Source organism: Myodes glareolus, chromosome 2, assembly GCF_982192425.1.
Source record: "Myodes glareolus chromosome 2, mMyoGla1.1, whole genome shotgun sequence".
In the NCBI taxonomy this organism is placed as follows: domain Eukaryota; kingdom Metazoa; phylum Chordata; class Mammalia; order Rodentia; family Cricetidae; genus Myodes; species Myodes glareolus.
The window spans coordinates 111490125-111560392 of NC_142027.1; the positions used below are offsets into that span (position 1 = coordinate 111490125).

The following is a 70268-nucleotide window of genomic DNA, read 5'->3' on the forward strand; positions in this document are numbered from 1 at the left end:
TTGTAGGAACAGACCTGGACCTATGCCAGGAAAGGGAGACAATGGAAAGGATTCGAGTGAGGGAGGTCCCAAATCAGTAAGGGGACCGGAAGATGGAGCTGAACTGACCTCTACTGTGTGCCAGGGCCCCAGGGACGTGACTGTACCCAACTGTCACTGCAGTCTGTTAGGGAAGCGATCTCAGTGCCGATGCCATTTGTTTAAGAAAGGGAACAAAGGCCAGAAGGGTGGAGCTCTTCCTAGCTGTCTATGGATAGCAGGTGAGCTGGCCACCTGTCTGCCCTTATCCCAGGCCTGCTTCTGTTGGTGGCAGCCAGGGTGGAGCACAAACTGGCAGATGGCAAACTGGGAAGCTGTGCGGGGGTGGATAACCCTACACAATGCCCTACCCTTCCTCACTGTGTGAGTCCAGGGTCTGCGTGTTGTGGAGAGGGGGAAGGGGTGTGCCTCTGGGGAGGGGTTGGCTGGACTGTGACTCACCTGGCTTGGTGACTCTTAAGAGCTCAGGAATGGCACTGCAGGGCACCTGTCCCTCGCTGAGCGCACCCACCATGATCACCGCGTCAAAAGTCCCTGCGTGTGGAGCGGGGTGAAGAAGTGTGACGATAACGATTCATCTAACGATTCATCGTCAACTTGACAGGATCTGGGATTCAAATCCCTGGGCTTGTCTGTGAGGGAGTTCCTAGATTGAGTTAATTTAGCAAGAAAAATTGCCCTAGGGGAGGACGGCACCATCCCGTGGCTGGGGTTCTGGACCAAAGATCAAGAACTTGAGTTGAGGGGGCTGGAGAGATGGCTCAGCGGTAAAGAGCATTGCCTGCTCTTCCAAAGGTCCTGAGTTCAATTCCCAGCAACCACATGGTGGCTCACAACCATCTGTAATGAGGTCTGGTGCCCTCTTCTGACCTGCAGGCATCATACACACAGATAGAATATTGTATACATAATAAATAAATAAATATTAAAAAAAACAAAAAAACTTGAGTTGAGCCGGGCGGTGGTGGCACACGCCTTTAATCCCAGCACTCAGGAGGCAGAGGCAGGTGGATCTCTGTGAGTTCCAGACCAGCCTGGTCTACAGAGGGAGTTCCAGGACAGGCTTCAAAGCTACAGAGAAACAGTGTCTCGAAAAACAAAAACCAAAAACAAACAAACAAAAAAAGAACTTAAGGTGAACCAGTGTTCACCTCTCTGCTTCCTGGCTTCAGCTGTCTCATGCTCCTGATGCCATGGCTTCCCCAGATCCTGGGACCAAAAGAAAACCCTTCTTCCCTTAATCTGCTTTAAAAAATTATTTTATTTTTAATTAACTAATCAATTAAAATTTGATTTGACGTGTATGGGTATTTTGTTTGAGTATATATTTGTGCATTGCTTGCATATAGCACCCACAGAGGTCAGACAAGGGTAACAGACACCTTCCCTAGAACTGGAGTTACAGAAGGTTGTGAGCTGCTATGTGGGTGCTGGGAATTGAACCCGGGTCCTCTGCAAAGTCATCAAGTGTTCTTAACTGCTTAGCTGTCTCAAGCTCACTTTTTTGTTGTTGTTGTTGTTGGTTGTTTTTTTTTTTTGGTTTTTTGAGACAGGGTTTCTCTGTAGCTTTGGAGCCTGCCCTGGAACTAGCTCTGTAGACCAGGCTGGTCTCGAATCACTTTGTTTTTATTTTTAATTATGTATATATGTGTACGGATATGTGTATAAGCCTTTAATGCCCTTTGGTTCAGAAGAGGGCAGTGGGTTCCTTGAAGTTGGAGTTTTGAGCCATTGTGAGTTTGTCTGGTGTGGATGCTGGGAACAAAACTTGAGTTCTCCACAAAAACAGTGCCCTCTTCTGGGGTGTAGGCAAAACATGCAGGCAGAACACCATATACACAATAAATAAATAAATCTTAAAAAAAAAAAAAAGACAAGCAATCAATCAAGATGTCACGATATAGTAGGACTTCAGGCACTTGTGGGTGGGAGGGGAGGACTTAGCGAGAGGGCTCACATAGGGCTCCAGAGTGAAGATGGAGGTTGGACAGTAGGGAATGCTCTTGGCAATGGGGGTGAGGGTGGAGGGGAACGGGAAGTACCTTCAGAGTTGGGCAGTGGCTCCTGGCCCAGGGTGCAGAGGCCGAGATGGTGGTACAGGCCACGAGCCTGGGCCTGCTTCAGCATTTCTGGGCTTCCATCCACCCCTTGCACCTGGAGGAAGCCCCGAGCCTGCAGCTGGGAGAGAAGGTGGCATGGATCGTGGCTCACCCTGCTACTGCCCAGCTCAGTCCTTGTACGTGGTGACCAACAAGCCAGAGACAGAGGATGGGTTTTTGGTTAAGGAGTGGTGGAGAACTAGATGTGGTGGTTCGGGCCTGTCATCCCAGCTAACTCTGGAGACGGAGGCAGAAGAATCCTAAATTCAAGGCCAGCCTGGTAACTTAGAGAGACCCTCTCTCAAAATAAAAGGCAAACTAAAGGGCCAAGGGTGTGGTTCATTGGTACAGGGCTCATCAACAATCCTCCAGTGAGGGGCTAGGGTGTGGTTCAATGCAGCATCTGCCTAGAATCCCCCAGTGAGGGGCTGGGGTGTGGCTCAGTGGTAGAGCCCCTGCCTAGAATCCCCCAGTGAGGGGCTGGAGTGTAGCTCAGTGGTAGAACCCCTGCCTAGAATCCCCCAGTGAGGGGTTGGTGTGTGGCTCAGTGGTAGAGCCCCTGCCTAGAATCCCCCAGTGAGGGTCTGGGGTGTGGCTCAGTGGTAGAGCACCTGCCTAGAATCCCCAAAGAAGGGTTTGGGAGTGTGAGTCAATGGTAGAGCACCTGCCTAGAATCCCCCAGTGAGGGGTTGGTGTGTGGCTCAGTGGTAGAGCCTCTGCCTAGAATCCCCCAGTGAGGGGTTGGTGTGTGGCTCAGTGGTAGAGCACCTGCCTAGAATCCCCTAGTGAGGGGCTGGGGTGTGGCTCAGTGGTATAGCCCCTGCCTAGAATCCTCCAGTGAAGGCTGGGGCATGGGTACTTGTTTTAGTGACAAGTACCTGGCTAGAATCCCCCAGTGAGAGACTGGGTTTGTGTATGGCAGATAACCTGCCTACAGTCCACTAGCCAGGGGCTGAGGGCTGATTCTGCAGTGCATGTTGGAGGCCCTGGGTGCTGAAAGGAAGTCAGGGCATCACCGTCCCAGTAGGTCTTACCTCCATGGCCACCAGGCCAGTGCCACAGGCCACATCCAGGATCAGAGCATCTTGGGGCGGGCCCGGAAGGGCTCGACTGAGACAATCCACAACAAGGCAGGGGGCTCGGTACTTCAATGCAGCCACATCCTGGGGACAGAACACTTAGTCTAACACCCTCTGGTGCCCTAGAGTTTGGAGGGCGCACTTTGTCCGGTGCTTACGCACCTGCTGATTTGAGTTGATGGGTGTTGGAGTTTAGGTCCTTCTGGGGCCTCCAGGCTTGAGGTGTCTTTTACTGTCAAGGGACCCCATACCTGTGGGACTCAAGCCGGCAGAAACTGGCTACTGGCTGGGCAGCTCTAAGCTCAACTGTCTATATGAGTGATGTCTCAATAGCGCCCCCTGCAGGCAGTCTCCCTGTCTAGGTGGCAGTGTTAAGGTGGGTCATTCTTAACTCAACTAGGGGACGTCCAGTCCAGAGTTAGAGGTGCTGCTTAGAGGCCAGTAGGGGCGGGCCAGCTCCCAGCTTCCCTGGGATGCGCGGGTACTACTCTCGCTTTGCACATAAAAACACAATCTGGGCCCCCAAAATTAAGGACCGACGTGCATTCACCTTATCGTACTCTGGAGCCCAGTCGTCATAGAAGCGGAGCTTGCAGGCGAGGTCGATGATGCCGTGGGAGGCCCCGACACGGGCCAGTACTTGGGGCAGCCTCCCAGCCTCCTCCCGAGTCATCCTCCTGTGGGGACAGGACCCACCCTGTGACGAGGTCCACCACAGTCTCCCGTCCTCCCTCACCCGGTGGAGGAGGTTACCAGAGCTCCAACTCCTTCCCACGTCACATACAAGCCCCTGAGTGGGAAATGGCGGGAGCTAACTTGGATACCATGGAACTGTTTCGGGGGGGGAGGGTGGGCAAAGTGGGTACTCCTGTGCAGGGAATGAGAACTGCACCTCAGACTGTCACCCCTGGGCGTGGATCGGGGGTATTTCTCACCGCAAGGGTCTCCAAGGAGCAGAAAGCTCACAACTCACTGCGAGGTCTCCCCCTTTGCAGGGCAGACGGGCTGTGGAACTGGAGGAGGGGCGGCACGGAGCGTCTGGCCCCGCCTCCAGCACGCGACGATTCGGTTTCTGTGAGAGAAAACAGCCAATCAAAGCAAAATACTGACAATCCGCCCCTTATTTCAACCAGTGAGTGGAAGACTCTGGTCCTTCTTGCCTGGCAAATTCTCAAACTCTCCCAGTCGAATTTTGTTTTGTTTTGTTTTTCGCGCAGGGTTTCTCTGTGTAATAACTCTGACTGTCCTGGAACTCACGTTGTAGACCAGGCTGGCTTCGAACTCACAGAGATCCACTTGCCTCGGCCTCCCGAGTCCTGGGATTAGGACGTGCATCACCATCGCTAGACTTGGTTTTGTTTTTTCACAAATAAATAAACAATTTTTTAGAGATAAGGTCTTGCATTATAGCCCTGAATGACTTGGGATTTTATGTAGACCAGGCTGGCTTGAAGCTCATAGAGAACCCCCTTCCTCTGCCTCTCAGCCCTGTGCTGCCGCTCCGGGCTACAGTATTAAAACAAAAATTATTCATTTGGGGATTGCGTGTGGTGGTCAGAGAACAACTTTCTGGAGTCTCATCTCCCCTTCCGCCATGTGGGTTCCAAGGATGGAACTCATGTTTGAGGCTCGGCTGCAAGGTCCTTCCCCGAGCCATCTTTCTGGTCCCAGTTTTTAATTTTTTATGGTTTCATGTAGCTCAAGTTGGTTTTAAACTTTCTATGTGGCCGAGGATGGCCCTGAATGTCTCATCTTCACGCCTCTACTTCCCAAGTGCTGAGATTACAAGTGTGCACCACCATACCTAATTTATGTGGTTTTAGGCATTGAACTCAGGGCTCAGTGTATGCTAGATAAGCGCTCTATCAATTGAGCTATATCCCCAATCTTTGCAAGTATTTTAATTAATTAATTTTATTTTTTAAGAGTATTTTGTATTCTGTACTGTTAATCAGAGGTGATACAGTCTCACAGGGGTGTTGAGAATACCAAACTGTTTAGTGCATGAAAAAAACCTAAAAACTAAATTTTAACTTTTTTCTTTCTCTTTTCTTTTCTTTCTTTTTTTTTTTTTTTTGAGACAGGGTTTTTCTGCATAGCTCTGGCTGTCCTGGAACTCTCTGTAGACCAGGCTGGCCTAGAACTCACAGAGATCTGCCTGCCTCTGCCTCCCAAGTGCTGGGATTAAAAGCATCCACCACCGCCTCCAACAGTATTCATAATTTAACTATCTATCTTGGGTAGTGGCTATTTTACTGGACAGAACAATTTTTACCAGAAACCGAGGCTGGGGCTGTAGCTCCGATGGTGTTTATCCCACAGACGCTTGGCTCTGGGTTCAATCCCCAGCAACACAGAAAACTGGGTGCGCTGATGCACTTGAGAGGCAGAGCAGCAGGATCAGGCGCTCAAGGTGATTCCCTGCCTCTGGGTTTCTGCTCAAACTCAGTGGCTTCAGATGAGGCCCTTCTATGCCAGAAACCAAGGAGTGAGCAGGTGTGGTTGGAGGAGGACACGGATAATCCTAGGATGTTAAATTTGAGGGTTCTGTGATATTTGCATCCAAGACTCTCATAGGGTGGCAGGATGGGTGTTTTGTTTTGTTCTGTCTTTGAGACAAAGTCTTACTCTGTAGCCCAGGCTGGCCCGGGACTCCAAATCCTCCTTGGCTCAGCCACCCAATTGCTGGAATTGCAGGTGTCAGACATCATGGTTGGTTCTACGGGGCTCTTTGAACCCAGACACAAACTCAGAAGAGAAGCTGGGGATACCGAGGGTCCATGGTGACCATGACAGGGTGGCAGCTGGCTGTACTGAGAAGAAAGAGGAAGTGGAAAGGGGCTCAGGATCCAGGTGAGGACCCCCAGCACTTCATGGGCCGTTAGAAAAGGGGGCTTTGTGGGACTGGTGTGAAGCTCAGTTGCTAGTGCTTGCCTAGCACACATGAAGCCATAGGTTCTGTCCCCAGCACTACATCAATAAAGTGTGGCTTGGATTCCTAAATGTGTGTGGGGGGCCGGGCCTTCCACACTTGCCTGCAGTATTCTAGCATAAGATATAGACTTAGGTTGTGGGAATGACTGAGATCTGGGGAGGGGTCTAACGAGGATGGTCACACACACAGTACACCACAGCCGGGCTAGCCATATGTTTTGCTTGTGTTGGCGATGGAACCTGAGGGTTCATCCATGCTAGGTAAGTACTCTTCTCTGAGCGACATCCTGCCCTATACAGGATGTTTTTGGTGGTTTTGGTAACAGATGTGGCATTACCATGGGGGAAAGCCCCAGATTTTGGTGTTTTCCTGGAACTTCCCCCAAATAAGCCACACCCACCTTGAACACTCTACAAGGCTGATTGACAGATTAGAAATTCAGTGTTTCAGGAGAGTTGGAATGCTGCAGGTCCAGAGTCTTAGCCCCCTAAATAGCCATTTATTGCCCACCTCTGTGTGCGACCTACAGCCTTGTGACTGTCACATGAAACCTCTAGGAATGTGTAAACATACCCCTATCTCCTACCAACCCAGAGCAAGAATGTCCCAAGATGCCTGGAGTAGAGGTTTCTTGTTTTACTTTCAAGTTACCTACCTGGTGTACCCACAAATATATTTCTAAAAAAATAATTATGCCAGGTAGTGGTGGCACATGCCTTTAATGCCAGCACTTGGGAGGCTTAGACGGGTGGATCTCTGTGAGTTTGAGGCCAGCCTGGTCTGTAGAGTGAGTTCTAGGATAACCAGGGCTACACAGAGAAACCCTGTCTTGGAAAAAAATAATTAAAGAGCTAGGCTGTGGTGGCGCATACCTTTCATCCCAGCACTCGGGAGGCAGAGGCAAGGGGGATCTCTGAGTTTGAGGCCAGTCCAGTCTACATGGTGAGCCAGAACTACAGAGAAACCCTGTCTTGGAAAAAAAAATACGTGTTATCTCTTCATTTATGCATTCTCTGGTGTGTGTGTGTGCATATGCCATGCGTGTGCGCGGACAGCAGAAGAATCCGGTCTCTCTCCATCATGTGTATTTCAGGGATTGAAACTAGATTGTCCCAGGTGTTGGTGGCACACACCTTTAATCCCAACACTCGGGAGGCAGAGGCAGGTGGATCTCAATGAGTTTGAGGCTAGCCTGGTCTACAAAACAAGTTCCAGGACAGGCAGGAATGTTGGAATGTTACATACAGAAACTGTGCCTCGACTGCCCCCCCTCCACACCAAAAAAAAAAAAAAGAAAAGAAAAAAGAAATTAGATTGTCAGTCATGGTAGAAGAGCCTTTACCTGCTGACCATCTTGACAGCTCCCACTAGTATATTTGGAAGGTGTTTTGATTTATGACTTTCTTGGGTCTGCTATCGACAAAAACTTCATAAGAATCTGGGTTCCTGAAGCATCCTCATTTAATATTTGACTCCAGAAAAAAGTATCTCGATCCCCTTTGAGGTGGTCTGTCCTTCAGGTTGACTTCAACACCCAAATCCACCTGCCCCAACCCCATGCAAAAGGTGAGTTCATGAATGCCATTGGTCTAGCTGGTGATAAGAAAATGCCTGCAAGTAGGAGCCCTAAGTAAGGAGGGAGGCTTAGTGCGATGTGAGATGCTGGGGCTGGGGTGTGGCTCTGTTGAGAGAGTACTTGCCTCTCATGCTTGAAGCCCTGCGGTCCATCCCGTAAATGATGGGTGGTGCACACTTGTAATCCCAGACTCATAGTGGGGGCAGGAGGATCAGAGGATCAAGGCTATCTTTGACTAAACAAGAGTTCCGAGCTAGCCAGGGTCACGTGAGACCCTTTCTTGAAAAGGTGGAGGGCAGAAAACCAGATGACTCAGTGGGTAAGGTGCTTGCCCTGAGGCTTGATGACCTGGGTTCAAGTCCCAAAATCCACACGGTACAAGGAAAGAACTAACTCCTGAAAGTTGTCCTCAAACTCCACATACATTTGCCTTGGCACGTGCACACACATGTACATGTATATATGCATGTGAACACACAATACCATAAATAAATAAATATAATATTAAAAAAATTATTCAGTTTTATGTGCCTTGGTGTTTGGTTACATTCATGTCTATGTGAGTGTGTTGGATCCCTGGAATGGAGTTACAGACAGCTGTGAACTGCCATCAGCTGGGAATTGAACCTATGTCCTTAGGAAGAGCAGCCAGTGTGCTTAACTGCTGAGCCATCTCTCCAGCCCCCAATTAACAAAAAATGTTTTGTTTTTGTTTTTTGTTTTTGTTTTTAAAAGGAATCCGAGCTTAATGTGATAGTGCACACTTTCTTTGTTTTGTTTCTTTGTGACAGGTTTCTCTGTATAACAGTCCTGGCTGTCCTGGAACTTGCTGATAACCAGGCTGGTCTTGAACTCACTGAGATCCGCCTTCTCTACCTCCCAAGTGCTGGAATTTAAAGTGTGTGCCACCACTGCCTGTCAGTAGTACATATGTTTAACCCCTTTAATCTCTATTTGAAGCCAGTCTGGTCTACATAGAGAAGTCTAGACCACACTGGCAGAGGTAGGAAATCTCTTTGAGTTCCAGGCCAGCCTGGTCTACAGAGTGAGTCCCAGGACAGCCAAGGATATATGGTGAGATCCTGTCTCAAATAAAATAAATAAATGAAATAGAGTAAAAATTGAAAGCTGGGCAATGGTGGTGCACGCCTTTAATTTCAGCACTTGGGAGGCAGAGGCAGGGGGATCTCTGAGTTTGAGACCAGCCTGTTCTATGGAGCGAGTTTCAAGGACAGCTGGGGCTACACAGAAAAATTCTGTCTCAAAAAAAAAAAAGAAAGAATAAAAATGAAAGTTCACTGTCCTGGGGAGGAATAATTTTAAGTGGACAATAGCTTGCCTGGCTTTAGGGTTTGTGTCCTTGGCAGACTCAAGGTGAAGGCTGGGGCTAGACCTGGGTGGCTCAGTGAGCACATTTACCTCTACCTCGTCCCAGAACACCCTTCTCAAGGCCGACTCTGAGGTCCTGGACTCCAGAGGGAAAATGTGTCTTTGTCCCTCTGCTAGGCTGGCAGGGTCAGTGGAAGGCATGTGGGAGTGTGCATGGACTCTGAGGGGTGGTGAGCGCCTGAGAGATGCTCCCTCTGGCCGGATGCAGGGCCGACCAGCCCGTCACACCCTATTCCACAGCATGGGATGCTGATGTCCGAATCTCCATCACACCCATTCCACAGCATGGGATGCTATGACCTTTTAATACAGTTCCTCATGTTGTGGAGCTCCCTGGCCATAAAATTATTTTCATTGCTACCCCATAACTGTAATTTTTGCTACTATTATAAATCATAATGGAAATATTTTTGGAGATAGAGGTTTGCCATAGGAGTCGTGATCCAACTATTGAGAGCCACTGGTCTATAACTATGTTAAGCTGGGCACCATCTGTCCTTCTGGGGTCTGTTTGCTCTTGGACTGACCTCAGCACATCCTGTGACCACCCCACCCCTGCCCCGAGGAGAATCCTGCCAGGGTCACTGACTATCGGGAGATTGAGCAAGCAAGAACTGAGCCTGGCTGGTGCCTGGCAACCCTGGAGGTTTTCGGACTCATGCTGACACTTTTCAATCAATGCTTAAAGTTACAAAGAGCGACTGTTCTAGAAAACCATCCGGTTATTGTTCTCTGTGGGGCCAGGAACCTCAACCCACAAGAGGACTCCAGGTTGGTTAAGTGTGGTTTGGATGCACTGTTACCCTGGGAACGTGGAAGTCTCAATGAACTCCAAATGAGAGTCTCACAAACTTGCTTGCTGACTGATGTGCTTGGCGGGGAAGTTCCAGGACTCCTTGTCCTGTGACCTGTGAGATGGGCAGGATGGGCTGTTCCCGTAGGGCTGGGTGACTCCCAGGAACCCAGGCGTCTTTGTTATTTCTCTCTCTTCTGTGACAGAGTACTTGACAAAGCCATTTAAGGAAGGAAGGAAGGGACTATGTTGGCTCACGCTTTCAGGGCACAGCCCATCATGGCGGGGAAAGCAAGGCGGCAGGAACGTGAGGCAGCTGGTCACATGACTTCCTCAGTCAGGAAGCAGAGAGAGATGGATGCTGGTGCTCAGCTCAGCTCTCTTTCTTCTTTTTATTCAATCTGGAACCCCAGCCCATGGGATGGTGCCGCCCACATTCAGGGTGGGTCTCCCACCTCAATTAAGTTAATACAGAAACTCCCACACAGATAGGCCCAGGGGTTTGTTTTCATGTCGCTCTAAATTTTATTAAACTGACAAGATTACCCATCCTCTCTGTATAGCACTGTAGGGAACATGGCTGTTCTGAGGACACCGACCATCAGCATTTCATGGAAGATGAGAGAGAAGATGGTCTTTTTCCATGCTGGGGCCTCAGATTCTTGAAACCATTACCCATTGATGAACCTGACTGAGATAAAGCATGCCATCTGGTTTTGCAGGATGCTGATCCCAGGAAGGAGATGGGGTGTGTCCAGTGTTGGGCTAACACCAGACCCTGACCCAGGAAGAGCTATCATGAAGTATTCAGAATGCAGATGGATATTGGGTAGGAATGGGGGCTTTCTTGGCGGGAAGTGGCAGAGATGGGAGGGTCAATGGTGGCCTCTCAGTGTCTGTCATGTGGGAAGGGAGGGGTCTCCTAGGCTGGGCAGGGTTAAGACCAGTTAAAGAGTGACCAGCTTGGTACCAGGGTCTCTTTCTTCTTGGCAAGGTGGTGAGAGTAACCTTGGATGTCACGTGGATGGAGAAGGAGCTCCTGGCTCAGGTGGTGGTAGTTGCCCTGGTCACGCACCTCCAGCAGCTAATCCATCCCTCTGGTTACTGAGGCGGTCCATCTTCTCTCCTGAGTGCCTGTAACCACATGAAATGTGGTTAGAATTTTGGGGGACCGAACTTTACCACTTTTTGCTTATTTATTTTCCCGTCTTCTCTAAAACAAGGACATACTATGTAACCTCAGACTGGCCTGGAACTCAAGATCTTCCTGTTTCAGACTCTCTAAGATAATGGACAGGTGTCAGCCCCGCTCCAGGGGTCCCTTTAATGACTGAGTCTTCTTGCGTGTATGTGTGTGCATGTTCATGTATGTGTGTGTGTGTGTGTGTGTGTGGTGTACATATGTACACATGAACGTGGAGGGTGGAGGTCAACCAAGACAGTTTGTCCTCAGGCACCATACATACGGTTTTTTGATATGAGTGTTCTCACTGGCTTGGAACACACCAATCCTGGTAGACTGGCTGGGATCCTCCTGTCTCTGCCTCTGCGAGCACAGCCAAACTTGCCTTTTATTTTTAATGCTCATGCTGGAATCGGTTTTGGTGGCGGAATTGCCACCATGACCCATACTCTAGTAAGTGGCTTGGGCATGGATAGAATCACTTCTTTGGTCTGTAGTTGTTCACTCTATTTGGGGAGACAGGAACTAGGCTAAAAGTAACACAGCCGACCTCAGGATGCTCACACCAGGGCTGAAGGCTGTTGGGGGATGGGCAAACAGGGACTCAGCCAGTGAGTGCCAGCTGGGCCCAGGCTGATTTCTTCTCAGGGGTCTTTCTTGTCACCAGGCTCAGTTCTGACGTCACTGGTGCTCTGTTGCTCTGGCACCTAGCATGCAGAAACTAAGCCTGGGTATTGATAACCACCTGGTTGGTCGTCACTAGGGCACCATGTATGTCAATACATGGGGGATTCTAGCCTGGCTCTGTTCATTCAGATGTAATATTTGTGTATGTGATGTTACATGTTTGTGTGTTTTCCATGTGTGTGTTGGTGTGTGTGTGCGTGCACACATATGTATGGAGGCCAGATGTCTATGTGCCTTCCTTAATCACTTTTCCTCCAGCTTTATCTAAAGTAGATGGGGCCCATGATGAAGGTCTCTGGAACCCCAAATGAACTGAGCCTTGAGTTCACTGGAATGAGCCAAGCCATTCAAATGGGGGCAGAACCGACAGTAGAGTCCTCAGAGGAACAAGGGAGGTCATTGCAAGATGGGAGGCTGGAACCACGCAATGGCAATGGGTGGGCCCAGGCCGAGTAGAGACAGCTGCCCATCTGCCTGGAACATAGCGGTGGTTGGAGAACTCGAGGAAGGCCTTGTGCTACCTAACCTACTGACACTATCAGACCTGGCCGTGGAGAAACCGATGTTCTCTTGTTCTTGAGACCATGGCTTGGAATCAGCTGGTTGGTGACAGGATGGCTGAGACAGTGGGGATGAGGCCCTGGAGCTGCCAAATTCCAAGGACTAAATCCTTCTCTTCTCTTCTCTTCTCTTCTCTTCTCTTCTCTTCTCTTCTCTTCTCTCCTCTCCTCTCCTCTCCTCTCCTCTCCTCTCCTCTCCTCTCCTCTCCTCTCCTCTCCTCTCTTCTGTTCTCCTCTCCCCTTCCATCCCCTTCCCTTCTCTCCCCTTCCCTCCCCTTCTCTTCCCTTCCCTCCCCCCCTCTTTCTTTTTCTGTTCTGGAACTCCCTCTGTAGACCAGCCTGGCCTCGAACTCACTGAGATCCACCTGCCTCTGCCTCCCAAGTGCTGGGATTAAATACTTGCACCAACACTGCCTCGCAAAGATGGACTTTCAGTGTGTCAGAGAGAGCCATTACCCATGAGGCTCAGTGGCTCAGAGTGAGAGATGGCTCTGCTACCAAGTATCTCTGCACAGATGCTTGCACCAACACACTACGACCACAGCAGTGGACATTCGGTTCTGTTGATAGCTGGTTTTTGAGAGGTTCCGAAGGAGAAGTGGGGCAGATGGGAGAATACCGACTAGACCTTAACCTTAGATAGTCTCTTTATTTTGTTTTTTGCCCAGAGCACATTCGGTGTGGGAAGTGTTGCAGGCTGTGAGGAAACCCAGATTTCAGAGAGCAGCATCCACACTCCACACTGGAGTCTGTCCTACTTAATGGGTGTGAGGTGAGGATGTGGGCGGCACCATCAGCTTCCACTCCAATTCAAGAACGGTGCATAGGAGGCTCAAAGGAGGAAGCACGCTCAGGTCCAGTGTGGAAAACTGAGACTATCCAATGTAGTCTGGGGCTCAGTGATGCCATCAGGGACCCAGTCATGTCACTGTTCCTCTCTGTCACTTTCTGCTCCCAAGCCTCGGTGCCCAGTCTGTCAACTCATCATGCTGGGACACCACAGGACAAAGGGAGAGCTTTGGGCTTGATGGTATACACCCGAGAATCGTCATTGTGGAGGTTAAGGCAGGAGGGTCATGAGTTCAAAGCTGACCTGTGTTATGTTACAAGAGGGTGCTATTGAAAACAGAAGCTGGGAAGAGGGAAGACAGAACTTGGCAGTGTGAATCTAGTAGTACCTTCTAACAACTGTGCTGATCCATCTGTTTTAACCCATTGGCCAGAGAATGGTCACCGATTCCGTCCTGGGCATTTGTGGCTGTGAGCTATTGAGGGAAGCCGGGGTAAATCAGGCTGTTATTGTCACCTTGTCTCCTCCTGGACTCATCAATTTGGAGTAGACATGCTCTTTCCTGTTAAACCATATATTATCATTCTTTTTATTTATTTATTTTTATTTATTTTTATTTTTTCGGACCCTCCCCGATCTCCACTCTCTATCCCACCTACCCATCCAATCCATATATTATCATTCTAAACAATATAGTTATATCGATGTGTTGTATTCAGTGTGTGTATCTGTGAGGGAAGAAAGGAGTTTCTTTCAACTCTTTTGCTCTTGATTGGGGACTTCAGGGGACTCTGCTGTCCTGGGCTTAGAATATAGGCACCCATGGCTGGGTGTCTAGCTGGGAGGACCTGGGATCAGTCTGAGAACCCTGGTAGAAAAGCAGTACACACACGCTGTGATGGTAAATCTAAAGACAGGCAGATCTACAGGCTTCCTGACCAGAAGGCCTTGCATAGCTGGGGAGCCCTGGTCCAACGAGAAACCTTGTCTTAAAGGAGATAGATGGTATCCTGAGGATGATAGCAGAGGTGGTCCTCTGGTCTCCACATGCACATCCCGTGTACGTTTGCACTCATAGACGGACAGACATACACACTCACACACACACACATACACACACACACACTCGCGCACACACATTTCCACACATATATTTAAAGAAAAAGACAAGACAGTATAGGCTGGTTCTGAGGCCACATTATCTGAAGCTCCTCCCTGTGCCCCACCCCAGGTCATAGCCTCATACACCCTCAATCTATATCACCAGACGTCTGTGTCAACTGCTGTCTACACTCTGCTGGCGTGGACATCGGCTTCTACAGAGGTAACCGTTGGTGCGGATGGAGTCTCTGTCTGCTTTTGTGTCTCTCTGCCTCCAGGGAAAGGCTTTCTTTGGACCCCTCCGATGCCCCACCATCAGTCCTTGGGATCCCGCAGCTTAGCCCAAATCCCCACTGCCTCCCCACCCTAACTGCTGTGACTCTGAGCCATGGACTCAAGGCAGTGCAGTGGGTCAGCGTCTCTGTGGTCAGAAAGGGCTGACTGGCGGCCCTTTGGAGCTGTGTCCTACAATTTGAAGGGTGACAGACAGTATTTCCTGAATGGGAGGCAAAGCTAGAATCTGATGTTAGGTGGGGTCTATGACAAACGTACTGGCGTCATAGACGATGTACACGCAGTGTAAGGACCATGGCTACTGGGTCACATCAGCCTAGGGCCCACAGGTGTCTCAGGTCTTCATGGGCGTCTGTATGATGGAATGGGTTTGCTCTGTGTGCATTTGAGGCTGTGTGCAATCATGATTTTCTAATGACAGAACTGATGCCATGATTGGAAGGAGGGTGGGCGCCTTGATCCTGGTGCCAGCCTGCAGCCGGTGGTGTCCGTGTCCAGGAGAAAGCACAGCTTCATCTATGGCTGCCCCAATCCACTTTTGGGTTCCATGCAGAAAGCAGAGCTGGGTGTATTGCTCCTTCCAGGCTGGTCCTGCTCTGTGCTGCTGATGCTTGGAGGAGCCCTGTGCTTGTGGAAGACCCCAAATGAGAAAGAATTGCTCAGTCCTAGCAAGTGTCCTACCTTCCTCCACCCAGGAGGAGAGCAGAAGGTGGGCCTCTCTTTACATGTTGGGTTTGTTTATCCTTGCGCTCAGCTCAGATCATGTTTTAGCATTCTAGGGTACCTGAGTGCTCTCTCTCTTCTCTCTCTCTCTCTCTCTCTTCCTCACATTCTCTCTCCCTCCATCCTTCCCTCCCTCCCTCTTTCCCTCTCTCTCTCCCTCCCTTCTCCCCTCTGACAGTGTTACTCTGTCCTAGCTGGCCCACTCCTCAATCTGTACACCAAGGTGGCTTGGGCCTCACAGAGATGCACCTGCCTCTGCCTCCTGAGTGCTGAAATTAAAGGTGTGCACCACCTTGCCAGACAGTTTGCTTCCTCTGGCTGTCATAAAACATTGACACACAACAACCTGAGAAAGAAAGGGCTCTTTGGCTCCCAGGACGCAGCCCATCATGGTGGAGATGGCACTGGGCAGGAACATGAGGCAGGCGGTCTCATCGCACCCACACTCAGGAAGCAGAGTGATGCTGGCCCTCAGTTCGAGTGGTCCCAATGCATCCACACTCAGGAAGCAGAGAGAGGTGATGCTGGCCCTCAGCTCCCTTTATACCTTCCACTCAGCTGAAACTCCAAACCACATAGGATGGCGCTGTCTACTGGGTTGTATTTCACCTCAGTTACCAAGTCTAGGAATTCTCTCAGATATTCCCTGAGGTTTGATTTTATGGTGATTCTACATCCTGAGTTGACAAGATGGAACATCCCATCAGCTATAGCCCTGCATGGACCATGGGAAGTCCCTCTGTGGTGTGGAACTGCCGTTGCCCCTTTTCTGTATTGTGTCCTCAGAGCCCCCTAGAGGTCTGTGTTAAGAAAAGTCTCTCCATTGGCACAAAGAACTCCAAATCAAACCACATTAGACCAAATTAAAATGCCCGTGTTTCATAAATGGCACACTCCCGGGTGGCCGAGAGAGCATGGCAAGGGAGAGAGAGACAGAGGGGGAACCCATGCAAACTCAAAAACCACGTGTTCCTTTTTTGGCATGAGCCTAAAGAGCCTTCGGAGTCCTGACCCTCCTGGGGAGGGGTTAGCGCATGGCAGGCTGGGAGTTGGAGTACAAGTACTGGGCAGGCTGTGGTGATACTTCCAACTCATTATTATAGTTTGTATACTAGGATGGCCTTAGGGAGCTGTAAGTTTTGTCACCTGCCTCTGCAGGACCTTTGTCAGCTATTCCAGGCAACTGATTAGCTCCAGGTGATGCTGGACCTCCTCTCAAAGGTGGTAGACAGGATTCCTAAAAATGGCAGCAGAGATTTTTTCCTCAGTCTTGTGCCCACATGTGTATGAACACACACACACAAACATGGAAAAAAAGTACAGAGATCTGATCACATGAAGCCTGTGCACTGAATCTCCTCCCTCTGCCCCTCCCTCTTCCAAACCTCATACAAGCTTAATCTATTTCACAGGTCCCTGGGTTGTTGCTGAGGACATGCCTGCTGGTGGTGTGTCTGACGTCATAGCGACTCTCATTTCCGTTGCTGGTTCTCAGGACAGCTCACTATGGACACTTTGAAAATTCATCCTCAGTCATTTGAATTCTGCATCTGACAGCCAGATCCCCTGTCTCTTCTGTGTCCCGTGTCCGGCAGACAAAAAGCCATGGCTTGCCGGCAACTGGAAGTAGTCAGCATATCTCTGGTCAGGCTGAGCTGGCTGGTCACCATTATCTGCTGTGCCCTACCCTTCTGGCGTGGTACAAAAGTCTCCGAAGAGATCATAATCTGGGAAGGGCTGTGGGACGTGTGTGAGGCTCAAGGGCTTGAGATCCTACAGTGTGTGAAATACTCACACACTACACTACCACGGGACATACAGGTGTCTCAAGTTCTGGTGGTCACCTGCATCATCATCACCTGGATGGGTTTGCTGCTGGACAGGTACCGGGGAGACAGGACATACGTGCTGAATCCGAGCACTCAAGAAAAGATGACGGTGGCCACAAGTGTGTTGTTCCTGGGGCTGGGTGTGCTGCTGCTGGTGTCTGTGTCCTGGGTAACACACAATGTTATCCACGGCAACTCTCTCTCTCTGTCGCTCATGGAAACCAGGATGGGAGTCTCACTCTACCTGGGCTGGCTCAGCTCCCTGCTGCTTCTGCTGGGAGGGGCCCTTCTAGGAAGGGCCCACCTGTGGTACAAGGCCCCAACTAACAATGACCAGCCCAGTCCTCCAGAGGGCTCCACCCTCTTGCCAGTTCTTCCCTGGGCTCCAGGGATGGGCCCTGCTCAGAGAACAATGCCTAAGGTGGGCCACTCTCTGCGTTTTGGATTCATCTGTAGTCCCCTCAGACCCATCACCTGTGACTTATTCTCAAGTTGTTTCTCTTTGACTGAAACGTCTTTGGTCCGAGGGAAAGAGAAACAGGAAGCTACAGGGCTTGAGTACCCTCCTCAGCCTCAGTGAATTACTGCTGGGGACACACGGGGAGAGAAAACCCCTCCACGGACCTGGCTGCAAACAGGCTTTGCTGGAGACCTCCTGGGTGAGGTCCTCATGACTCAGCACAATGCTGGGGTGCCCTTCCTGTGGATGCAGCCGCCTGAGTCACCCATCAACCCGGGGCCCCAATAAAGTCACTGGTCCCCTTTGCTGGCCCGGGATGCTGTCATTTCGGGGTCTGCAGTTAGCATCTGAGTCTGGGGTGACTAGACTCGGACAGAAGGATAGAGAGTTGGCACTCGGATGTTAGTGCCAGTGCCGCTGGGGGTTGTGGGATGGGCGAGCAGGGACTGAGCCAGGCTGCCACCAGCCTGGCCCCCTCTGAAACCCTCCCTAAGATCTTCTCGTCAGAGCTCACCTCTGAAATTACTGATAGTCTGTGCCCCTGGCGCTTGTGCCACTTGCTTGCAGAAGATAAGCCTGGGTGTTGGCAACCACCCTTTCCTGGCTGGTAGTCACTGTGGTACTGCAGTAGCATGTAAGTCAACCCTTGGAGAAGTATAGCCTGGCTGAGTTCATTGAGATGTAATGTGTGGTGTGTGTGTGTGTGTGTGTGTGTGTGTGTGTGCGTGCGCGCACGTATGTGCATGTGCACACATGTGCTAATATGTGACCAAGGACCATGTCAGGTGCCCCTGGGTAATCAATTTTCCTACTATTTCCTGAGACAGGGTCTCCTTGACAGCCACCTGTTAGGCCTGCCTGACTGACCAACAAGTTGTCAGCTCCTGCCGCGTGTTTCTGTCTGGAGTGTGGATTACAGGTGTGATATGGGATTCCCCTCTGTATGCTATGAATATGCTTTATTGCCATTGGTTAATACGGAATTTGCTTTCAACCAGTGGCTTAACAGAATATAGCCAGGCTGGAAGAGATATTTGTAGAGAAAGTAGGTGGAGTCAAGGAGAAGCCATGTAGCCACCACGGGAGACAGATGCTGGATGCTGGATGGCGGAACCTTACCAGTTGACCACAACCACATGGCAATGCACAGATTAATAGAAATGGGATAATTTAAGATGTAAGAGTTAGCTAGAAATATGCTTAAGCTATTGGCCAACCAGTATTGCAATTAATAAAGTTCCTGTGTAATTATTTCGGGTCTTGGTGTCTGGGAACGAGCAAGCAGCCTCCTACTACACAGGTGTGTGCCCCACATCTGTGTTTTATATCGCTGCTAGCATCTGAACTCTGCTCCTCAATCTGTAGCAATTGCTTCAGCTGTTGTCTCCTCAGAAGAACAGAGAACAGTGACCTGAAACTACGCTTGTCCTCATGGCCTTTGGCCCCGTCTCTCGCTGCCTGCTCTCTCTTCTTTCTTCTGTCTAGATAATGCTTTTCTGCAAAAGTTCTGCTTCAAGTGCTGGTCTAGGACTTCCCCGCACAAGGGTCGCCCTCCCAGTGGCTCCCAGCTGTGTGTATGCTGGAGCAGAGGATGGCTGTGTGTGGAAAGGCAGCGCTGGGTGTTCCTCATGTGACTCACTGACTCCTGCGAACTTGGGGATCCTTTTTCTCTTTCAATTGTTGTGACAAAATGCCTGACAACAGTTACTTTAGGAGGAAAGGAAGGTCTTCTTTTGACTCACAATTGAGAATACAATAGAGAAAGCATGGGAATAGGAGCATGAGGCAGCTGGTCTCATCCCATCCACAGCTAGGAAGCAGAGAAATGGTTGTATAAGGGTCCAGATGTAGTCGATTATAATAAAGTAGTCCCACACTAGCTCAGAATGGAGTATAATAAGGGTCTCTTTATTTAGGAATAGACTCACAGATCGGCAGTCCTCTGCATGATCAGGGAACAGGAACTGAATCCAGCAGCCAAAGGACTGCACACGTTTCTACATCTGTGTATACATGTGGCCACGCCCAGAGTGAGCCAGTTCCTTAAAGGCTGTTGACTGAATGAGTTCTCACAGCACCTCCTCCTTTTGTCTAAATAAAAGAGTTCTAGCTGGGCAATGGTGGTGGCGCACGCCTTTAATCCCAGCACTTGGGAGGCAGAGATAGGTGGATCTCTGTGAGTTCGAGGCCAGCCTGGTCTACAAGAGCTAGTTCCAGGACAGGCTCTAAAGCTACAGAGAAACCCTGTCTTGAAAAAAAAAAAAAGAGTTCTAAGCCTAATACAAAACTATATACAATAAGAACAAATATCAAGTATAAAAATTAGAATTACAACCAGCATAAACAATATCAAACAAAAAACCATATGCTAAATGTTCTTTTTAAGATTTATTTATTTATTATGTATACAGCATTCTGCCTGTATGTATGCCTGCACACCAGAAGAGGGCACCAGATTTCATCATAGATGATTGTGAGTCACAATGTGGTTGCTGGGAATTGAATTCAGGACCTCTGGAAGAGCAGCCAGTGCTCTTAACCTTTGAGCCATCTCTCCAGCCCCGCTAAATGTTTTAATAGTCATCCTATCCTTAGAAGTCTAAGTCTTATATTAGAAATGGCTTGGCTAAGTCATGAGAGGAAAATAACTATGACTATCTAGTCTTCAACCCCATCAAAGACCCGAGAAGGATAATAATAGTACTTGAGTAAACAGGAAGCAAAATCAAGCAACTTCCAAAAGGTACAATAAATGACAGAGACAACCTGCTACCTGGGCAATCACCCCAAGTCTCATTTGCAACGTTGGAACAACCAACTTTGACTAAGGCCTAGAGTAACTGACAGACTATTTTCAGAGCCAGGAAAAATTTCAAAACCATCTTACCCTGTCTTGGTAAGGTTTGGTAGTCTTTTTGCTTGTATCCTTCTTGTCCAGTCTGGATTCCATGCATTTTGTCAATGGTTGAGGCATGGGCAGTTCTGTAGGAGGGAGGCCGCAAGTTAGTTCCCAGCTTCTTAGCCCTGAAATAATCACATAGAAGCTGTATTAATTAAATCACGACTTGACCCATTAGTTTTAGCTTCTTATTGACTAACTCTTATATCAGTTTAACCCTTTTCTATTAATCTGTATAGCGCCACGTGGCTGTGGCTTGTCAGGTAAAGTTCCCAGCATCACGTCTGTCTCTGGCAGCTCCATGGCTTCTCTTTGGCTCTGCCCTTCTCCCTTCTAGCATTTACCTTAGTTTTCCCTACCTGGCTAAGTTCTGCTCTCCTATAGGTCCAAAGCAGTTTCTTTATTCCTTAATGGCAATCACAGCATACAGAGGGAAAACCCACATCACAATTCTTTGCCCAAAGGCTAGTTTTGCCAAGCAGAGAGCAAGCTCCAAGTGAAGTGTCTTCAGTGCCTAACATTCTCTCAGGACTAGATCAGTGATTCCAGGAGCAATCGTGTCTCACATCAACAGAACCCTGTTTAGCTAAAAGTATCACCTCAGCTCCCTGGAACCCTTTATACAAAAAAATCTGGATTATTTAACTGGGGGCTTCACCCCAGCTTCATTCCAGATCCTGGCATAAGCTCCCTCCCCTGGGAGTTGCCTCAGTCCAAACTCCACCTCTGAGAAAGCCTGCCAAACGGTGACCCCTCCCCAGGCAAGGTTAAGATCACTCCCACAGGCTATATGCACTTCCCCCCAGAGAATGAGCATGTGGTCTCCTAGTTCCCTGTGGTCTCCCCTTTTCCCTCTTTTCCTTTCTATTTTCCTGGAGCCACCCAGGAGTACTGTCATCCATTAAACATGAGCATCTTTTAATTTGGTCTAATTTGGTGTGATTGGGATTATTTGCATCGGTGGAGAGGTTTGTTGGCCAGGAGATATACTTAATAAACCCTAAATTATTTGAATGCCATCTTCTACAGTTCTTTGAAGTGGTTGAAGATTACCTATCTATGTGAAATACGATCTCTATGTATCTAAAGAACCTGATTAGTTTAACTATATGTATGACAAACATGGATGACTATTGACCTATAATTCTTAATACCTAAGACTAAGGCTTCTTATTAGAATATTAAATTATTTTAAGCAGCTGTACAGAAAATGAGGACAATGACTTCAAAATGTAAACAGTGTATAAGTATCTTGATCAGAGGTAGAAATGTCTAGTGCATAATGACAAATAAATCCTAAAACTGCATCAGTATACAAAATGTCTTAAGCAGAGGTAGAAACATGCATGCATACAATATGACAAAATAACTTTGCCTAGGTGCACAACTATTGTAAACAGGAATAGAAGCATATCCAATATAACAAATATAATTTGAATTTGTATCAATATACAAGAATCTATACCAATATAAATTGTCTATAAATAATAGCTCACAAGTATTCACTCTATTACCCACTATTATTATTAGTGTGAGTAAGTACACACTAATCTACCTATTATCCTATTCAATTCCTTTTTTCTTCCAAAGAGATCCCTGAACCTATATAATTTCCACCCAACCCCCAACCCTATACCACTTGTAATCAGCCCTTAATAGATGTCCCTAACCCTGAGAACAAACCTTTCTAGGAGAGGGGATGTAGTCTTCTAGAATTACTTTCAATTGTCATGGGGGCAATGCTATTTCTATGGGATCCTGTAACACTAAAATGATGATTAGCTTTCAAGATTACTATCTAGTATAATTGCAAATAGTCTCTGAATAGTCAATAGGGTTTTTCTGAAGTTCTTATTTATGTTGTGGAAGGTGCACCATTTCAGCTAACCAAGTTGGAATCACCTTGGGCAGCTGGTACCCAAAACTGGTCTTAAAGTAGTGCAATCAGCATCATGACGTCATATCAACCAGGTGGAGTCATTGTTGTGGGGCCTCATTGTCTTCCTGGAAACTTCAAAGATTACCACAGGAAAATTTATTGTTTATTGTAGAAAACTTAGACATCATTCATACAGACATATATTCAATGAAAGGCATGATAGAAACAAAAGTATTTATGGGAAAAAGTAAATTGTTTCCTAAATTCTTTCTTCTTTCTGTCCCATACTAGATGGCTTCAGAGATGACACAGAAACTCTACCTTTCTTTTAATAACATGCTTAGATTTAGAGAAAGATGGCCATTGTCCAACTCCAAAGCCAGCTTTAATTTTTAAGTACAGGTGATGAAATTTTACCCTGCAGACAATATGTCACCAAAACACTGATGGAAGACCCCAGACTCAGATAGTATGTAAGAGCAAAGGGCATTTATCTACCAGTACATGCTGGGCTGTTCACCTCCACAGAACGGCAATGAGAGGAGTGTGCAGGCTTCTTTTAAGCACAGCCAGGGGAATCATGATCAGTAAATCATCTCAAATACGATTGGTTAAACAAGCAGCAGTTATAGTAGTATACTTTTAAATGGCCGAGGCTCTATTTTTGGACATACCTGGGTAAGTTTCAAGGGGGTTGCAGGAACTGTCCTTGAGAGGTCTGGGGCTGACTCAGGTATTGTTCGTGCTGTCTTCCTTATCCCTGAATGTAAGGGTTTTTTTTTTGACAAATGGCCCTCTGTCGGCAGAGACACCTGTTTGCCCTTCTCAGAGAACTGAAAACAAAATTCAGTTGTAAAAGTGGGAACGTTTAAACCCTTCATTCTCCCCTTGAGATTGGCTCCATCTGGAATCCTTGAGATTGGTCTAGGGGCTGATACTGGGATCTAATAACCGTCAGTTTAATAGCAGCCAGATAGGAATTATCATTTTGTTAAGGCATCAATGATATAAGAGCCAACAGCAATTAGCAGAAGCAGAAGGGTCAAAGGTCCTGTGATGGCTGACAGAGCTCATTGTCTAGAAGGAACCGGGAAATGAGAATGGGAACCAGTTATTTATTTTATCTCAAGTCCCATAGGACAGGGAGTTTCCTTTTGAATTCACATTCCATTTTGCTGGGGGACAAGGGGTGATGTATTGTGTGCTGTAATTACTTCCTAGCTGAAACTGTCAGGTCCTGTCTGACATATTTATCCACGCTTTGGGGGAAGCATGTGGATTAGGAAAGAAATAGATAGGAGACAACAGATGGAGTTGGGAGGGCATCCAGTAAATACTGATATTCAACTCATGTTTATTTCCCATAGCCTTTCTATACCCTATTCCTAAAAGGGGGGCAGGGAAGGCAAAAGATTCCTTTACTATGATACAAGGAACAAAATAATTACCCTTTTAATACTCAAAACATCAAGTAACCACACCCTAGGTCAAAGCATCCTGTTTATAGCCACATCTTAGGTCAAACCTCCTGTCATAACCTTGAAGGAGCAAGAATAGGTCTGAACTCTCCGACCTTTAGTCAAGGTGGAAGGGATCCACTTCTGTGGGCTCCCACAGATTCCCTCCCCCTTTTAATTTATTTGTTAAAGCCTGCACTTCTGCTACAGGACAGACGACTGGCCTGCCTTAGTCTGTGTTCTTCAACCTTCCAGACTCACCTATCATCAGCACATCCATTTCATCATGAAACATCCTGTTTTAGATTGCCTGGAGGGAAAAAGATCTTACCCATCATTACTACCAGCATCTGTTCATAATGGGTTAAGGGAGATTGCGTAGCTTGATGCCAAGCACCCCCCAGCCAACTTTCCATTGAGAGAGTTCACAAGTAACTGGAGGCAAGCAGATAATGCTTTGTAATACACGTGTGTTGACAGAGGCTGTTTGTTCATTTCCAGCTGCCCAGACCCGAAATGATCACACAGAAACTAAATTCATTGCAATACTGTTTGGCCGATAGTTTAAGCATATTTTAAGCTAGCTCCTACATCTTGAATTAACTCATTTTTATTATTTTATATTTGACCATAAGGCTCATGGTTTACCGGTACTGGTGTGTGGCCATCTTTCTGTTCTGGAAGCTACATGGCCTCTCCCTGACTCTACCTTCTTTCCTCCTCTATCTGCTTGGAGTTCCCACCTTGCTCCATTTTGCTAAGCCACTGGCTGACACAGCTTTATTCATTAACTAATAAGAGCAACACATATGCAGAGGGACTTCCCACACCATATGTGCTCCTATGGTCACATAGCTACTAATAAAGGCCTAGAGGATGACCAAGATGGGTTGGCCTTTTTAAGTTGGTCTAGGATGCCTTTAACAGTTTTAGCTGCATCAAAATCCAAATTTGTCTTATTAAACATATCAAATATAAGAACTCATTAGTATCATGTCCAATTTTTCTCAGTTAGACTCTAACCAGTGATGTGGGAAGCCCTTCTGTATATGTGTTGCTTTTATTGGTTAATGAATAAAGAAGCTGCTTGGGCAGCTTTTGACATTTGAGAAGGATAAATTATAACATGAAGTATAATCAGAATGGCCTGTGTATCAGTTAAAATGGTAGAGACTAGTCCATTACCTAGACAAGCATCCCAGGCTCCTGTGGTCTCCATAGCTTTGGGGCAGAGGCACCAGGACAGTATCAGTCTTTGGCTGCCAGGCCCATAAGGTGAGAGTTTTCCCTGTGGAGGAGGAACATGGGGAAGACTGACCTTACTTTGTCTATGCAAAGTAGAGCAATCAATTCTCCAGTGTCTGTCATAATAAGCTTTTGTATTAAATAATTTAAGTGCCATATTCATCAGATCTTTGACAGGTTTGAGGAGCACAGTCTATAGAACAGATCCGAGCTAAACAAGCCTAGGCTGAATCTTGAAAATATATCTAAGTTTAGAAACAACAACCAGACCGTCATGTTACCCTGTCAAGTGGACCTCTCCGGTCCTATGCTTTGCCCAACATCTTGTTGTTATAATTTATGACTGAGATTTTGATTCTGCCATTTTATAGAAGGCCAATCATATAGAACCCTACAACCCCGAGGGCTGTGACATGATGATTAATTATTAACTTGTATTTTAAAATCATACGTTATATTTTAAAATGAATTTTATAGGCACAAAACCTTAAACAAGAGTGGAAATATATATAGTTTAACAAAAATAGCCTTAAATTTGTATTAATACATAAAAATTCATACAAATGTGAAATATTCGAGACTAGGAGTCTTTTTTTCTTACTCTGACTAACAATTTGTAACCAACCCCCCTAAACAATGAAAAATACTTACAACTCACCAAATCTGAATGCCCCCAAACCAGCTATCTTATCTTTTGGGGATGTAGGCATCATATCCTCCAGACTTTTTCCTGCTGTCTGTGGGCAAAGGCATCTTTTGGGGTCCCTGGGGAAACTGGAGATAACGGCCAAGTCCCGAGAAAACTGGCTGTAATATTTGCCTTCCGGTCTCAGAACCCTTCCCATGCAGAGGGATCAGCGTACATGTCACCTGTCCTGCAGTCTTCCTGGCTCTCTTCCTCATGTCTGTAGCCAAGATCCTCAGAGGTCTCCTCCAGTCAAATCTGATCTTTATTAATTTTGAAGGGAAATCCTATTTTTTTGTTTCCTATGGAGTCAAAAGCATTATTTTCCCCCAAACACAATATATCTTCCAACTTTTATTTTGAAGCCATGACCTCCTAAAATACATAGGCTGGTTTAATTTAGCAGTTCCTTTTATAGTTTAATATTTTTTAGCAGCTGTTGTTTATTAAAGATTTTTAAAATTATTTTTAACAGTTGACCTTGTAGGCAGCGTCAGGACAGGGAAGGGTTAATGCGGGGAAGTAAGGGCAGCGAGGACCTTGGTGGAGGGAGGTGCTATCACAAGGCTGTGAATCCTTCCAGGTTTTCAACAGTGAAGAATTCGGCTTTAGGAAGGGAGGAGGAGCAGTGGCTGTGTGGGCATTCCGCAGCTGGTGGCCACAGAATACCTGGCAGTCAGTATTCCTGCACAAGACCAATAGCTTTTCCAGCGAACAATTCACCCCAGATTCTCTGTCTGGCCTTTGAAGCCCTTGAAATGTGACCAGGTCCATGGGGTGTCTTCTCCATTATAATATTTGTCAAGAACATAAAAGAGAACGAAGAACATAAATACATACATTTAAAAAAAAAAACATTGGTGTTGGAAAAGAAACTGGAAAGATGCAGATGATGGTGTAAATCCCGGTCTCTGGCCTCCATCTTTGGAGGCTCCGCCCTAACAGGTGGCACGGTCCGAGCTTAGGCTCCGCCCAGATGGCAGGAGTGAGCCCTCAGTGGTTACCATAACCAGACTGGAGCCTCCTGACTCCAACAGATTGGAACTCTTGTTTCCACCAGAAGGGAGTTCTGAGCATCTTCAGATCTCCCAGACGAGGAGGGAGTTACGTGTCTGCCCTGCCTCTGTTGGTCTCAAGTTTTGTGTCTGGACATCAGACTTCAACAAAGACTTGTCCAGATGAATCCAGACTCACCGATTGGCAGAGGACGGATTGTGCTCTCCTGAAATGCCCTAATAGTGAGTCGGGATCTCCAGCATTTCCTGTCTAATGCACCAAATATAGAGTCTGAGGAAATGCAGAAGGAACATCCAGACTCATATAATATGGAAGAGCAAAGAACATTCATTTACCAGCATACGTGGGGTCGTTCACCTCCACAAAATGGCGACGAGAGGAGCGTGCAGGCTCCTTTCAAGCCCAGCCAGGGGAATTTCAGGAACAGTTAGGTCATCTCAAATACAGTTGGTTAAACAAGCAGTAGTTATAGTAGTTGCGTTTAATTGGCCGAGGTTCTTCTAGTTTTGGACATACTTAGGTAAAGTTTCAGGGGGGTTGCAGGAAATGTCGGTGAGACATTGTGGGGATGACTCAGGCCTTGTTTGCACTCTCTCCCTCGTCATCCCTGAATGTAAGGGTGTTTGTTGACAAATGGCCCTTTGTTGGGAGAGACACCTGTCTGTCCTTCTCAGAGAACTGAAACCTAAATTCAGCTGTAAAAGTGGGAAAATTTAAATCCTTCTGATGCCGGTGCTCAGTTTGCTTTCTCTTTGGTTATCGTGTGTGTGTGTGTGTGTGTGTGTGTGTGTGTGTGTGTGTGTATGTGTGTGTGTGTGTGTGTGTGTGTTGGGAGTTGAGACAGGGTCCTGCTGAGTGGCTAAGGTTGCTTCGGGCCTTGTTGTGCAGACCAGGCTGGATCTGCACTCTCAGCAGTCCACTGTCCCTTCCTCCTGTCCTGATCCCGTGGAGCAGAGGTGGTGGGGCTCAGGGTTTGTCTGGGAGGCTGTGAGGGATGAAGGAGCACTGGGCAGTGTTGATTAGGGGATTCTTTCTTTGAGAAGCTGGGAAAGGGCAGGTTTGGGACACTCCATGGGTGTGGAAAGGTTTCTTGGCCAGCACAGAAACTTCCAGGCAATGGTGGTGGAGAAGGTGTAGAATTCTCAGTCCATGACTCCAGCCTCCCTGAGCTCCTGTGAGCTGAGCCATCCTGCTGCTGAGACCATTAAACAAGGGCAGGAAGGACCTTTCTTTCCACAAATTATTTTCATTTAATTTTATTACTAATACGGATGTGCATAAATAATGTTGTGTGTGACTGTGTGTACCCGTGTGGAGAGAAAAGGGGGTTTCTTAATATTTAGATGAAAGGTCTTGCTCATGATTGAGGCTTAAAGGTGACTTTGCCGGGTCTGGGCTCAGAATTCCATAGATCCAGGGTTGAGGGTTTAGCCTGAAGGACCTGAGTCCAATTCTTAGAACTCACATAAAAACGTTGGGTGTGGTAGTGTTTGCTGGCAACCCCAATGCAGTGAGGTGGAGACATGAGGCACTTCTAAGGCACCAGCCAGCCAGTGAGTCACCTACCGGGTGAGCCCCAGGCCAATGAGGTCCCCAACATGCAGGTGCACACACATACAGGCATGCACACAGAAACATGCACACACATTAACAAACATACTCAGGTGCACACACATACATGTGTGCACATACATGGAAACATGCACACAAATTTACCATCAGGCTCAGGTACACACACATATATGCAGGCGCACAGGAACATGCACACACATTTACAAACATGCTCAGGTGCACACACATGCATTCATGCACACAAGAACACATACATTAGAAAAAGAAAGCAAACGAAATACTGGGCTCTGGTCAGGGCAGGTGCCAAGGACTGGAGCTCTTCTCTCTGCCCCAGCCTCGGTCAGAACCTCACGGAAGCTCAGTCTGTTTCACCAGATAGATCCCTGTGCCAACTGCTGTGGTCACGCTTGCTAGAGTGGGGCATCTGACTCTACTAAGAGAGTTGTTGGTGGCAGGGGCATCTTCCTTGTCCTCTGCCACGCCACCTCACAGGGAGAGGCTTGCTTTAGATGCTTTAGAAGTCCATCCTCAGTTCATGGAATCCTGCATCTCTAGAGCTGGGCCGCCACTCTCTTCCTGGTCCTTTCTCCAGCAGGCTCTGAATCATGGTCCGCATGGAGCAAGAGGCCATCAGCTTCTCGGTGGTTACACTGAGCTGGCTGTGTGCCATTGTGAGCCCATTTTGGAGGGTGACATTTCCAGAAGATGAGACTAACCCAGATGCCAGAATTTGGGAGGGTCTGTGGCACATGTGCCGGGCTCTGAAAAGCAGCGGGGTGCAGTGCACATTGTACGACACCCGGTCAGTCGTAGCTCAGGCCCTAAGTGTGTCTCAAGTCTTCATAGAACCTAGGGAGGTCTGCTGCTGTGCACAGTCAGGGATCAATGTATCATATGAGTTACTGGAATACGGAAGCTGAGATTATAAGGACGGCCAGTGTGATATTCCTCGGTATTGGCTTTCTGGTGCTGATGTCTCTGTCTTGGGTGGCATACAACATCAGCCATGGCTTCTCCAACCCACTGTTTGGCTCCATGAAGAAAACGGAGATGGGTGCTTCACTCTCCTTGGCCTGGGCCAGTTCACGGCTGCTGTTGCTTCTAAGACTCAAGACGCCACACCCCAGTTCCTAGACTCAGTGAACTGTTGCTGGGGTGAGAAAAAAACACTTCCGAGGAACTTCCCACAAGCTGTCCGGGGGACTCCAGGGACGCAGCTGGATGAGATGGCACCCTGCTGAGGCAGGCTTCTTGGTGATGAAGCTGCTTGAGTCCCCCATGAACCTGTAAGTGACCCCAATAAAGTCATTGTTCCCCCAAGTTGGACTTGGATGGAGTTGGTTCTTTGGTCTGAGCTTGCTCTCTCACTTTGGGCTGATTGGAAACAGATCAAAAGGGAAACAGCAGATGCCAAGATGGTAATGCTAGGACTTGCTGGCTGTTTGGGGGATGCACGAGAAGAGCCTGAGTTAGCCTGGTGCTAGCCTGGCCCACTGTGACACCTTCCTAATGGTCTTGTCACCAGGCTCAGCTCTGAAATTGCTGATAGCCTGTGGCCTTGGCACCTCTGCCACTTGCTTGCAGAAGATAAGCCTGGGTGTTGATAACCACCTGCTCCGGCTGGCAGTCACTAGGGCGCCATACACGTCGGCCCAGGGGAGACTCCAGCCTGGCTCCATACACCATATATGTGTTTTACATGTATGTTTGCCCACATGTGTGGGGGACAGATGTGAATGTCAGATGTCTTTGTCAATCACTTTTCCACCTGCTCTTTGAGAAAGTCACTCACTGGACTGTGAACTCACAGAAGCTTCTAGACTCGATGGCCCTCCTTCAGGCTCCAGGGATCCTCTTGCCAGTGTTCCCCCAGTCCTGGGATTACAAGTGTATGCCTCCACACGCTTTCTTTCACATGGGTGCTGGGCTCTGAACGCAGGTCCTCATGCTCAACCCTTTTTGCAACCAAGTCCCTCAGATGGGCTTTGGGCCCAGTGCAAGCCACTTCTCATGAAACTCCTGGCTTAAGGGCTGGTCTGAGCTGAGCTGAGCAGCACCTTGTCTCCAGAGGTTCCGAGCTGTGTGGTGAGGGGAGGAGGACTGGGTGTGGCCCGTGTGGAAGGGTGGGGTGGTATTCTCCTGTCGCTTGGCCTCCATTCTTCTCATTGCTGTGACAAAATGACCGACAAAGGAGGGAAAGGTTTATCTTGGCTCACACCTCAAGAACACACAGTCCACCTTGGCGGGAAGGCATGGCGGCAGGAGCGTGAAGAGGCTGCTTATGTGGCGTCCACAGGCAGGAAGCAGAGAGAGATGGACGCTAGTGCTCAGCTCCCTTTCTCCTTTGTATTCAGCCTGAGGCCTCAAAGCATGAAATGGTGCTCCCACAGTTGGGAATGGTCTTCTCACGTCAGTCAGCGCTAGAGAACTCTTTCATGGGCAGGCTCTGAGTTTTGTTTCCATGGTGATTGAGTTGACAAGATTAACCCTCACCTGGGTGTGTTACTGCAGGGGGTCTGGCTGTCTCTGAGGGCACTCACTATCAATGCTTCATGGAGCATCCTTGTGTCAGGTGGAGATGGTGGCTGGTCCTGTATTTTGGCATTTGATTCCCATTGAGATGAGGTGAGAGGTCTAAACATCCCCCATTGTACAACCAGACCTAGATTCCTTCTTTCCTTTCTTCCTTCCTTCCTTCCTTCCTTCCTTCCTTCCTTCCTTCCTTCCTTCCTTCCTTCATTTCTTTCTTTTGGTTTTTCGAGACAGGGTTTCTCTGTGTCTCTTTGGTTGTACTGGAACTCGCTCTGTAGACCAGGCTGGCCTCAAACACAGAGATCCGCCTGCCTCTGCCTTCAGAGTGCTGGGATTAAAGGCGTGCACAACTATACTAGGCTAGATTTCAGTTTTTTAAGAGCAAACAAGTTTAGTTGGTTTTTGTTGTTGTTGTTATTTTGTTTTGTTTTTAACAAAGGGCCATCGGTCCACAAACTCCTGACAGCAGGGACAAAGGAGAAAACACATACGGGGCCTGAGCCAGCACCCACAGTGTATCAAGATGACGGCCAAAACCAGGACTGTTCCTGGAACTCCCCTGAAACACGCCAAACTTACTCAAATATGTGTAAAGATGAAAAAAACTAGAACCCCAGCCTATCAAAACTGTACTAACACAATTTCCGCCTGACTAAACAGTTATGCTTGAGATGATCTAACTGTTCCTGGAATTCCCCTAGCTTTGCTTTAAAGGAGCCTGCGCGCTCCTCTCATGGTCACCATTTTGTACAAATGGTTGACCCCGCATGCTGGTTGTTTCTGCAGGATAAACGCTCTTTGTTTTCACATACTATTCGAGTTCGGGGTTGTCAGTGTTTCTCGGACCCTTTCAGAGGCCAATAGTACACGACGGATCTAAGATAAAGGAAAGTCTGTTGACTGCCTCTCTAGCACCTTGGGCAGCAAGTCTAGCCTGGTTGGTTAGCACAGCTCCCGTGAAGGACCCAGACCCCAAAGAGGTAGACAGAGTGCCTAGGGTCACAGCACTGGCAGACCTCTGGTTTCTACATGCATATGGGTACAAATGTGAGCTCATAGACACACTCATTAACATGCACACACATAGGTACACACACATGCACACACACACACACACATGCACACTCGTTTAAAAAGAAGAATTATATGGATCTGATATGAGGCCAGGGACTAAAGCCCTTCCCTCTGCCCCATCCTCTGCCAGAGCCCCACAGACACTCAGTCGGTTTCACCAGATCCCTGTGTTGACTGCTGTGGTCACATTTTCCGGCTTGGCTCTCAGACTTGACTGTTGGTGAAGTCTCTGAGTAACTCTGGCCTCCTAGGAAAGGCTTCCTTGTATCGGTCTCAAGTGCATCATCAGCTCTTTGAATTCCGCAGTCAGAGGTGGATCTCCCCGGCCCCACCAGTCTCTCTGTCCTGATTCCAGGGGACTCTGAGCCATGGCTTCCCTGGTAGTGTAGCTGACTGGTCAGCACCTCTCAGGGCACACTGGTCTGGCCGTTTTCCATTGTGAGCTGTGTACTGCCCAGACAGTGAATGATGAAAAATTTGCAAGACAAGATGGCTATAGTTGTCTATGTTTGCAAGGGCAGGTGGAAGGGTCGCGAGGTTCAAGGATGTGGCTAGATGGATGGAGTGCAGGCATATGACTACCAGACAGCTCTGCCGTGGGACAGACAGGGCCACCGTGGTCATCTGTACCATTGTGACAGGGTTGAGTTTGTTGCTGTGGGTGACTGGAGACAAGTTTGGCGAGCAGGGGTTGAATGAGAGAATGTGGGTCGATCATGATGCGGGGAGTTGAGCTGTCCTTGGGAGTTAGCTTGCTGTTGCTGGCATCCATGTCCTGGATAACATTCGTCCTCCATGGTGTCTCTGACCAGTCAGTACTCCTGCCCCTGGAGAGGACCCTGTTGCACAGCTAATGCCTACTTGGCAGTAGCCTCTCCGATCCTGTTGAAGACTCTGTGGACAGTTCTGCCCCAGGCAGCCAGGCATGAGGTGGGCCACTGTGCTGGCTCGTCTTATGTCAACTTGACACAAACTAGGGTTTTCTAATTGAGAAAATGCCTCTATAAGATCTGGTTGTAAGGCATTTTCTTACTTAGTGATGGATGGGGAGGGCCCAGCTCCTTGTGGGTGGGGCCATCCTTGGGCTGGTGGTCCTGGGTGCTATAAGAAAGCAGACTGAGCAAGCCCAGAAGACCAAGACAGTAAGCAGCACCCCTCCATGACCTCTGCATCAGCTCCTGCCTCCAGGATCCTACGGTTTGGGTTCCTGTCCTGACTGCCTTGATGATGACCAGGGATGTGGAATAAACCCTTTCCTCCCAGAGTTGCTCTCTGGCCACAGTGTTTCCTAGCAACAACAGAAACCCTGACTAGTTACTTTCTACCTTTTGAGTTAATTTTTTTTTAAAGATTTATTTATTTATGCATGCATGCAGTATCCTGCCTGTTTGCCAGAAGAGGGCACCAGATCTCATTACAGGTGGTTGTGAGCCACCACGTGGTTGCTGGGAATTGAACTCAGGACCTCTGGAAGAGCAGTCAGTGCTCTTAACCGCTGAGCCATCTCTCCAGCCCAAGTTTGTTAATTCTTAAACTGAGTTCATACCCTCTAACTTTTGTAGTTGTTCCCTTAGGACAGAAATATTCTTGAGGAGGGGAAGGGGGAGACTTACAAGACTCTGGGGCCCCTCCCCAGGTTCGAGAAGTGGTAGACTTTTGGGGAGTTACTGAGGAGGAGACCCTTTTAGGGAGCTTGAAGGTTGTGGGGGAACACCAGGGATACAGCTCTCCTGGGCAATCACCATGCTGGGCTGTGGTGTAGCTGCCTTAGACACAGGTGATCCCCTGACGCTCCCCTACAAACTCTTGGTTTCTTCAAGTTGGGCTTGGATGGAATCATTCTACTGTTCTCTATTTGGAGTGGTTAGGAGGAGGACGAAAAGCAAGTTCGTGTTAATACTGTTAATGTTCGATGTTAATACTGGATGCTAAAGCCAGGACTGATGGCCATACGGGGATGGGTCAGTGGGGACAGAACCAGGCCAGTACCATCCCGGCCCACTCAGACGCCTCCCTAAGGCTATTTTGGTTGTGATTGGCCTGCCCCAAATGAATGTATCCTAAAGAGACACTTTAGCTATCAGAGTATTAAAACATCGAGTCCGAAGAGATTGGAATTTTGTCAACAGCCTCATGTTGGGAGAAGAAAAGTCTGGTCCCCCAGTGTGAGGGCCAACAAGATGGCTTAGCAGGTAAAGGTACTTGCCACCAAACCTCACGGCCTGAGTTCAAACCCCAGGAACCACATGGTGGAAGGAGAGAAATGACTTCTTTGGGTTATCTTCTGGCCCTACATGTATTCTGTGGCACAAGTGCCCCCCATAAATGAATACGTATAATTAAAAAAATAAACTTGATTGTGAAATTCCTTTTAAAATCCTTTTTTTTTTTTTTTTGGTTTATCGAGACAGGATTTCTCTGTACCTTTGGAGCCTCTCCTGGAACTAGTTCTTGTAGACCAGGCTGGTCTCAAACTCACAGAGAGCCACATGCCTCCGCCTCCCAAGTGCTGGGATTAAAGGTGTGTGCCACCACCGCCCAGCTTCCTTTTAAAATCAAATGTCTAAAGTTTATTTATTTCTATATGTGTTGTGTGCGGGTCATAGAGGTCAGTTTTCTCCTTCCATCAAGTGTGCTCTGGGGATTGAACTCAGAACTTCGGGCTTGGTGGCAAGCTCCCTTGGCTCACAGAGCCATTTCCCCAGCCAATAGAGTGGCAAAGGCGGGCTTAGGGTTTGTGGTTCCCCTGTTCCTGTCTTTTTAGCATCTCCTGCCTGCTCACTGCACCGTGACTGGTTTAAATTCCTTTTCTGCTGTACAGCCAAGGATCCGGCGACCTGAATAGAGATCCCCCAGAAGATTAGGGAAACTCGTCCGGCTGCTGCCGGCGACGGTGTGGAGCCAGCCTCGGCACCTGCGGCACTGGACATGCAGGCCAGGTGCGGGTCCCCAGACTTTGTGGCTCCAGGCTGTGGATCTCTTTCAAGCCCTGTCAGGGTTTCTAGTGCTGTGATAAAACACCATGACCAAAAGCAGCTCAGGGAGGAACAAACCGGTTTAGTCTGTTTACAGCGTGTAGTCCATCATCCAAGAAAGTCAGGGCAGGAACTCAAGGCAGGAATCTGGAGGCTGGAGCTGATGAAGAGGCCATGGAAAAATGCTTATTTATTGGTTTGCTCTCCATACCTTGTTGGGCCTGCTTTCTTATAGCAGCACGCAGGGCGACCATCCCGGAGACGGCACCACGTACAACGAGCCCAGAGACGGCACCACGTACAACGAGCCCAGAGACGGCACCACGTACAAATGAGCTCAGAGACGGCACCACGTACAATGAGCCCAGGGACGGCACCACGTACAAATGAGCCCAGAGACGGCACCACGTACAAATGAGCCCAGAGACGGCGCCACGTACAATGAGCCCAGAGACGGCACCACGTACAATGAGCAGGGGCCTCTCACGTCAATCAAGAAAATGCCCCACGGCTTGCTCACAGGCCCATCTGGTGTGAGCATTTTCTCAACTGAGGCTCCCTCTTCCCAGGACTTTGACTTGTGTCAAGTTGATCTAAAACCGGCCAGTGTGAACCCTGAGTGAATTATTTGTCGAACAGTCTGGTTTGGAAATAAAGGATCAGTCTAGTATTAGCTGGGGAGATGACAAGGTTGAACTGCCATTATCAGGACTGGGAAGTCATTTGGACGTGGCTGTCCCAGAGAAGAGATGGGAGGAGCCAGTGAGGAGAGAAAGTCATGGCGCAGGGAGGTTGTGGCAGCGTGGGCATCGAGCCAGTCGCCTCCCTCCCTCTGTGTTGTCTTCTCTTGCCTGCTTCATGATTAGTTTCCCCTCGGCTGGGCCCCGCCCCCTTTCCTTTTCATTTCGTCCCCTCGGTGATCTCATGGTGCTCAGGCTTGATTTACTGTGTGGTCAAGGATCCTTCTGGCTTCATCCCTGAGTGTGTGCAGGGATTACAGGCCTGTGCTGCTACATCTGGTTCATCCAGGCTGAGGAGCAAACCCAGGCTTCTTGTGTGCTAGGCAATCACTCTACCAACTGAGACAGCTAAATTTCCAGTATAAATTCTAATCTGAACTACTCTTCCTCTCTCTCTCTCTCTCTCTCTCTCTCTCTCTCTCTCTCTCTCCCACCGTTCCTCCTTCCCTCCTTTCTTCCTCTCTCCCTCCTTCCTTTCTCTTTTGTACCGGGGACTAAACTCAGGACCTTGCACTTGCTAGCCCCCACGCCCTTTGGGGAGAAATGTGATGGGGAGGCCCAGTGAGATGCCTTAGCGGGTGAAGCCTTTGCCATGAAAGCCCGTCAGCATGAGTTTAATCCGTAGCCCCATATAAAGGTGGAAGAACGAAATCAACTCCACAAAGTCATCCTCTGAGCTCTGCGCACACTCTCCCGTACCTCAGAAACAAATCGTGGTGGTATGAGTGGGCCTGGTCCCCACAGGCTAACGTATTTGAATGTGTGGTCCCCAGTTAGTGGAGATGTTTGGGAAGGATTAAGAGATGTGGCCTTCTTGGCCACTTGGGATGGGCCTTGACATTTCCAGCACCCATGCCAGGCCCAGGATGGGTCTCTGCCTCCTGCCTGCAGATCAGGATGTGAGCTCTCAGTTACTGCTCCAGTGCCATGCCTGCCTGCCTCCCACCATGATGGTCATAGACTAATCCTCTGAAGCGTTAGCAAGCCCCCAGTGAAAAGTTTTCTGGTACAAGCTGCCTTGGTCCCAATGTCTCTTCACAGCAAAAGAACAGTAACTAAGACATATACCATAATAAATAAAAATTAAAGATTTTGATAGGGTTGGTATTACAGGCATGTACCGCCTCACTCAGCTAAATATATTTTAAAATATGGTTAGCATATACATTGCATATTCAGAACAATATATGTAGTATTCATAATGATTTGGAAAAAAAAACATACATGAATGCTGTCATGCTACAGCTTGCTCCCTGGAGCGTTTCTTTTCCACCTAACCGTTTTTGGATCTTTCCATGTCAACCCACATAGCTTTACTTTATTCTATTCAAGTTAGAGTCAACCTTCAAAGGAGTTTCATGTTTATTCTTCCGTCTCTCTGCTGGTGGGAAGAGCCTTCTGCAGTTCTGTGCTTGTTACTCATGAGTAGATGTTTCTGTAAAGGGATCATCTGCCAGTGGGCAGTACAAAGTAAGATGAGTACAAACTAGAGCACATGAATAGTCAGTTGTTCGACCCCTCACAGGGGATTCTAGGCAGGGGCTTTACCACTGAGCTACACCCCAGCTCCTCACTGGGGGATTCTAGGCAGGGGCTCTACCACTAAGCCGCACCCCAGCCCCTCACCGGGGGATTCTGGATAAGTATTGTACTGCTGAACCATTCATTCAGATCTTGGTCAGTTTCCAGTTTTAGTTCCTCATGTATTTCGTGGGCAGCTTTGCACAATCGTTTCCTGTATAGATTTCTGAGATCCTGCTTCAGGGTCTGGCTCTGCATGAATTGCTATTTGTCCCATAAAGTCATCGGTGCATAGCGTACAACTCTTGTTTTTTTGCTAAGAAAGGGAAGATGGTATCTCACTGTGACTTTGATTCACATTCCTCCCCGATTACTAATGAGATGTGAGCATCTTTCCACAAACCTGACTGTTCTTTTGGTTTCTTTTGTTAATTGGTTTTCCTCGTGCTCTATCAGTTCCTTTGCTTCTTTGCTTTAACAAAATGTTTTTAAGCTTCTCTCTCTCTCTCTCTCTCTCTCTCTCTCTCTCTCCCTCTCTCTCTCTCTCTCTCCCTTGGTCCCTCTCTCCCTTTTTTTTTCTCCCTCACTCCATTTCTTTTTTTCGTTCTTTCCTTCCTTCCTTCCTTCCTTCCTTCCTTCCTTCCTTCCTTTCCTTTCCTTTTCAGACAGTCTCTCTCTCTCTCTCTCTCTCTCTCTCTCTCAAAATTGTTTTTTGAGACAGGGTTTCTCTGTGTAGTCCTGACTGTCCTGGAACTAACACATTGTGTAGACCAGGCTGTCTTTAAAATAATTGGAGATCCACCTGTCGCTGCCTCCCCAGGGTTGGGCTTGAAGGCGTGCACCACCACGCCCAGCTCTATTACTTTGTTTTCTAATCCTTTCTTTCATTGTTTCCTCAAGTCTACAGAAAAGACCGCTTTGTCATCATGCACATTCGTATGGGAACTTTTATTTTTTTTTCCTGCTGAAAATAGCTTTATCCAAGTCACGTAAATTAAAAAAAAAATCATGTTAAAAAACTTAAAATAGGAGGGTGCGAGGCAGAAGAATCAGAAGTTAGCCTCAGATACCCAGAGAAGTGGAGGCCAATGTGGGTGCATCATTTGTCTAACACGTGCGAGGCCCTGGTTTCAACCCTCAGTTCTGCACAAATAAAAAGGGGATTAAATTAATTAGGAGAGACTGGACGGTCAGTGGTGATGCACACCTTCTTTAATCCCAGCACTAGGAGGCAGAGGCAGGCAAGGCCAGTGTGGTCTACAGAGTGAGTTCCAGGACAGCCAGAGCTAAAAGAGAAACCCTGTCTTTAAAAGAAAAAAGAAAAAAGAAAGAAAAAAGAAAAAAGAAAAAAAGAAAGAAAGAAAGAAAGAAAAAAGAAAAGATGATAGGTTAAGACTGTGACGTGAGTCTCCTTATCTCTGGGTGTTCCTGGTTTCTCTTCTTGCAACCCAGACATTGACGGGAAATGCGCAAAAAGCGCTCTCAGAAGCCCCAAGGAAGCTGTTACTAGGAAACTGGTCTTGAAGGTGCTAGGGCAAAATTCAGAAGCTTTCTCATGCCTGCCGCCTGCCGAGCGCCCTGCTCGCCCGGGATGTCTTTCGCCCCCGCGCGGCAGCATTGCGGTTCTGCATCCGCGCGGAGCGCTTCTAGGGCTTGCTCTGGGGATGTGATCATGCTTCTCCAGCAGGGATTCAGAATGGCGACCCCTGGTGTGGTACAAGGCAGCATTCACTGGTTCCTGCATGCTCCTGGCTGTTCACCCTCTGCGTGGGGGAAACTCCAAGACTTCACAGTCCACAGTGCAAAGCCCTGAGTGCACTCAGTTGATGGGGAGAGAGAAGGGACAGGGAGGGAGGCCTGGGACTGAGGACAGAGGGTTCTCAGTTGAGGAAACTAAATAGGGGCTCCTCCTGCTGCGTATCTGCTACCCTCAGGCCCAACCTGGAAGGTAAGGCTGTACAGCTTCCATCTCCTCCTCCCTTTTCCGTTTCCTTCTTCCCTCCCTCCCGTCTCCCCCGCCCCCCCCAAGTGCCTGACAGATAAACTAGACTGGTTCTGAAATGTACTTAGCTGTTTCCCTGGGTGTCCCCAGCCACAGATTGCCCAAAGCCAAAATTTGCTATGAATATACCTGCTGTGATCGGTTATACCTGGGCTACAGGGTGAGTGTGTCTCAAACAAAAGCCAAATCAAAATAAAAAGGCTAGGTGCGGCAGCTCACGCCCATCATTCTGATTTTTGGGAAGTGGAGGCAGGAGAATCAGGAATTCAAGGTCATATTTGACTACATAGCTGGTTTGAGGCCAGTCTGTGCTGCCTGAGACCTTCTCTGACAACAGCAACATAAATAGATAGATAGATAGATAAAAAAGATGATAGGTAGATAGGTAGGTAGGTAGATAGATAGATAGATAGACAGACAGACAGATGGATAGAGAACTGACCCTAGCCATCAGCCATCTATCTGGTCCGTAATCACAATGTAGCCAGATTTGAGCTGAGGTCTGGAGGAGCTGGAAAGGGATCTAGGGAAAGGGACAGTGGCTCATGTAGCAACTGGGTCCCCATGGTAACTAGACCCCCACCCGTGGCATCTGTGAGGTCACCCTGCCTCCCTGGCTGGAGGAATGGATGGAGGCCAGACATGGAGGCCGCTCTCCGGGTCAGATCCGGCCTCCTTAGAATTCTGGTGCAGGTTGGGAGGCTCTGTGCGATGGTAAGCGTGGTGGGGAGAGGGGACCCTGAAGAGATTCAGAGGTTCCTAGCCACCAGGGAATAACCAATGAACTCTCAGAAGCCCTATCCCCGAACTACTGTGGCATAACTGTTTATCAGCAATCTTCCTTCCCCCTCTTCTTTTTTCTATCTTCCCCCGCCTTCTTTTTATATATACTGAGATACTGAGACAAGGTCTCATTATGTAGCTGTAGCTCTGGCTGCCCTGGCGCTTGCTATGTAGAGCAGGCTAGCCCTGAACTCCCAGAAATTGACCTGCCTCTGCCTCCCCCAGTGCTAAGACTAAAGATATGCTCCAATACACCCGGTCCTCCTTTCTTTTCTTTAAAAATATTATATTTGATGTGTGTGTGTGTCTGTGTGTGTTGGGAGTCAGTTCTCCCCTTCCACCATGCGGGTCCTGGGATTCGAACTCAGGTTGCCAGGCTTGGCGGCAGGTGCCTTTACCTGCTCAGCCATCTCACTGCCCCACTACTTTCCCTTTCCCCTCCCTGCCTCCTCCCTCTCTTCTTTTCCTTTCCTATTTCTTTCTGGTGTGGATGGATGCGGGTATAGTGTATGTTCACGTGTGTGGGTATGATGTATGTACACATGTGTGAGCATGATGTATGTACATGTGTGTAATGTACATGCCTGTGTATGTAATAGAAGCCGTAAGAAGGCCCTGGATGCACCCCCTTGATCATTCTACTTTATTCCTTTGGTCCTCTGAACTGAGTTGATGGGTTTTTGTTTATTTTCTCTTGTCTGGCAGCTTAATAAGCCCCAGAGATCCTTCTGTCTTCAACGTTTTGGGTGCTGGGGTTGTGGGGATGCACTGGACCGTGTCCACACTGGCTTATGACTGTGGGTGCTGGGACCCGAACTCAGCTCTACTCTTCAGGCCTGGGCAGCAAGCACTCCTAACTGCTGAGCCATCTCTCCAGTCCTCACTTCTCATCTTCATCCTCTCTCCGACCCTCACTGTCTCACTATGTGGTCCAGGCTGGCCTCAAACTCACTGTATAACCCAGGCTGACCTCAGAGTCACTGTATAACCCAGGCTGGCCTCAGAGTCACTGTATAACCCAGGCTGGCCTCAGAGTCACTGTATAACCCAGGCTGGCCTCAGAGTCACTGTATAACCCAGGCTGGTCTTGAACTCCTGACCCTGTGCTCTGATGCCTGGGTTCTTATCTTGGGCCTTCAGAGCCTGTAGTCCCTGGACTCTGACGCTCCTGTGGGTCAGGGGGTCCAGGCTGCTGATCACTTCTGTCACCTGTGGGCTGGAGGCTGGAGGCTCTACCAGGGAGGCTTACTCCTCAGGAAGACATTCTCAGTTACAGCCTCATCCCCTTGAATCCCACTCCTTGGTGAAAAGAAGACACTCTTGGCCAGCCTGCCCCTCAGATGAGAGACCTGGAAATCTTAAGTCACTGGTCCTATACCCCTCACAGGAGGCCTGTCATTAAACTGTAACCCCGCCATGTCTCGACATCGCTCTGTCCCTAATGACACTGTTAATTCCAGAGGCCCTCCTGACGCCAAGGGCAACAATGGGCAACCCCAGGTCCGTGGGGGAAGTCGGCCGGCCTGTGCTCAAATCTTATAGGGTGAAGGGGGATGTCGCGTCTACTTCTCTATTTGTTTTTATGAATTACTATTATTTTTATTTTTTTTTTTATTTTTTTTTTTATTTTATTATTATTTTTTTTTAGACAGGGTTTCTTTCTGTAGCCCTGGCTGCCCTGGAACTCACTCTGTTGACGAGGCTGGCCTCGAACTCACAGAGATCCACCTGTCTCGGCCTCCCGAGTGCTGGGATTAAAGGCGTGCGGCACTATCACCCAGTTTGTTAGCATTTATTATTATTGTGTATGATGTGTGTGATTGTTGTAGCACCCGTGTGGAAGTCAGAGGAAGATTTTTGGGGAGTTGGTTCTCTCCTTCTTGCTTTACATGGGTTCCGGGGTCATATGGAGGTCACCAGGCTTGTGGGGCATGGCCATTAACCACTGAGCCATCTCTGTTTGTTTCTTTGGTTTCACGTAGACTAGGTTAACTTTGAACTTCCTATATAGCCAGAGTACTTCGAATTTGTGATCCTTCTGCCTCTACCTCCCAACTGTTGAAACTTTTGGCATACGCCACCTTTCTTGGTTTTAGCTACATCTGAGCTACATCCCCACGCTTGGAAGTCACACTTTATAAAGATTATAGGCTGGGCGGTGGTGGTTCACACCTCTAACCCCAGCTTGCAGGAGGATCTTTGTGAGTTTAAGGCCAGCCCAGTCTACATAGTGATCTCTAGGACAGTCAGGGCTACACAGAGAGACTCTGTTGCAGAAGGAACCAAAATCAAATAAAAAAAAAGGGAGACTACTCCTGTATATTCGCAAGTAAACTGAGACTTGGCCCATATTAGCTGGGAGGCCCCTGTGTCTAAAGCACAGGTTGGGTCACACCCCAGGTGGGTGGCGCTGTTGGGCGGTTAACACTGGCGTCTCCATCTTCCTGCAGCTGGTCCAGAACCGCACGCACCTGTATGACTTCCTGCTCCTGAAGATGGCCGCCTTTCAGCAGTGGGTGTTGGGACTGGCCCAGGAGGCCCGGGGCTCTGGCGGCGACCAGCCTCGCCTGCTTCCAGGAGTCATCATAACCTGTCCCCTGACCTTGGCCTTTCAAGCTGGCCTGGCATTGCTTTGGGTCCCCCTATGGTTGCTGCTCTGGGGACCCAGGTTGGCATACAACATCGGGCTGTGCTGCACTCGTACCGTGAGACTGGCCCTGTGGCGTTTAGGTGTCTGGGAACCTCTGGGCCTGTCTGCCACCACCTTCAGGGACCTGGTTATCTCCTGTCTGCATGGCCTGATGCTGGTGGCCTTGCTGATGCTGCTGTTGACCTGGAGGCTGGTGCAGAAAGCCCATCGCTTTAGTCTGGGCTGGTTGCCCAGCCAGGTAGGTTGACAGGTGGTGATAGGCTGGGGACTCTGGGCATGACCAAGGCTGCTCAGTACCAGGCATGGGCAGGTCCTAGGGGCCACTCAGCATGCTTTTTATTTTTTTTAAAGATGTATGTATTATGTATACAGTGCTCTGCCTGTATGTATGCCTGCAGGCCAGAAGAGGGCAGATCTCATTATAGATGGTTATGAGTCACCTTGTGGGTGCTGGGAATTGAACTTAGGACCTCTGGAAGAGCAGATAATGCTCTTAACCTCTGAGCCACCTCTCCAGTCCCATGCTCTTTTTCTTTTTAACTTATTCTTATTTTTAAATGAGTGTGTGATTGTGTGTGTGTGTGTGTGTGTGTGTGTGTGTGTGTGTGTGTGTGTGCGTGTGCGCACATGTGCACAGGTGTCCCCAGAAACCAGAAGAGGGCATCAGATTCCCTGGAGCTGGAGTTACAGGCAGTTGTGAGCTACCTGACGTGGGTAATGGAGACTGTATTGAAGTCCCCTGCAAGAGTAGCATGTGTTCTTACCCACTAACCTACTTCTCCAGCCCCATAGAATGTTGAAAAAAAAACCACCAACCCCCAAAGCCTGTATTATTTGTGTGTGCACACCTATGCATGTGGACATGCTTGTGCCAGTGGGCATCAGGGAAAATCAGGATTTGTTTCTCTTCTATCTTGTGTGTTCTGGGGCTCAAACTTAGCTTGCCGAGCCATCCCTTCAGCCCTTACCAATGCTCTTGCTTGCCTGGACCATCCTGCAGAATTCTGTGTTGCTGGAAGCCCTGGCCCTGCTGAAACGCTTCTACCTGTGGGTGGAGCACATGACCACACTCACTTCCTGGAACCTGGCCTATCTTGTCACTTGGACCACCTGTCTTGCTTCTCACCTGCTTCAGGCTGCCTTTGAACACACAGCCCAACTGGCCCAGGCTCAGGAAGCCAAATCCCAGGAGACCTCAGAGCCCCCCTCGCCTCAGTTCTTAATTCCAGAGTCCTCCACCACTGAGGCTGGGCCCTTCCCATCCCAGCCTGGAACCCCCGGAGAATAAATGTGTCCCCCACCTGCCTTTTGGACTCACTGTCCTTCTACTTAACTGTGTCATATGTGTGCATGTATGGATCTGTGTGTACCTGTGCTTACGGGTACACATGGATGAAATCCCAGGCCAAGGCACCTCTGGAATGGAAATTACATTCCCCGAGTGCCTTTCAGGTATCACATCTCAACCTCCCCAGACACTTCACATGTCGTTTGGTTTGTCTCCTAGCAACCCCAGCATCTGGCTTGTCTATCATTTTCCATACAGGAAAATTGAGCCTCAGGGATATGTCCGAGCAGGCTTAGGTCTCTAGGTGGTGTTGCTTCCCAGGTCTCTAACTCTAACTCAGTTCTCCAGGGATTTAAAGGGAACTAGGCAGTTAGAGACTCTGGCCTCTGGGGGGTGCCAGGGCCCCACAGTTTAGAGATGTAGAAAAATTCTTTGGAGTATCCCTCTCAAGAAAGTCTGGAAGTAGCTCATTCATTCTCTCACACAAAGGTATCACTCTACCCACTCGTCATTCATCCACACAGCTGCCAATCCATCCATAGGACCCCCCCCCTTTTCCCTCTCTCCCTCCCTCCATCTACATCATCCCTCCCCCTGCTCAAAATTCCCCCATCTATCCACCCCTCCAACCATCTCAAATCTACCTACTTATCCCCAAATGTATCTCCCCACTCTTCCCGCCCGTTCATTCATACATCCACTAGTCTGTTCTTTCCACTGTCAATCTTCCCCAGCCCAGGCAAGAGAAGACTTAGTTTCCACGGCCTCTCACAGGTCCTTCAGACACGTCTGAGTTCAAGCTCTGGCCCTGGCCTTAGGTGAGTGATTCTTATGAAAAAAGAGCAAGGGCTGTTTTTCTGAGAGTCAACCATCACCTCCCACCCTTTCTCCTAGTTCGAGACCTGGCACCCATGTGTGTGTGGGGAGGTTCAGAGAACTTTGTTCCTCCCCACCCCATCCCATTCCGCATTGTCAGGGTAGCTAATGCCTCCCTTATGACTGCAAATGGTCTAGGCTAGATGTGTCTTCCCGGTCCTTCCCCCAGATACAGGAAGCAGCTTACTGGCCTTCAAGAGACAGTTGAGGGGGCCCCTTTCTTTTAAGGTAGAACAGTTACTGGGGTTTGTGGGATGGGCTACAAGCTCCCGAGTAAAGGGCAGCCTCTTCTAGATCCTAGAGCACCCACAACTTTTGGGGAAACCTGGGTTTCTAGCCCCTCCCCCAGGAAAGTTTCTGAGCTGCCTGAGGCCAAGGTAGGCTTCAGGGCACCTGGGACAGAACGGAGTGGAAAAACTAGTAGAGAGAGGTTCAGAGCCCAAAGAGGGACAAGAAGAGAGGTGGCAAAAGTCTGAGCAGAGGTGCAATGCTAAGCAGGGTGGGGCTGGGGGCTGGGATGGCATCAGCCCTGGCATTGAACTGTGAGAGTGTATATGTGATCCTGGCATCATGTTTCTCCTTTCAGCAGCTCTCTCTCTCTCTCTCTCTCTCTCTCTCTCTCTCTCTCTCTCTGTCTCTCTGTCTCTCTTCTCTCTCTCTCTCTGTCTCTCTCCTCTCTCTCTCTGTGTCTCTCTTTTCTCTCTCTCTCTCTGTCTCTCTCCTCTCTCTTTCTGTCTCTCTTCTCTCTCTCTGTCTCTCTTTCTCTCTCTCTCTCTGTCTCTCTTCTCTCTCTCTGTCTCTCTCCTCTCTCTCTCTGTGTCTCTCTTTTCTCTCTCTCTCTGTCTCTCTCCTCTCTCTTTCTGTCTCTCTTCTCTCTCTCTCTCTCTCTCTCTCTCTCTCTCTCTCTCTCTCTGTGAAGAGTTGATAAGTTCATTATGTGTGCACACACACACACAGGCAAGTACTTGTGGTGCCCAGAGGTTGTCCCCTCTGTCACTCCCTACCTCTCTCACTACGTCTGAAGATTGCTGCTGTTGCTAGGACTGACTGTGACCGTGGGTCCCTGGAACCCACCTGTCTCTACCTTCCCAGGCCTAGGATTGCAGTCTGTACCACACACTGAGCCTTTTGGGGGGGGGGGCTGGAGGTTTAAGCCAGGTTTCATAAATACAAAGCACATACTTTACTGAGCCATCTCTACAGCCCTTATTTTATTTTATAGTTTATTTTTGGACACGGGCTCTGGCTACATAACTAAGTCTGGTCTCAAATTCACTCAGTTCTCCTGCCTCTGCTTCTTGAGAGCTAGGATTACAGGCATGCACCACCATGTTTGCTAACTTTTATGTTTATTTACATTCTCTTTTGTGAGACAGGGTCTTATTATGTAGCCCAGGCTGACTTCAACCTCACAAACCTCTTGCCTCAGCCTCCCAAGTATTTGTTTTGTGTTGTTTATTCTTATTCCTCTTGGAGATGAAATCCAAGGCCATTTCCAGGGTAGGCTGGTGTTTTACCACTGAGTCATGCCCCCAGCCCCTCACTGGGGGATTCTAGGCAGGTGCTCTACCACTGAGCCACACCCCAGCCCCTCACTGGGTGTTTCTAGGTAGGTGCTCTACCACTGAGCCACACCCCAGCCCCTCACTGGGTGATTCTAGGTAGGTGCTCTTCCACTGAGCCACACTCCAGCCCCTCACTGGGGGATTCTAGGCAGGGGCTCTACCACTGAACCACAACCCAGCCCCTCACTGGAGGATTCTAGGCAGGTGCTCTCCCACTGGGCCACACCCCAGCCCCTCACTGGGGGATTCTAGGCAGGGGCTCTACCACTGAGCTACACCTTGAATCCTATGACTCTATTCTTGCCTTCCCAATTGGTCTTAGATGAGGCTCTGTCCTGTCTGGGACTTGGTTTTCTTGTGTCTACAACATGATGAGGAAGAGCCTACTGGACCTCCCTGCCTCCAGTGCCCCAGCAGACAGTTAGCCTAAAGCATTTAGCAGCAAACTGGTTAGGCCTCTTGTAAACACAGCCCTGGCCACTGGACCTTTACACAAGCCGCAGGAAATCTGACCCCTGGGATCCCTGGCCCCAGGATATTGCTGTATTTGCTTTAGCGTCTTGGAGATAAATTCCTCAGTCTTTTAAAGACCCTGGTGGTCTGGGGCCAGGATTCTGGAGAAAGGATTAGAATAGCCTTCCTGCTGTTGCCCTCTCTCTCTCTCTCTCTCTCTCTCTCTCTCTCTCTCTCACACACACACACACACACACACACAGTTATATTATTGTCCAGGATGGATAACCAACCTTCTTCCTAGGACCAGCTGTGTCTATGTGCAAGAGATTCTCATGGATGTACTGGTTGACTGTTGGCATTCCCTCAGAGAATGAGGGTGGGGAGGCTCATGGAACCCACTCACCTGATACTCCACCCCCCATTTGTACGCAGTTCTGCCCTAATCACACAAGACTTGGGAGGGCTAGCGTACACAGGCTGGGGGAAGACGGGGGAGAGGGGCACCATCTTTACAGCCACAGAGGCGTCATGAGCCATGGAGGCTGCAGACCTTCCAGACTGTAGCTGCTTTGAGGTCACACATTCTCCTGCCCATAACTCTTCACGCAAGCTCCCTAATACACTTGTCAGTTCTCTGAGGTGAACTTTGGTGGAACGGAACTTGCTGTTAGGAAGAAGGAGTAGATGTTCATATTTCCCCCGAGGGAAGGAATTTTAGCAGCATGTGTCCCTATGTGAGTGGTGGCTTGTGGACCATGGTGCATGTGGAGAGGTCAGAGGACAATCTCAGGAGTTGGTCTTTGCCTTGCAATAAGATGGGAGGTGGGGCCGGGCGGTGGTGTTGCACGCCTTTAATCCCAATACTTGGGAGGCAGAAGCAGGTGGATCTCTGTAAGTTTGAGGCTAGCCTGGTCTACAAGAGCTAGTTCCAGGACAGGCTCCAAAGCTACAGAGAAACCCTGTCTCGAAAAAAAAAATGGTGGGGCGTGGCTTTAATCCCAACACTTGGGAGGCAGAGGCAGGTGGATCTTTGTGAGTTTGAGGCCAGCCTGGTCTACAGAGTGAGTTCCAGGGCAACCAGTGCTACATAGTGAGACCCTGTCTTGAAAAACAAAACAAAACAAACAAAAACCAACCAAAATAAGATAGTCTCATGCTCCCCACTTTATATACCAGAGCAGCTGGTCAAGAGAGTCTCATGTCTCCTGCTTCCTACCTCACCCCAGGAGCACTGGGGATGGCTGGTACTGTATCTGGTTTTATGTGGGCTCTGGAGATTTGAACTCAGGACCTTAGGCTTTTGTGACAAGCGTATCCACAGAGCCATCGCCCCAGCCCTTCAGATGCCTCATAACAATGCACAAAGCAGATGTCCTGGAGTAAGAACATCTTGGGTTGGAGTCTTAACTCTAGACAACTTCAGCTAAATAAAGTGGCTGGACAAATCAAACCTGCATGCCTCAGTTTCCCTACTTGTGACTAGCTACAGCATGCCAGCCCTCACAGGGCTATTGTTTAGTCTATACGTGCGTCGTGATGCTCCCAGCTGACCCCGTGGCCTTGGCTATCTCCTCTAGATCCACTGACTTCCTAGGAGCCACAGTCTATTGATAGAGATTCCTAGGCCCTATGGCCGAGGGTCACCAGTTCTTTCTCAGGCCTGAAGTGATGGAAGAAAGCAAGTGGGGAGTAGCAGGGAAGGAGGGGAGGTCACAGGCATTGGGGGAGCAGGCAGGAGGGCTGGCCGGCAATTCCACGCAATCTGTCTGCTATGCAGCCTCGGCCCGGCCTGTATTTATTTATGCTTCGCGTATATTTATACCAACCCCTTTCTCATTATTACGACAGGAAACGGCTAGAATTGTTACATACCTGGCGGCCTAGGGGTCTCACTCAGCCAAGACACACAGGGCCCTTGGCTGTCCCGCCGTGATTGCCAGAGGGCCCCCATCTCCAGTCTCTGGCCCTTCACTGACCCTCCTGCCAGCCGCGGCTTCTCAACCTTCTCTTCTCTCTGGGGCCTGGGTTAGGGAACTGATGTTTAAGTTTCTCCCTGTGTCCCTGGTCCTCACCCCATCTGACTCCAAAGAACGCAATGACTTCAGAAGTTATATAGGGGCTGCCTGGCAATGAGCATCTCAGACATAACAATAGAGAATGGGAGGGGGGGTTAAATGATCAAGGCCCCCCCCCCCCCGTTTAGGGATTGAATCCTGATTATCCTGGTATGAGTGTGGAGCTGGGCACTCCAGAGGTCAGTTTCCCACCAAGCCTACCCGAGCCGGGGTAACTTTCCACCTGAAACTGTCCCCCACCCTCATGACCGTGAGAGCGCTCTCCACATCTTTCCCCCCTGCTTTAGGCTTGTTAGGAGTTGGGGGGATCAGTGGTGGATTACCTTCCCCCTCTGGGGCCCTCATACTCCACACAGAACCGTCTGTCTCTCCCCAGCCCCAGCTCTGGGCTAGGCCCCAGGTGGGGCTTGCCAGAGTCGGGGCGCGCCCCCCCTCCCCAGAGCTCTGGCCTGTCACAACCTATTAGGGCTTCGCTCCTCAGCCTGGAGGCTCCCTGGTCAGACTCCCCACCCAGGTCACATGATGCCGGCCCTGGTGTCCCCAGCAGGTCACAAAGAGCCCACTGTATACCGTAAAGACCCTTTGATAGCTTTCTTCCTCAGTAGGACTTAGGGGCTGTTGTCCGTCCACAGGTCTCTACTGCCTTGTGGTTGGATAGACTTGACCTTCGACCTCTGCCTCCAATGGGCCACCATGCCTTCCTGCCTGGAATTCAGGAGAGGCTGGGTTTCCTTCTTGGCTCGTGACCTTTGCTTTTTTGATTTCTGCCCCTGGTGGTAGGAGATTGGGGGTGGGAGGTCCTTCTTAGGCAATCTTTAAAACTTAAAAAAGAAAGAATTACATTTAGGGGCTGGAGAGATGGCCACGTGGTTAAGAGTACTGGCTACTTTTCTAGAGGACCCAGGTTCAAATCTGAGCACCCCTTTTGGTGGCTCACAATCATCGGTGACTCCAGTTTCAATTCCCTCTTCTGACCTTCACGGGTAGCGGACATACATGTGGTGCCCAGATATACCAGCATGCCAAACAAACACCCATACCCATAAACAACAACAAAATAATAGTGAAACGATTGAAATATTTTAAAATTTACATTTATTGACTGTAGTGTATGTGTGTACTTGCGGACATGTGCATGGATATGCGTGTGCTGAGACAAGCTGGTCTTGAACTTACTCTGCGGCTAAGCCTGGCCTTGAACTTCTGATGCTCCCCCTCCCACCTCTCAAAAGCTGGGATTACAGGCAAGAGCTACCATGCTAGGGATCAAGCCTAGTGCTTCATGCACGCCAGGAGAACACTCTACCAACTGAGTTGAATTAGCTGCACGGAGGGACCTCGGATCCTTTGTCTCCACTGGGGCTCATTAGTGACCAGTCTCTGGCTTACAGAGCCCTGGGCAGGTCAGCCTTGGTTCTTAATGCTACCACAGGGTTTGCCGGCATCTGCAATTTAGCCTTTGTGAATATTGAAGCTTTCTTGATCTGGGGACCAGAGTGCTGGGAGTAGGGGTGCTGGACAGCACCCCCAGTCTAAAGAGAGCAGAGAAATTCAAGCAGCTGGATCCTGCAGCCATTCTTGTTCACAATGTGCACATCTGGGGGTGATGTACTCCCCACCCCCCAACCCAGGCTCACATCTGGAGACCAAAGCCGGCTCGCTGGCTAAACACAGAGCATCTGGACATGAAGAGCTGTTTCTAGGTTAACACAGCCCATCTGGGCCCCTTGCTGCTGCTCCGCCCCGTCTCCACAGCGGAATGCTGGCTGCGCATCTGGAGGACTGGAGCCCGTGTCCAGCTGGGTCAGGAGCTGTCTCTGCCACCATCATCACCGTCTGACTGGGGTCCTTGCCCTGAGGTAGGGGTCCCGCATTCAGAGAGCTCCCCCCAGACTTTCTGAAAGGCACTGTTCTCAGGGCTTCGCCTGAAGGGGATTACCTTGGCAACAGATTCATCCTAACATACTCGGTACACACGTCCCTTGTCCGGATTGGTGACAGCTGCCACTCTGCACCAGCCCACCCGAGAGAGGTTGTTGGCATTACTTTAAAGAGCCCCTGGGACCACTGGACTGCCTGCCCGCATGCCCTCTCTTGGAGTTCTACCAACTGGAAGGGAGGGGGACAGCCTTGGGTCCCTGCCTTGCAGCCCACCCTGTGGGAACAACACTGAGCCTTACCCTCCATGCCAACTTCCATGCTCGGCTAGCAGGAGCAGGTGGTCTCCCCGGGACCTTGAGGTTCAGAGGAGGAGAGCCTGGGACAGAAAACAACTGTTTTCTGGGAACTGGGCTAGCCTGTGGAAAAGATGTCTACCCCAAAGGTAAGGGACCTCCTGAGCAGGGACTCAACATAACCATAACTGGATTTTAAAAAAATAAGACAGGGCCTCATGGATCCTAGGCTATCTTCAAGTTCCCCATGTAACTGAGGAAGATTCCCGATCCTCCCGTGCACTAGGCAAAGACAGCCCTGATGAGCCACACCCCCCCCCCCCCCCGGCCCTTTAACTGGCACACGCTCAGTTCAGCCATTCATAACTACCTTTAGAAGTTACATTTATTTATGGGATGAGTGTGCACGCATGCCATAGTGCACACGTGGCAGTTAGAGGGCAACTTTAGGGACTCAGGTCTTTCCTTCCGCCACATGGGTCCTGAGGAATTCAATTCAGGTCATCAGGCTTCATAGTAGGTGACTTTACCTTCTGAGCCGTCTTGCATGCTCCTAACCCTTCTGGCTTAGGATACACAGCTATGCTGAGCTAAAGTACTTGGGACTCCAAACTCTCTCTTCTTTCCCCCGGCACCCGTCCATAGCGTATGGATCTTTGGAGAGGGGTGGGACCTTGTGAGCCCACCAGTAGCCATGCTGGATGGTTTGAAGACCCAATCTTGGGCAGATGGGTTGAAGATGTAACAGCCACAGAGTGTCTGGAAAACAGCATTTCCTCTCCATCTTCCCCTGAGCCTGCTGATACTGATGTCCTCTTTAGGACAGAGCATCCAACAGGCAGAGACTACTCTTGCCAGGACCCCAGGATGTCAGATAACCTTTAAGGGTCAAGCTTGACTCTTTTGAGAGTCCTGTGGAGGGTTCGTGTGCATGTGCGTGTGTCCGTACACAACCATGGGGTAGAGAACAGATGTTTAATGTGCAGGGTGGATGAGTGGGTAGGTGTAAGGAACAAAGCAAGAGAAAAAGAATGTTATCGGGACCATGGAGAATAGATCCCTGCTGCCCGTCCCCCACCATCAAGTTCAGAGCCTGCCTGCTTTGAATGGCCTCTGCTCTGACGCTGGCTTACAGCCTCCTTGGCCTGGTGATGCTGTATCCTGTGGTCCAGGCTTATCGTAGCATCACTGGACCCGATTGAAAGGAATTCTTTACAGCTGCAGCCTAGCCTGGGGCCCTGGAGCAGCAAGCAGCGAAGAGTGAAAACCTTCTCTTGCCCCTCCCTGGCCACGGAAAATGTGAGTCAACCAAGACATGAGTTGGAGACACCTAATGAATGATAGCGGACACGGGCAAGAATTTTCTTGTTCATCTATTTTCGTGTGTATGAATGTACGCTATGCATGTTTTGTTTCGGTTTGGTTTTTGTTTTCTTTGTCTTTTGCAGATTGTGTGCACACACGTGTGTGTGGGATGGTGTGCACACATGTGTGTGTGGGATGGTGTGCACACACACGTGTGTGGGTACTTGTGCAGGTAGAAGCCAGAGGCTGATGTCAGGGTTCTTCTCCATGAACTGCTTTCATCTTCATGTACTAAGATGGGTTATCATCCCCAGAAGCTGGGAGATATCATCAGTTAAGATCACTGAATTGCCCTACCAGAGGACCTAGGTTCGATTCCCAGCACCCCACAGGGCAGCTCACAACTGTCTGTAACTCCAGTTCCAGAGGAAATCTGACGACCTCTTCTGGCCCATAGGTACTGACATACCCAGTGCACAGACATACATGCAACAAAACATTCACACTCATAAAATAAAAATAAACAAACCTTAAAACAAAATGGGGCATCTGCCTGACCCCAGATCATGCCGATCTGGCTAGCCTCACTAACCAACTTGCCCTGGAGACCCTCTGTTTCTGCCTCCAGAGTGCTAGTATTCTACCTGCCAAGTGCTGAGATTACAGATACCAGCCACCACCCCCGAGAAAGAGTCGCCACACTCTATAATGTCACACCCCACATACTGCCCTCAATCCCCTTAGGGAGAGAGTCCCTTATCACCCCCATTACCATCCCATTTTATAGTTGAGAAAACTGAGGCTCAGCAAAACCAAATCACTTGCCCACATGGTTGACAACTGTCCTGGCCAAGATAGAAACACAGATCAGCCTGAGCCTTCTCAGAGACCTCCTACTTAGCACCCCTATGAAGAGGGCTGAGAGGAGGCACCCTCCTCTCTCCCGTATTCCTGCAGTGGGAATTAACTTGACCTTCGCATGGTGACATGTGCCTATATCCCCATCCTTTAGGAAGCTGAGGCAGGGGGATCAAAAGTTAGAGGACCGTTTGGGAAACATAATGAGATTGTGTCTTTTCTTTTTGAGACAGAATCTCGGGTGGCCCAGACTAGCCTTGAACTCTCTATATGATCAAGGGTGAATTTGAACTCCTGATCCTCCTGCGTCTGTCTCCCAAGCACTGGGATTACAGGTGTGCACTACCACACCTGGGCTATGCATTGCTGGGGATGGACCCATGCATTGCTAGGCTAGGGCTTCACGCATGCTAGGTTAGCCCTCTCCCAACTGAGCCCCCATCCACAGTCTAAGACTGTGTCAGTCAGCGGCAGCAACAGTGAAAAGCTGGAGCCCAGCTTTGCGGCCCCACTCCCTAGCTGAACTGGTTTATGTCCCTCCCAGCCTGGCCTGTGAGGGGAGGTCAGGGCCTGCAGAAGCAAAATCAGGCAGGCAGCTGGGAGAACAATAGGAACGAAAAGGACGGAAACCCTTTAGGAAGCCAGCATGGGGAAAGAGGCCAGGCTACATGGTGTCCCAGACGGGCTGGGTCCTAGGGTCCCTAGAGCAGGGGTTACAGTAAGAACAAAGAGTGCCCAGGCTGGCCTCTGCCACATGACGAGGTGGGATGAGGTTTGTCAGGACTGCTTGAGACGCTGTCTCTGCAGCGATATCAGCAGGAAAGCTCCTCGGGTCCAGGTGAGCAAGTTCCAGTCATCCACATACCCAGAGATCTCCTGCCATCCCTTGTACTGTCTCCCAGTGCATGTCTAGCGCTGGTTATGGGATGTTTGCTCTGAGCTATTTCTGGTCTCTGGGACTCCATGCTTTCAGTTGGGTAACATGAGAGGATATGTCCTGCCTCAAGTTTCCTAGGCTCCCCATGTGGCCCTAGCATGCACGAAGCCCTAGGTTCCACCCCCAGCTCTCCATAAACCAGTCACGCTGGCACACATCTGTAACCCCAGTCCCTGGAGAGCTGGAGGCAGGGAGGTCATGAGTTCAAGGTCATCCTTGGCTACATAGCATGTTCAAAGTCAGCCTGGGCTGTGAGACCCTATCTCCAAAACCCAACAGAAAAATAAAAGACACACAGAGAGAGGGTCTCTCTGGTTCTTCTCTCCAGCTAATTCTCCTAGACAAACCAGGCCAGTCCAAAAAGAGGCCACCAAAACAAGGGAAGATTGCGAAATCCACATCCAGGGAAAGAGGCCACCAGAAGTATCTTTCCAGGACAGGGGGCCATGACACACAGCCAGGCCTGTGGGTCATGGACTGCCTGGGCCCGAACTATTTTTGTACTGTCTGGGGGTGGGTGCGGGGGTGAGGGTGGGCCTGATGAAACTCTCTCTTTGTTTGACCCAAACACTTTCCCCCTGAAGCCGGGGCTCCATGTGGTTCAAATTCATTGTCACTTAATTCAGCCCTCAAGGCTCCATGCTGCACCCCTCCCCCTCCAAGGAAAAGATGAAAACATACAGTTGCTGGCAGGCGAGGTGGGCGTGAGGGCCTGTGACAACCAGGCTGGCTGCCTTGACCTCATTCGCCCCCTGGCTGGCTCTCCCTCCATCTCCCTGGCTCCTTCCATCCCAGTCCCTGTGTTCCCGAAGGCAAGAAAATGAAGGCAGTTGTCCAAGTCCTGGCCGGACTGAGAAGGGACCCTGGGGTCACCAGCTTTTTCCTTTCTACCTCGGGACTCCTGGAAGCGGGAAATGGACATGCCCAGAAGGTTTGTGTACAGGAATGTCCGGGGTCACATGTGGCCGTGTCACATGTCACACATGGACCTGTTTGTATCGTGAAGTCAAAGAAAGTCCTTGTCTTTCCTCCCATCCCCTCCCTCCCTCTTCTCTCCTCTCCCCTTCCCTCTCCTCTTCTCCCCTCTCCTCCCCTCCCCTTCTTCCATCTTCTCTCCCCCTTCTCTTTCCTCTCTCTCCTTTTAAAAAACTATCATTTTATGTGCTGTGCACCTGTGTGTTTCTGAGTAGTATGTCACGTGTGCACAAAGCCTTCAGTGCCCAGAGGAGGGCACCAGATTCCCCGGAACTTTAACTACAGGTGGTTGTGAACTGCCCAGTGTGGGTGCCCAAAACCAAACCTGGTCTTCTTCAAGAGCAGTAAGCCTTCTTAACGACTGAGCTATCTCTCCCTCCAGGCCCCCCGACCCCCCCCACCTCTCTTTTTTATTTTTTTGAGACAGTCTCAATGTTAGCTAAGCATAACCTTGAGCTTCTGATCCTCCTGTCTCCACATCCCAGGTGCTGGGGTTATGGGTGTGCATCATCACACTTTGTATGTTGGTGCTGGGCCAACCCAGGGCTTTGTGCCTGCTAAGCAAGCACTCTACCTAGTGACATTCCCAGCCCTTTATCTTTTGCGACCTTGTAGCCCAGGCAGACCTCAAATTCCCAGTGATCCTCCTACCTCAGCCTCCCAGGTGGCGAGTGACTACAGGAACTGATCATCACACCCGGCTTTCCCTCGTTTTTATTGAGAAGGATTTCACACTGTAGCTCAGAGTAGCCTGGAACATCCCATCTCCCTGCTTCTGCTTCCTGAATACTGGGATTATAGGTACCTGAACTGGCCAAAATTGTTTTGCTTTTCCTGTTTGCTGGTTTACACCTGATGTGAGTCCTCTAAGGATGAGATTACCAAGGCTAAAATCAGAGAGGATCATGGAAAGGGCAGCAGAAAGGAGGGCTATCCAAGGGCATGGGAATCTTTTTTTTAATTTATTTGTGGTGTGTGTGTACGCACACATGCGCACACACACGTGTGTTTGTGTGTTATCCATATGTGTATGCAGATGTGTTAATGCCTGAAGATGTCAGGTGTCCTGCTCTGTCACCCTTAACCTTATTCCTTTGACACAGAGTCTGTTACTGAACCTGGATCTAGATTGATGGCCAGTAAGTCCCAGAGATCCAAAGACTGCCCCCTGCAACAGCGGATTACAGGCGTGCACTCAACTATGCCCAACTTTTTACATGGGTGCCAGAATTTGAACTCAGATCCTCAGGCTTGAACAGCAAGTGATCTTACTTGCTGAGCCATCTTCCTAGCCCTGACATTGAAAATTTTAATCCGCTATAGGGCTAGGAGCTGAGAATGTGGCTCAGTTGGTAGAGTGCTTACCTAGCACATTTGAGGCTCCGGGTTCTCGGCATCACATAAACTGGATCTGGATATGGTGGAAGATCAGAAGTTCAAGGTCATCCTTGGCTATGTTGAGTATTTCAAGCCAGCCTGGGCTATATGAGACTCTGACTCAAAAAATTACAGTGTGGAGGGTAGTGGCAGGGTGGGGATGGGGGCTGGGGGCCAGACATGATATGATGCATGGGGACAGAGACCTATAACTTTATAAGCTACACACCAAACCTGAAGTTCATCTCTGGGGACACTGATAACACCCTGTTCTCAGCCCAGTCCATTCTCATGTGCAATCACTTCTGGCATTCTTAGCCAATACAAGCTTGGCATTTCTCAGGAGGAATCAGCTGGGGACAGACGAGAGACCTCTAATTCCACATGCGCGCGTCTGTCTCCATCTCCCTCTACCCCCTCCTTCTACTGTAGGTCTTTCCAGGACAGGGTGGGACCGGTCCACCCAGGATCTCCAGTGCCCAGCTGGGTCCAAGGGTGCAGAATGCTTGTTGAATGAATTAATGCATTTTTCGAGTCGAATCAAAGTGCTATTTTTATGACTTCTAGGCTAGATTAGCCCAGGGCCACAGTTTTCTAGATAAATATTGGCAATCCAGCCACAGTCATTTTACATGGGACCAACTTCTCTCACCCGTCTCTGTCTCCCTTGTTTCTGTCTCTCCCCATCTCTGACTTTCCCTCATCTGCCTCTGTCTCTGCCTCAGTCTCTCCCTTCCTGTTGCCATCCATCTCTCCCGGTGTTTTCTGAGTGAGTCAGGGACTTCCTATCTAGCCCAAGTTGGCCTTAAATTTACTCCGTAGCCCAGTGTGGCCTGGACCTCATGATCCTCTGGCCTCTGTCACCCTGGTGCTAGGATGACAGGGACCCCATTCTGCCTTGTCCTGGTTATACAAGGCTGGTCCCTCAGAGAGGCCACTCCTGAACTCTCCTTTCTCCCACATTAGGGTGCCTGTGACTGCCTTTTGCTCTAGTGACCCTCTGCTGGGCCGTCCCATCCAGCAGACAGAGGCAGCCACAGGGTGGGGCTCCCGGAGGTGGCTTTCCTGGGCAGGGTCACAGTTCCTGGAGCTGGAGCTGTTTGGGCACAAACATTTCCCTGTATTGTCCTGTTTCCCAAGACAGCCAAGAGACGGGAGGGAGGAGGGAGTTGTGGTTGGATTTTTCTGCCCTCCACTTCTAAAGAGGACAAAAGCCTTTACGCCGGCGGGCGCAGGTCCTTGGGGCTGCAGAAAAACTACAGGAAGATGGAGTCGGGGAAGGCAGCGGGACATAGCTGGGGAATCTCTTGTAGGCTTGAGCTGGTCTAAGAACTCAAGTCGAGAGAGAGAGAGGCAGGGTTTCCAAGAAGCTAATGGAGGTGGGGCCCATGCTAAATCTTTGCATCCCTTTAAGTCCTCTGCCTCTCTGCCTCTGACCTTTTAACAATTTTTTTCTTTCTAATTTTTCTTTCTCAGCCCAGAAAGCTGGAAAGTCCTTTATGTTTTAGACATGTGCTCCCAGACAATGCTTCATGGTCCTTGTTTAGGGGGAGAAAACACTAGATGTAACTAGTGTTGCATCAGACACACACCTTGTGTGCAGGGCTTCTGGTTCATAGAGCTTTTAACCTTCTGAGAAGGAGTCCTTGACATTTGAGTCATCTTTCCCTTCATGGGCTCCCCCCTGCCTTTTTTTCCTCTTTGCAAGTCCGGCAGGACATACCGTGGATATGAAAGGTGGGGAGGGCACCTTGGGCATTGCCGGATGTAAAATAACAATCTGTCTAGCAACAGTGATGGCTTTGAGCTAAGGTGATGGCTTTTGGTTTCGTCACTGTTATTGGTTTCCTTTCTTTTAGCCTTGGTTCTCCTGTGCAGCCCACTCTAGGGATCTTCCTGCCTCGGCCTCCTGTGCTAAGATTATGTGTCATCACACCCCAAAGGCACGCTTCTCATTTTTGCTATTGTTGAATGGGAAATGACACTTCCATTGTTGGGTAACACTAGTGCCATCTGTCCAGGCAAGGCATCCTCGTCCCTGCTCCTGAAGGGACGTGAGTCAGCTGGTTGATGGGTCAAGGGGACAACACAGACCCTAGCCATCTCTCCAGCTTGTTCTGGAAACACAGGTCATAATCAGGCCACCTGGAGGCAAAGCTGAGTGAGACCCAGGCAGCTGGGAAAGGGGAGGCTGTTTCTGTCATTGGCTGGGCTGAGCTTCTTAGCCTCAGGTGGCGTCTGATTCTCAGGAGAGACTTTGGGATGAATTAACAGAACTCAGAGCGTGCACAGCCTGGGGCCGGTAGCACAGGTTTCTCACCCCAGCTGCGAGTTAAAGCTGAGTCATAAGTATGAAAAGTTTGAGACCAGCTGTGTAATAGGGTTCAAGGCCAGTTTGGACAACTTGAGACCTTGTCTCAAAATAAAGAGTTGAAAAAGTAGCTGGGGCTATAGACCAATGGTAGAGCCCCTGCCTAGAATCCCCCAGTTAGGGGCTTGGGTGTGGCTCAGTGGTAGAGCACCTGCCTAGAATCCCCAGTGAGGGGTTGGGGTGTGGCTCAGTGGTAGAGCACCTGCCTAGAATCCCCCAGTGAGGGGCTGGGGTGTGGCTCAGTGGTAGAGCACCTGCCTAGAATCCCCCTGAGAGGGGCTGGGGTGTGGCTCAGTGGTAGAGCACCTGCCTAGAATCCCCCAGTGAGGGGCAGCTTTTCACATCCTACTATGTCTGCTTCCTTAAACCTTACTCCCGGGTCCAACTTCGGCTTCATTGAGGGAGGTTTCTACGAAAGGAATTTTTGCTTACTTGTTTTTATTTTTGAGACAGTGTTTCAAAACGTAGCTTAGGCTGGCCTGGAAATGTCTGACTTTGCTGCTGGTGGCATAGTCAGGACCCACCATGCCCAGCTTCTCTAGAGGGTTTATTAACAAGTGTGGTGCTCACAGGACTGATGTACAAGTCATTGTTCCAGCTCTACTGATGGAGACTCGGCTTTTCACTCCAACCCCTCATTTGTGCTTCCATTGGCGAGAGTCTTTGCTGTATCCTAGGGATTCTCCTGCCTGACACAGGACTCCCAAGGCTGCTCCCTCTTAGCCCTTCCTTATGCCTTAGCTTCAATTAGAGAATAAGGCAGTGCTCTACCAGAGCCTGAGGCCTACAGCCAGGCCTTGATGTGTGTGCATGCACACATGTGTTGTGCATTGCATGTATGTATGTGTGCATGTGAGTGTGTATGTATGCATGTGTGCGTGCATGCCTGTGTGGTGTGTATGTGTGTGCATGCATGCAGTTGTGGTGTATTTGTGTGTGTGTGTGTGTGTGTGTGTGTGTACATACAGAGATCAGAGGAGCGATCAGGGGACAGTCTTGGGTGTCATTTTTTAGATGGGACCCACTTTTTTTGAGGCAAAGTCTCTCACTGGCCTGGAGCTCCTCAAATAGGTTAGTTGGGCTAACCAACAAAGCTCTCAGGGATCCACCTGCCTCTGCCTCCCCAGTGAGCAGATTATAAGTTCACAGCTTTTACAAACAACAACAAAAACAAAGTGGGGGCTGAGAATTGAACCTAGGCCCTGTGTTCTCACTCCAAGCACATTACAGACTGAGGCAGCTCTCTCCAGCTCCAGGCCCTGCTGAGATACCTGCTCTGGCTCGTTCAGTCATTCAGTGATCTGACAATTTTATCAATGTTGCCTGGGTTGACCACAATTATACTTAAGTCAGTAATCCCTAGACTTGAACCTGAGTGTGCCTCTGATTTCCCTGAAGGTTTGTTGAACAGGCTCTGATCCAGTTGCTGCAGAATGGGACTTAGGGCACACCAACAATTGGATGACCGAGTGGTCAGCCCTGAGGTCATGTACATACAAGGAACCAACAGACTAAGTAACTTGTATCTATTTATAGAACAACAACAACAACAAAAAGAGAGACTGGAGGCCATGAATTTGAGAGTGGGCAAAAAGGGGGCTAGAGAAGGGGTTAGAGGGGGGCACATAATTGTCTCAGTCACTATCTAGTGCTGTGAGGAGACACCATGACCAAGGCGACTCTTATCAAAGAAAGCATCTAAATGTGGGCTTGCTCACAGGTTTAGGGGTTAGTCCATGATGCTCATGGTGGGAAGCAGACAGGCATGGTGCTGAGACAGTAGCTGAGAGCTTTACATCCGGAGACACAGGGAGCAGGTAGAGAGAGGGAGACTGGCTCTGGTATGGGTTTTTGAACTCTCCAGGCCCACCCTAGTGACACACTTCCTCCAAAAGGGTCACACCTATCCCAACAAGTCCCCAAATTCTAATCCTTCTAATCCTTTCAAACAGTGGTTCCCTGGTGACTAAGCATTCAAACGTATGAACCTATGGTGGTCATTCTCATTCAAACTATCACAATAATATATTTAATTTAAAAATATAGATATTATTTAAAAATGTAGTATTGTAAATATAATGCGATTTCTAAATTAAGCAAAATAAAACAAACAAACGAACAAAAAAGACAGAAAAGAATTTTCCTTCCCATCCTCTTCCCTTCCCTGCTTTCCCTTCTGCTCTCCTCTTCTAGCTCATGAATTTTATCCTCTGGGGGGCTGGAGAGATGGCTCAGCAGTTAAGAGCACTGACTGCTCTTCTAGAAGTCCTGGGTTCAATTCCCAGCAACCACATGGTGGCTCACAACCATCTGTAACGAGAGCTGGCTCCCTCTTGTGGATGCAGGCATGCACACAGTCAGAACACGATATACATAGTAAATAAATAAATAAATCTAAAAAAAAAGAATTTCATCCTCTGGTTCCACCTCCCAGACTCACATCACCTACCCACCCCTGCACTGTATGTGTGTGTGTGTGTGTGTGTGTGCACACACGCATGCTTATCGCCTGTGTGTACAGGGTGCATTGCATGTAGAGGCCTGTGTGGAGTCAAGGTGGATGCTGAAACGCCTTCCTCAGCTAGCATTTCCAACTTAAAAAAAAATGTTTATTATTGCTTTTGATTACATGTGTGTGTATGTCAGTGTGGGGTAAGTGTACATGAGCGCCATGCCCTCCGAGGCCAGAGGTGTGAGATTCCTCTGTTGTGGTTACAGGCAGTTGCGAGCTATTCATCTTGAACTCTGGGAATAAACTTGGACCCTCTGCAAGAACAGTATGTGCTCTCAACTACTGAGCCCTCATCTCCCCAGCCCTCCATCTTTTGCTTTTGAAACAGTCTTTTAGTGACCCTGGAGTTCATTGTTTTGGCTAGTCTGGCTGTCCAGTAATTCCCAGGGATCCACGTGTCCCAGTGTCCCAGCTCAGGGATTTAAAGACACCCATCGCCATGGAAAACTTTTCACATGGGTGCTGGGAATACCAGCACTTTGACAGCAAGCACCTTATCCTCTGAGCCATCTCCCCTGTCTCCAGTCTGTCTGTTTCTGAGACACAGCCATGTTCTGGTGGTCAGGCTGGTCGCTAGCTTGTGCTGGGTTTACCGATGAGAGCTACCATGTCCAGTGAGCATCATTGTGCGTTTTAAGCCAGGGTCTGAGGGACATTGGTGTGGTGGGTTCTGGGGACCACACTTTGAGAGTAACAGGCATTAGCGATGCACAGCTATTAGCGTCCACATCGAATCCAGAAGCTTCTAGACACAGGAGAAGTCTAAACTGAGTAAGGCTTGTGGAAGGACTGGAACGTGAGGTTGAGAGGGGCCATGTTGCAGGAGGCAGGCCCAGGTTCACAGAGCCAGTTGGGAAGCAAGGAGGTCAAGTGCTGTCTTTTTCCTGATCCAGACTGGGGGCCTCCGGCATGAAGGTCTGGGACAGATGGGAGACAAGCAGGCCTGGGGAAGTCTGGAGCCGTGCTGGGATTGGGCCAGAGCCCAGTGCACCTGACCCTGGGGCTGGGAACAATGGCTGGGCCGGTACTGCCTGGCTGGCTGGCTGCCTTAGCACATGTCAGTGCTGTCTTCCCAAGCTCTCCCCAGCTCCCTCTCCAGCGCCCAGCCCCAGCCACTGGCTCCTGGACAAGTGCATTCCTTCAGGCTGATTTCTCCTCGGTGGCTGCGAGTGTGCATTCTCATAATGAGGCAAGATGTGGGGACCAGGGACTGGGGTGATGTTAAAGAAAGGGGAGCTCCACGAGGCTCCCCGGGACCCTGGACTCCCTTTCAGGGACCAAAGGGCACTTGAGAGGACTAGAACCGATCCTTTGTTGGTTATCCTATGGGGGCTCCTCCTCTATACGCCCCGTGCACGGGAACATCAGCCCCTTATTCTCATAGAAGCGTTGAGCCAGTGTTAGGTCTTCTCTGGACCTATCTTGGGTAGGCTGCCCCTCTGCACTGAGTCTGTTCCCTTTGCCTTCAAGAGCTGACGGAGGTGGGGTGCAAGGGTCCATTGTCTCATCAGTACTGTCCTGTCTCTCTCCCCTCCTACCATCTAAAACAGAAACTGTAAGGTTGCTCTGATCCTAGCCTTGCGGATCTGGTTTTGCTTCGGTAGATGACCAGGGTCTTGCTACACAGCCCAGACTGTCTCAAAATTTTGGATTCTCCTGTTTGAACTGCCCAAGCGCTGGGATTGTAGGTGCGCATGACCATGCCCAGCTTCCTACCTCCTGGACCAAGAGGGAAACTGGTTTGGGGGACAGTTTGTCACTGGGTCTTTCCTCCTAGGATCTCAGTGGGTTCTACCGTTCTGAGAAACTGCCACTGACCTGGCAAAAAAGGGATCAGGATTTGTATCCATTGTCCCCACATCCTCTCTCTCTCTCTCTCTCTCTCTCTCTCCTTCCTCTCCTTGTGTAGCCCAGGCTAACTTCGGATTTGATATGTAGCTAATGAATATTTAAAACAAGCAGCAAACAACAGTGTGTTGCTTTCATGTAGAATTAACCAGAAAATCTTTTGAAAGTGATTTATTTAGTTTTACATGTATGACTTTTTATCTGCATATATCTTCGTGCCCAGTGCTGGCGGAGGTCAGAATTGGGCATCAGATCCCCTGGAACTGGAGTTCGGATGGTTGTGAGCTGCCACTTGGTGCTGGGAATTGACCTGGGTCCTCTGCAAGGGCAACAAGTGCTCTAAACCACTGAGCGGTCCCTCCAGTCCCACCATTTGTTTATTTATCCTTTGTAGCTCACTCTGCAGACCAGGATGGCTTCAAACTCATAGAGATCTGCCTGCGTCTGTCTCCCAAGGTCTGAGATGAAAAGTGTTAACACCACACCTGACCTGTAAAATTTTTAATAATTATTTTTATTATTCTCCCTGTGTGCATGAATAATGTGTATGCATGTATATATGGTATATGTGCATGTGCACATGTATGGTATGTGTGTGTGTGTGTGAGTGCATGTGCACACATGTGCCACAGCACACATGTGAGGGTCAGAGGGCAACTTGTAAGAATCAGTTCTCTTCTGCTACCATGTGGGTACCAGGGATCAAACTGATACCACCAGGCTCACTGGCCAACTCCTTTACCTAGAGTCATCTACCTGCTGGATTACAGTTGAAGGCCATCTTCACAATGTCCAGGTCTTTCTTGGTCTCTGTGAGCTGGTCAAGACTCTGTCTTGGGGTCAAGTTCAGTCTGGGATTTGGGTGAGGATCAGGACTTAGTCTACATTGGGATTAAAGTCATTCTGTTGGGCTCTGGGCTCAACCTACATTTCCGGGCTTCAGTCTGGAGTTGGACTCAAGGATCAGTCAAGGGCAAGAACTAGGCTTGGTCTAAGGTTAAGATCAGGAACAGTTTGGGGCCAGAGTTCTGGGGTTGCCATCGGGGCTCAGTGTGGTGCCATACTGGAGTTTAGTTTTGGAAAAGCAACGGGGTTTTAAGGTAGCTTGGGGTCAGGCTTCAGCCCAGGGTAGATGTTAACCTTTGGTGTGTGGTCAAGTTCAGGCTAAGTCTTGGTTAAGGACAGTCTATGTCAAGGTCAGATCCAGGCTTTGTTAAAGTTAGATGCAACATGAAGTCAGTGCCCATGACTGGTACTCATCCTGGCGCTGTGGGTGAATAAAGTCGGTAGGGGCATTGGGCTCACTGAGGTATGGGTTAAGGCTCAGACTGTGTCCAAGCAGGCACTCAGTATATGGAACTGATGGAGGGGGTATGTGCTGAAAGGGGTCCTGGGGGTCTTCCACAATCTATGCCTGACTCTCATCCCACGACCCACTGTTCCCCGACTTCTGAAGCTTAAAGGACAAGAGACAAGATGAGGGCTGTGACTGGATTTGGTGGCTAGAGAAGTGGACCAGATTTCTTCTCAGCACTCTCTCCAGGCTCCAGTTTCCCCACCCTTGGGGGTTTGGGGATCAGTCGGGCCATAGAAACATGAATTAGAAGCTTGATCAGCAAGAGGACTAGGGTGTTTGGGGCTGTGGCTCAGCGGCAGAGTGCTTGCCGCGCAGGTAAGTCCATCCGTGTACTGTGCAAACTGGACATGGGCACCCATGTCTGTAACCCCATGCTCTGGAGCTGGAGTCAAGAGGATCAGGAGTTCAAGATCATCCTCAGCTTCATAGGAAGTTCCAGGCTAGCCTAGGCTACATGAGACCCTGTCTCAAAAGCAAAGCAAAGCAAACAAAAGAGGACTAGAGACTAGAGGGCAGTTGGGGACCACACAGGAACCAGTGATTTGGAGCGAGATGGCTGAAGGCGGGTAGAGAGGTGGGGAGACAGGACCTCCCTGGAAGCTGTGACATGTTAGGCTTAACCACAGAGACATCTACCGTCCATTGGTGGAGGACCGTACCACCTCCGCCTTCAAAGTCAGGGAGCACTCTGCATCACTGGCTATGGATGTGACATTGTGGTTTGGGGAAGGGACTTGGCAAGGGGTCATATCTTTGTCCAAGACTTGAGATGCTCCCAGCCTTTCTCGTGACCCCTGCACTGCCTTCAGGGTCCTTGAACTACCCCAAACAGGAGCGTCCCAGGTCAGAGAAGTGGATGGCACTTGGCTCTGTTTCCCTGCCCACCCTCTCAGCTCAGCTCCCTAATCTGGCCCCCGCCTGTCAAAGCCACAGACATCGAAGACAAACCCATATTGACGTCAGGGGAAGTGCCCACAGGGCCTCGGTCTCTCCCAGATTTGGCTCCTGTGCCCACGCGTCGGATGTCTGTGGTTTTTAAAAGGTGAAAATAGCCCACAGACTTGATCCTGTTTCTATCAAAGCCTGGCTAGGGGCTGGGGAGATGGCTCAGTTGGTATGTGCTTGCCTTGCATGCGTGAGGACCCAAGTTCAATCCCTGTGCTGGATCGTATATTTATAACCCCAGCTTGGTGGGGTATGTTTCTAGGCTCAGGGCTGGGAAAGCAAAGACAGGGGGATTCTGGTGCCTGCTAGCCAGCCAGCCACACCTACTTGGTGAGCTGCTACCCAATGAAAGGCCCTCTTTCAGAAACAGGAGGACTGTGAAGAATGGTGCACCTGTCCACCCAGGCCACACAACCTGACTGGGTTGGTTCTGTGGTCTCTGGGGTCTCCTGACCACCCACCCCTCACACCTTGCAGACCTACCTTCCTTCCTTCCTTCCTTCCTTCCTTCCTTCCCTGGTTCTCATCACAGCCCTGGAAGTTCCTCACCCTGCTCGGCCTCTCCTGACCTCTTCCCTCTATTGACCAAGGCTTCTGGCTCATTCATTCCCCAACCCGTCCCCACCTGGGTTTCCCCTAGGCTCCTCCTTTCTCTCCTGTGGCTGGGTACATAACAAACGCTCAGTAACCATCTGTGGGAGAGAACGGTTGGCCTCCTCACTAGATTTTCTATCTCTGTTCATGTGTTGCTCTTGTTCACTTCCTGTGGACGCTCAGACCACTAATTGCTTGGTTGTGCGTGCGTGCAAGTGTACGTTTGGGTACGCACGTGCACATGGAGGCCAGAACTAACTTCGGCTGACATTCCTCAGAAGATGCACATCCATCTTGTTTTGGGAGGAAGGGTCTCTCAACGAACCTGGAGCTCGATGATTCTTCTAGGCTGGCTGAACCTGGAGCTCGATGATTCTTCTAGGCTGGCTGGCCAGGGAACTCCAGGGATCCTCGTGTCCCAGTCTCCCCAGTGCTGGGATTACAGGCTCAAACCATCAAGCCTGGCTTTCTCACAGGGGTTCTTGGGGATTAAACTCAGGTCCTTGTGATTACAGGGCAAGTGCTTTACTGACCGAGCCATTCTTGCTCAGCACCGAGTCACTGGTTTCTGTGAGGCTTTTTTTTTTTTTGTCACTCGATGTGGAGGCTGTGAGGAGCGTAGGGAGCCAGATGACGCTGCTCCTGGATGCGGCTGCCTGCCAGCGATGAACTCGGTCAACATGACCTGGTCCAGCTACAGTGTGGATGGACTCTTCGTCCGTGCAGAGGGCTGCAGTCATCAGGTTCGACCAGGGGTCAGCACACAGGCTTGCCTTGCTTCTTGGTGCTGGCTCTGAGGACCAGCCCTCAAGGGGTCTACAGTTTTCCAGGATGGATGTGGGAAGAAAGACAGAGCTTTTCATCTGGAGCCTGTATTTGTCTATCTATGTATGTATGCATGCATATGTGTGTGTGTATATACGTGTATGTATGTATGTATGTATCTATCTATCTATCTATCTGTCTATCTGTCTGTCTGTCTGTCTGTTCATGTATTGAGAATCTCTTGCAGCCCAGGCTGGTCTCATGCTCACTGTGTAACTGAGGATGACTCTGAACTTTCGACCCTCCTGCTGCCACTTCCAGAGTACTAGGATTATTGACATGAGCCACCCCACCCAGCTTGTGTGGTGTTGGGATTGAACCCAGGCTCTTAGGCATGCTAGGCACATTCCAAGCCTTTCATGTTGAGCCTTCTAAACCTGTGCCGGGACGTACGGCTTCACCAGCGCCTGTCTGGACTCCGACGGCTCCTTCCCTGGACCGCAGTGAATCTGACTGTGGCTTCCTGTCATTTATGGACTGTGATCTGACACGGCCTGTGGTCCAAGCTCTCCCTGCTGTCCATGCATACCCAGGCTTCCTCTTGCATGTCCACACATGGCTCCTTCAGCCTCTGCCAGCACAGTTCTGTCTCAGCCCCACTCAGCAACATGTCTGCTGCTCCAGGAGGACCTCAAGCTTTCTACGGAACCAAGGATGACCTGGGACTTCTGATCCTCCTGCCTTTACCTTCCAAGTACTGGGATTACAGGCATGCACCACTGTGCCCCACTTATACAGTTGGGGGTTGGACCCCAGGGCTTCATGCATGCTAGGCCAGCGCAGCACTATCTTTTGTCTCCACCTCGCCAGTGCTGGGGTCGCAGGTGTAAATGGTCACATGTGGCTTTTTGCATGGGTGTGGAGGATCTGAACTTAGGTCCTCAGGTTACCAAGGCGACAACTCACTTTACTGAGTGACTATCTCCCGGTCTGCTCTCCTTCCCCTTTAACTAGCTATACTCTCCTTTCAGCTTTTTTCTTAGGATAGAGCCACACCCTGTAGCCCAGGCTGGCCTTGAACTCACGGCAGCCCTCCTGCTACAGACTCCCGAGTATTGCTGTGAACCACCACACGAGCCGAGGGCCTCAGCGGTACCCTGCTGCCAGCACAGAGTGTAATTTAAGGAACCCAGCCAGGTGCAGGAAGAATGGAGGTCCTGGGTGAGAATCCTGCAGCAGAGTGCAGTATTACTTTAAGCAAATTCTGTAACGGGCCTTGGTTAACTACCAAGACAGGGAAAGAGGCCAGACATGGCTTTCCACCTGGGGTTGCTTGATCTCATCTACCTCGGCCCTTGCCAACCAGGTGGGTGCTCTGAACCAGTTGTTCACAGCGCCACACACAGTGATAGGCTTGGGCAGATGTGACCGTGTGCAGTGATCTGTCTAGGGAACGTGGCAGGTGCCTGGACGCCACGTCCCCAGGCGACTTGTATGGGCAGAGTTCCCAGCAGTTCATGCTATGTTCCCAGCCGGTCCCACTGTTGAGCTGGGACAACCCCTGGGACTCGGAGGCCATGACACCTCCCTTTACTGATGGGATGTGTGTGTGTGTCAGGAGGGAGACCACTTGGCACCATCCCAGCCTGGCTGGTCTCCCACACCATGTTTTGTTCGAAGAGTTTGGAATGTCCTGGGACACAGAGCTCTGCTCCCTGGGGGAGACGCTGGTGCCATCGCCTTGATCTCATTGCTGGACAGGTTTTCTCCTTCATTCCAGTTTGGGACTCGGCAGGCTCCCAGCTCCCAGCTTCTGCCAGGCCCAGCTCGTCTGTGTCTGTCCTGGCTCTGGCAGCCACAAGCCTGCAGCTGGGAGTCGAGGGCTTCCCAGGGGAGGCTCCTCTAGTTGGGTTGCTGCGTGGGCCCTGGGCAAACCTTTTCAAACTAGATCATCCTCCTCCCCAGCTGCCCTTCATCACGGGCTCCTTAGAATGTGATCCCCCCCCCCCCGCTGGGGGTCTGAGGTCTACAGGAAACCGTGTTCTCAGGACCTTGGAGACGTGGACAGGCTGGAGCTTGCCAGCTGCCCTGACTCCTGCTCTCTTTAGTGGGACAGGGCTGCACAGGGTGGGGCCGCTGCTCAGCGTGTGGCAGAACTAGGGCCCAAGCCATAGAATGATTCTTGCACGTGCATGCCTTCTGGGTTCCCACACCCTTAGCTTAAAATATCCTCTCCCGACTTTAGGGGTAACTTATGGGGCTCACTAATTACATCACAGTGTTAGGAGGGATCGACTAAGAGAACATCAGGAAACAACGGGACTCACCTGGTCAATTTTGTGTTTGTGTCTGTGATTTTTTTTTTTTTTTGAGACAGGGTGTCATCGAACACAGGCTGACCTTTGAACTTGCTGTATAGCCAAGGATGACCTTGAGTTCCCTGGTCCTCCTGCCTCTACCACCCTGATGCCAGAATGATACTTCTGTACCCCCACATTTCACTTTTTCTTATTGTTGTTACTGTGTCTGAGAAAGGGTCTCAAGCAGTTCAGGGGAGCTTCCAGCTGTGTAGCGCAGGCTAACCTTGAATTCCTGATCCCCCTGCTCCCACTTCCCAAGCACCACCACACCCTACTCTCATCTGGTCAGTTTAAACCTTTGCTATATTCCATCACGGGGTGAGGCAAGACTCTGACCCAAACTTGGGGTCCGCCTGGCTGGAGAAAGGGGCGGCACAGCTAAGGCTGTGGCCAGAAATGTGAAAACACACGTGTGTAGATGCTGACCCAACACACAAGGGTTCCGGAAGAACTCTGTCCTTACCTGGCCAGTTCTCTCCCTGGCATCGGTGTCGTTTCCCACCTGGCTGGGATGCCCTAGATGGGCTATCTGTCACTAACTGTAGTACAATGAAGATACCTCCGTGGGTGGTAGTGGAGGTGGCTTGGGTCACGGCTCAGGATGGTCCCCTATGATCCATCCTTTTGGGAAATTCCTGCCTAGATTGTAGGTCAGGTTCCGCCCCAGGCTTGGGCAGAATCTCCTCTTTCCACTTGGTTAATGAGAAGCCTAAATAAGTCAGTCTTTCTGGAAGCTTCCTACCCTGCCCCCCCAACCCCTGGCAGTCTGGCTGAGGCTGTTAATAGTCCCTGTGTTTATGACCCCCTGGCCCCGTGACAGACTCCTTTCTGTAGCCATTGAAATTAATTTTGTGAATCATGAAGGAAGGGGGGGGCGTGACTCGTTAGAAACCGAGATGATGACATCCCTGTCTTCCCCTGCGGTGGGTCCCACTGGCTAGTTCTAAAAAACAGTCTGTGTCCAGCCCAGCCTGGGGCTGCTTGCCTGGCCTTGGGTAATGCCTCATGAGTTTGCTATGTCGTCCCTCTTCCAGGAGGGGGCTGGCCGGAGCCTAGATGATT

General features: G+C 49.6%; 3 protein-coding genes, 1 long non-coding RNA gene and 1 pseudogene across 4 annotated transcripts in view; 3 read left to right on the top strand and 2 right to left on the bottom strand.

Annotated features, from left to right (window-relative positions):
• Mettl27 (methyltransferase like 27) overlaps positions 1-4283 on the bottom strand; it is a 9645-nt gene extending 5362 nt beyond the window's left edge. The window contains exons 1-5 of the mRNA XM_048433809.3: positions 4153-4283; positions 3768-3894; positions 3173-3301; positions 2082-2217; positions 481-573 (exon numbers count right to left, since the gene is read on the bottom strand). Coding sequence (XP_048289766.2) covers positions 481-573; positions 2082-2217; positions 3173-3301; positions 3768-3890 — 481 coding nt within the window. The 5' untranslated portion in view covers positions 3891-3894; positions 4153-4283. The remainder of the gene's footprint in view (positions 1-480; positions 574-2081; positions 2218-3172; positions 3302-3767; positions 3895-4152) is intronic.
• Positions 4284-10449: 6166 nt separating this feature from the next.
• Positions 10450-48755, bottom strand: LOC146895459 (uncharacterized). The gene is made up of 3 exons (XR_014999221.2): positions 48626-48755; positions 20425-20561; positions 10450-11044 (listed from the first exon to the last, which is right to left on the bottom strand). It is a non-coding gene; the product is annotated as an uncharacterized LOC146895459 (long non-coding RNA).
• LOC125400096 (claudin-4-like) lies at positions 14341-17657 on the top strand. The gene is made up of 3 exons (XM_085682165.2): positions 14341-14454; positions 14947-15234; positions 16661-17657. The coding sequence occupies exon 3, from the start codon at positions 16854-16856 to the stop codon at positions 17655-17657; it is 804 nt and encodes a 267-aa protein (XP_085538291.2). The 5' UTR covers positions 14341-14454; positions 14947-15234; positions 16661-16853.
• On the top strand, positions 22300-29604 carry LOC146895460 (claudin-13-like; annotated as a pseudogene).
• On the top strand, positions 39742-43873 carry Tmem270 (transmembrane protein 270). The gene is made up of 3 exons (XM_048433808.3): positions 39742-39849; positions 42369-42806; positions 43569-43873. Exons 1-3 carry the CDS (start codon positions 39778-39780, stop codon positions 43854-43856), a joined length of 798 nt encoding a protein of 265 aa, XP_048289765.3. The 5' UTR covers positions 39742-39777; the 3' UTR covers positions 43857-43873.
• Positions 48756-70268: the final 21513 nt, after the last annotated feature.

What these genes read in the sequence shown, in the direction of transcription:
- LOC125400096 (XM_085682165.2), top strand. Translation starts at nt 16,854, where the DNA reads ATGGCTTGCCGGCAACTGGAAGTAGTCAGCATATCTCTGGTCAGGCTG.
- Tmem270 (XM_048433808.3), top strand. Translation starts at nt 39,778, where the DNA reads ATGGAGGCCGCTCTCCGGGTCAGATCCGGCCTCCTTAGAATTCTGGTG. An exon ending in TTGGGAGGCTCTGTGCGATG is followed by an intron (nt 39,850 to 42,368) that starts GTAAGCGTGGTG and finishes ATCTTCCTGCAG; the next exon opens with CTGGTCCAGAACCGCACGCA. An exon ending in TGGGCTGGTTGCCCAGCCAG is followed by an intron (nt 42,807 to 43,568) that starts GTAGGTTGACAG and finishes ACCATCCTGCAG; the next exon opens with AATTCTGTGTTGCTGGAAGC.